This window comes from Spea bombifrons, chromosome 6 (assembly GCF_027358695.1).
Source record: "Spea bombifrons isolate aSpeBom1 chromosome 6, aSpeBom1.2.pri, whole genome shotgun sequence".
Classification (NCBI taxonomy): domain Eukaryota; kingdom Metazoa; phylum Chordata; class Amphibia; order Anura; family Pelobatidae; genus Spea; species Spea bombifrons.
Window position 1 is genome coordinate 44,085,695 of NC_071092.1, and position 71,398 is coordinate 44,157,092.

General features: G+C 43.3%; 3 protein-coding genes across 3 annotated transcripts; 1 reads left to right on the forward strand and 2 right to left on the reverse strand.

Moving 5' to 3' along the window:
• Positions 1-1,140: 1,140 nt before the first annotated feature.
• On the reverse strand, positions 1,141-3,794 carry MED8 (mediator complex subunit 8). Its single transcript, XM_053468866.1, has 7 exons — positions 3,681-3,794; positions 2,930-3,048; positions 2,344-2,488; positions 2,124-2,264; positions 1,942-2,023; positions 1,513-1,755; positions 1,141-1,331 (listed from the first exon to the last, which is right to left on the reverse strand). Exons 1-7 carry the CDS (start codon positions 3,684-3,686, stop codon positions 1,267-1,269), a joined length of 801 nt encoding a protein of 266 aa, XP_053324841.1. The 5' UTR covers positions 3,687-3,794; the 3' UTR covers positions 1,141-1,266.
• Positions 3,795-3,830: 36 nt separating this feature from the next.
• On the forward strand, positions 3,831-49,874 carry SZT2 (SZT2 subunit of KICSTOR complex). Its single transcript, XM_053468917.1, has 74 exons — positions 3,831-3,927; positions 8,393-8,518; positions 8,835-9,008; positions 9,410-9,580; positions 9,745-9,876; positions 10,514-10,652; positions 10,842-10,948; positions 11,195-11,405; positions 11,541-11,711; positions 12,102-12,327; positions 12,712-12,841; positions 12,939-13,081; positions 13,254-13,406; positions 13,520-13,634; positions 13,974-14,179; positions 14,308-14,538; positions 14,625-14,703; positions 14,787-14,878; positions 14,957-15,125; positions 15,240-15,354; positions 15,755-15,868; positions 16,352-16,543; positions 16,762-16,865; positions 17,461-17,596; positions 18,080-18,199; positions 18,284-18,473; positions 19,501-19,557; positions 21,317-21,429; positions 21,983-22,238; positions 22,317-22,464; positions 22,745-22,837; positions 23,232-23,313; positions 23,827-24,093; positions 24,424-24,562; positions 24,824-24,940; positions 25,218-25,281; positions 25,767-25,952; positions 27,595-27,831; positions 28,009-28,219; positions 28,387-28,461; positions 28,575-28,713; positions 29,036-29,138; positions 29,594-29,723; positions 30,360-30,512; positions 31,245-31,347; positions 32,140-32,257; positions 32,345-32,456; positions 32,840-32,958; positions 33,040-33,204; positions 33,593-33,671; positions 34,072-34,248; positions 34,354-34,539; positions 34,630-34,793; positions 35,238-35,398; positions 35,823-35,920; positions 36,584-36,716; positions 37,143-37,270; positions 37,838-37,879; positions 38,385-38,515; positions 38,597-38,779; positions 38,885-39,146; positions 39,677-39,756; positions 39,906-40,028; positions 40,766-40,968; positions 41,700-41,778; positions 41,870-41,950; positions 42,037-42,111; positions 43,200-43,259; positions 44,037-44,434; positions 44,590-44,712; positions 45,744-46,182; positions 47,506-47,622; positions 48,151-48,219; positions 49,695-49,874. The coding sequence occupies exons 1-74, from the start codon at positions 3,904-3,906 to the stop codon at positions 49,836-49,838; spliced, it is 10,692 nt and encodes a 3,563-aa protein (XP_053324892.1). The 5' UTR covers positions 3,831-3,903; the 3' UTR covers positions 49,839-49,874.
• Positions 49,875-50,785: 911 nt separating this feature from the next.
• Positions 50,786-58,332, reverse strand: HYI (hydroxypyruvate isomerase (putative)). Its single transcript, XM_053468916.1, has 8 exons — positions 58,067-58,332; positions 56,108-56,219; positions 54,780-54,894; positions 54,211-54,289; positions 53,950-53,999; positions 53,392-53,461; positions 51,910-52,044; positions 50,786-51,088 (listed from the first exon to the last, which is right to left on the reverse strand). The coding sequence occupies exons 1-8, from the start codon at positions 58,263-58,265 to the stop codon at positions 51,015-51,017; spliced, it is 834 nt and encodes a 277-aa protein (XP_053324891.1). The 5' UTR covers positions 58,266-58,332; the 3' UTR covers positions 50,786-51,014.
• Positions 58,333-71,398: the final 13,066 nt, after the last annotated feature.

Here is a 71,398-nt window from a genome sequence, read left to right on the forward strand (position 1 = left end):
TCCTCCCAATCACAAGGTTTCAATCTTCCTTTATCATATAGAGTCTTTTCAAGCTCATTACGGATAACTCAATATTCAGCATGTACTCAGAAGGATGTTTTCATTAATAAAGGGTTTCACAAAAGCGGCAGTATTTTAAACTAAAGTCAACTAAGGGTAAGCAGCAGAGGCCTGATCCTCTAGGCATAACATTGCTTTGTTCCAAAGTCCACTTTGTAAAGACACCAAAAGGGGAGGACCAAAAATCAATCATGTATAGACAAGCCACGTGTGACAAGCGCTTCCTGATTGCTATCACCGAGCGGAGTACATATAATGCCTCATATATGCTGTGCATGCTCACTTGTTAATACATAATCTAACATTAGTAGCTTCCTTGCCTCTGATCTCTTCATACACCCAGTGAGAGCAAGCTGTTGGGGAGCATATATTTCACAGGTTTACCTATGGACACGTTGAGCGTCACAATCCAGCCACTTAACTGAGATAGCAAAATTGGATGCATTGCTATGAAATCCAGTAGCTACAACAGTAAAAAATATAATTAAATGCAATATTCATAGAGTACGCTTATATTATGTAGCATTTTTAACACACTGTAAAACACCCCTTGATAAAATGTCTAATCACAGGCAGACTAAAGGGTAACAAGGCTTGTCACCTAGCGATATGACAAAGAGAATTGTCCAAATCACAGCATTTAATAGCTAATTTATTCAATCTACCCATAGCTTGTCCTTGTTAGTCAATTAGTGTAAAAGTAACAGACCCTGGGATCTAATCACAAAAGGCAACAGAATTATCGTAATTTATGTAAATGAATTCCTGCCCTTTATTTCCCCTAAACATTCACTTTAAATGTGAGGGCATTGAGGGCACAGCAATGGACAACATAAAACACACAAAAATAACACAAGAACATAACTATATTTGCATCAAAACAATTTAACGTAAAAAAATACACATCATCTGCACATTATAGCAAACACATTTCTCCTTTTTCATGATATTCCTTCAGCACGTAACTTAAGTGCCAAAATAAAGACACAAATCCATGTGTTACAGTCAATGTTTTGGAGAATAAGTCCATAGCCGCTGGTATTCATATAAAGTTCTGACAAAATACATTTTTTTAGTTAGTATTTTGTTTTTTTTTAAAGGAAAGTTGGTTCCACAGAGTGAGTAATCTTCATTGTATTATTTAATAGATAACCAAGGTGCTTGCCCGTTTCTTTTCTTTGTTTAGCTGCTGTACCCTTGAAAAACTCATCTCTGGTATGGGTGCATAGAAGCCGATTTGATGTTGGTTTTAATATTACTGGGCATCTTACCTAGAAAGAACGAGAAAAAAAAGAAAAATGTAAATATTGTTTCTTATGAGACAGCATGTACTGTGCGAATATAACAAAAGAGTTGGGTTTAACGAGGACTGCACAAAGTGAGTTGATATTTTTACTACATGCTGGGTGCAGGTTTACCGCCAATTCTGTAACAAGTAAATACACAATTTACCTGGCTGGTTGGCCTGGCCCATAGGCACTCCACCCATATGCTGCTGCTGGTTAGGGGGCAAGGACATGGGAACCTGCTGCATGCCGGAAGACCCTTGAAGCATTCCTCCAGTAGCCTGCCCAGGAGCCACAGGGCCGCTGGGTCCAGGGGGACGACGGTTCGAGAGTCCTTTACCAAATGCAACAGCAGCTACAAGGGCATTTGTATCAGCAGGATTATAGGTTTGTTTATTCTGTCGTAAATCTAAAAAAAAACAAACAAATACATTAAAATAAGCTATGTGATGGCTTTTAAAAAATACATTTGAGTGACTAATTTCACAAAAATAACTATCTTTGAAGTCCTGTAGGGTTCACAGAAAGGTGCACCTGCGTTGCATCATTTATACATCCTCTGTGGGTTACACTACACAATCGCTTTAACACTTACTTCCCATTTCTGACTCCCTCTCTTCCTTGATAATTTTCTCCAGTAGGTTGTTGCACATCTTGTTCAAACACTGGACTTGTTTCTGCAACAAGAAAATGCGTTTGATTTACACTATGAAGAATATTAACATGTTGCTAGTGGGAGAAAATTACAGATAACGGCTGCTTTTGAGGTATTTATACCTGTGCCACCTCTGGGGTCATTCGAGCTGCATCAGCGCTAAGCTGTTTTTCTTGCTCTTCAACATCAGGATCTGGTTTGGTCCTCAAGTGATCGGGCACCACTTCGTGACTGAAGACTGGCACTCGGCCTTCTGTCAATCTCTGTAAATGAAATATGACAAATGGGTATCCACCAATTAACTTCCCTTGACCATGATTGAGAAGTGGCACTTGAACTTACCATGATCTCCTCATCTCTTTCGGGAGACAAGAGAAGGGGGATGATGACCTGATTCTTCAATAGCGGCGTCTTTTCATTTCTTAACACCTTATTAAGGGTGTTCAGCTGCCCAGAGAGCAGAGCAAAGCTGTCCAGCACTGAAGGCCTAAGAAAACACACCAAGGAAATTAAATACTAATTATTCAGAATTAATTTGGAACTATATTCAAAAACAGCTGAATAAAATCACACATGTACAAGTAACCTAACTGATCCTCCGATGGTAAAACAGTGTAACAATTATCTATTGCCTCTTCTTCCATAATTTTATTTCCATTTGAAAGCTTTTTTTTTCTACAGCCAGTGAATCCCGCATCACACCAGAAGACCGAAGCAGATAATGCCAAGGCGCGAAGAACATAACTTTTTAGTTAGCGGACACATCTTTCACAGCTTGGTATTGGTGCAACTAAAAATGAGGGCTAAGTATACAACAAGCCTTAGACAAAGATACTCCGAGTATTAATAAATGGTTTTTATAGAACACCATATTTACATTAAAAAAAAACAGTGATCTGAAGATCAAACAGTTCAAAGAGAAACTTACCAGGTCATACGATCATATTCATTTTCAAGTTTGTAGATAAAACCAGCCAAGGAGTTCTTAATATTAGAAACCTGTACAATCAGGGCATCCAGACATGCCTCCAGCTGCTTCTCTTCTCGCTACAGAGACAAAATAAAGACACTAAAATCAACGAAGGTGAAAGAGAACAGTGCTGGAAAAGGAGATTGGGGAAAAAACATGTTTATAAGGTTTCCCTCTATTTTTGTCACTGTGCTAAGTGCCAGATGCCAAGTAATCCATCTTGGCAAAGCCTGGTAGTTTGATTTTTACCAGTATGTCATAAACATGACTTTATCCAAAGCCTTCATACAAAACCATCCGCCATGTTTATTTTCCCTCACTGGACGGTGCTGCATATTACATAAATGCTTTAAAAATATTTGTCTGTACAGATTAATGGAAGCTAACGTCACAAAATGTGTTGTGCATGTAAAACCTAGAGTGTTATCCATACAGTCTGTCCTACAGGCTGTTCTGTATGCTAAAGCATAAACCCAATGTTATAAGTTAGCCACCTACATTATAATCTAAATTATATATACGTACGTAAGTGTATATACATATATGTAATTTATATTATAATGTAGAGACACACACAGCTGACGGAAGAAACCAACATAGAATAGAGTGAAAAAGGGGTGGTTATTTGTTAAACGGACTTTGGGATCATTTGGGCGGGTAAAATACACTTTTTACACGGGGACATGACACACTCGCCGGACCCCGATACCTGCATTCCGCCGCTGGCAGCGTCCACTCCAAGTCCAAATTTCCAGTCAGAATCTCACCATACAGACGGAGCACTTCCGGTTCGCGAGAGCTCGGCTTCCGGTTTGGAGGTGACGCTTTCCGGGGAGTAGTGGGCGGTGTATGGGTGCCCCAGTCAGTGAGAAGGAGCTGCCCTGCCCCCAGAGCCGGAGATAGAGCAGGGGGGTAGGGGGAGTCCCGGGGACATGGCGGAGAAAGGAGACACTGAGGTACAGACACAGGGGGTCCACACACAGTAACACAACATCACGGCTGTAAGAACAACACGCCAGTCACATGTAACACAACATGACTGTAAGGGCGGCACGCCAGTCACATGTCAAACACAGCAACACAACATGGCTGTGATAACAACATTCAGGTAGCACGTCACACACTGCAACACAGCATGCCTGCGACAACAACAACAACAACACAAGAGTTACATGTCACACATACAGAAACACAACATGGATGTAACAACAACACACGAGTTACATGTCACACATACAGGAACACAGCACGGATGTAACAACATCCTAATAACACATCACTCACTGCAACAGCAACATGCACCAGTTACACGTCACACTCAGAGCAACACAACGTGGCTGCAACAACAGCAACACAGTTATATTTCACACATAGAGGAAGGCAACATGGCTGTAATGACAACAGTCTAATAACATGTCACATGCTGCAACATAACATGACAGAAACAACACTAGTCAGTCACAGCAACACAACACAACATGACTACAACAACACAGATGAACACAACATGGCTATAACAACAACACACACAAATCAACACAATGTGGCTGTAATAACATTTTGCAAGCTTGGGTCTATTCACTAAAGGTTGTGGTTTCAGCTGCAGGAAGATCATGGCTGGCCCTGTATAATGTATAGTTAAATTAGTGCCATCTCTTTTGTGTCGTCGCACACTTATACATTATACAGGGGCCAGCTCAGCCCTTCTTACTGGAATAATGAATGAAGGATTGAGTTGAAACCACAACTCTCCCTTTAGTGAATAGGCCCCTATTGCAACACACACAGAGCAACGCAACGTGGCTGTAATAACATTGCAATTGCTTGTCGCGCAACATGACACACAACAACGCATAGAGATAATAGCAACACCCCAGTCTGGTATTGCAACTATTTAAAGATAGCAAAAGTCCCATGTTTCACATCACAATCCTCTCTAGGTGGAGGCAACAAACGCAAAGCAGTCACATGTCGCACACTGCCAAATAACATTGCAGTAATAACACAACATGGCTGCAAGTAACATTTTCATGTGTGTGATATAAGTAGAAGTTTACAAACAAGTTGTGGTTGTTTCCTTGTGATAGTCCTGCAGTCCCCGAGGGGTCTCGGGATAAATGCCTGTGTTTTCTGTACCCCCACCGCCCTCATAACACAACCCCTGTAGTGCTTCCTAAGGCTCGACGGAAATTATTTCTCACCAGCCGACGTTCCCTTTCAGCCATTAATCGGCAAAGTGTCTCCCTGATATTGTTGGTCTAGCAGCACCCTTATGCCACGGACAGTAATGATGAGAAGATACATTGCCATGTGGCCTACTTAGGACTGGATATCTATGATGGCAACATGCTAGATCTGCCTTTAACAAGTCATCATCGTCCTTTAATGTATATAGAGGGGGGTAGGTAAGTGGAACAGCCTCCCAGCCAAAATGGTAAAGGCTGATACAGTGAGGGGATTTAAACATGTATGGGATAGACATATGGCTCCTGAATCTAAGACAAGACTGATTGAGGTCTAGACGGGGCCGAAAGGGTCTAATCTGCTGGAAAATTAACTAGTATCTAAACCTGACTGAGAACTAGCTATAATAATGTTAAATATATTATATATATATACTATTGGTACGTTTTTCTCTGTTGTGTTTTTCATTCTGGGTGCTCTTTTTGGGTGTGAGGTCGCTGTGATGTCACCACAGTTAACAGTTACCTACTTCACATTAAATCCCTTATTTAAGTGGCGCTGACTGCTACGAGGTATGATACGAGGACTCTTTACACCGGTTCCCCTGCAAATCCAGTTTTGATAAATAAACCCCAATGTCTGACTGGCACCCTTACACTAGTGACCTATCCCATAAATATTTTAGAATTTGTATATATATATATATATATATATATATATATATATATATATATATATATATATATATATATATATATAGTTTTGTTTTGGTTTTATCAAGTTTAAAACTGATATTTGTTGGACCATCAGAAAGCAAACTTTTTATTGTTGATTAATATCAAGTTTATAGGCGAAATATTGATTGTTGGTTAAATTCCACAGCTTATAAAAGTAACAGTAACAAAATAGCACAAATACATTGAACGTTTAAGTGAAAATGAGTCGGTTTTGAGGGTTTCTAGGTTGGCCTTAATACCAGTCCGTGCCCACTCCGTGCCCAGATTTCTGTATTGTACGGATGAGCCCGTGGACTACTCACACTTGAGCTTTAGACGATTCTCTGCCTTGGAGTGAATTATAATTAAAATAAATAAATGAGAATATGATTGTCTCTATTCTTCCAGCGTCTCTTACACTTTAAGGTGCCGGGACGTATACTGCAGTTCAGAAGTTTGTGGCCACTTAGACATGTCTATTTTTGTTTTGTTTGGAAGAAAAGCAAATTTTGTCTATTAAAAATAGCATGAAATGGATCAGAAATCCAGCGCAGATGGGGTTAATGTTGTAAATGACTGTTGTAGCTGTAAACGGCTGGATTTTAATGGAATCTCATCATAGGGTACAGAGGCCCTTTATCACTCCCATGACTCCGGTGTTCTAATGGCCCTTTATCACTCCCATGACTCCGGTGTTCCAATGGCCCTTTATCACTCCCATGACTCCGGTGTTCCAATGGCCCTTTATCACTCCCATCACTCCTGGGTTCCAATGCCACATTGTTTTCGCTGATCCAAGTTGAAGTTTGAAAGGCTAATTAGTCGTTAGAAAACCCTTTTGCAATTATGTTACAGCCAGAAATGTCCTTGTTTTCCATGAAAACAGCAGAGTGACCCCAAACTTTTGAGTGGAAGTGGAGGTCTGACATGGAAGGCTCTACACGTGAACTTAGCCGTGTCTTAACTGAGCTCGACACCAAGTGGGGGGGAAATAAACTCTAAAGTACTTTCTGCTACGTTTTGTTGGTTAGTTTGCTTACTGCTGTGTCCCTTTAAGTTTATTTTATAAGATTCCAGGTGTGAAAGACGGGTCCAAAATACATAAATACAGCTGTTTACAGAATTAGTTGGTACCGTCACTGCTTTTAGTTTCCATTAATATATGTAACCCCCCCATGTAACCAACAGACCGGCATTATACCGTACTAACTCCATGAAGAGTGCTTTCAAATTGTATTGAAAGCGAGAGAATACATTGTATTATTTATTCATTATGTGAATGAATGGAGGTGTTTTAATGTGTTGTCGTATACCTTGTACTCTGCTTGGCAACATTTTCCATTTTTTCTTCATTTTTTATTTATTTAAGTGCTATCGTTTCCTCTCATCAAGCCGAGAAATTGATAGTTCCCGAAGTACCCGGATTGAGTGGCGTCTGATTAGTGCTTGTGTTCCCATTAGATAAACATATTTATCCTGTTTTAGAGAACACTTGTGCTAAACAAAGTGCTTTTTAGTTTAAATACTTTTCATAGTTTTACAGTAATGTAACTCTTTCAAACGTTCTTGAGAAAAGCTTTCCTGAATAGTATCACTTTAGTTTTTTCACCCCTTTATCATTATACAATTATTTTCTTTTTCTTCTTCTTATTATTAATGTATTGTGGAGTCACAGAGGACGGTGAAGCTCCCGATGTTGGTCTAGAGCCGGCCGAGCACACCTCAGCAATTAAAATGTACAAATTGCATGACGGCTGCCGTTGTTCATGTTGGATACCTTGGGATATATTATTTTATACATTCCCCTGAAAGCTAGAAACAAAGATGAAGGTTTTGGTCTAATTATAGGTTGACACTAAAAAGGATGCCCCTTGGAAATAATTTTAATGTTCTTTTTGATCATTACCCCCAGCGCTGTATACAGTAATAACCCCCCCCAGTGCTGTATACAGTAATAACTCCCCAGCTCTGCATACAGTAATAACCCCCCCAGTGCTGTATACAGTAATAACCCCCCAGCGCTGTATACAGTAATAACCCCCCCAGCGCTGTATACAGTAATAACTCCCCAGCTCTGCATACAGTAATAACCCCCCCAGCGCTGTATACAGTAATAACTCCCCAGCTCTGCATAGAGTAATAACCCCCCCAGCCCTGCATACAGTAATAACCCCCCAGCGCTGTATACAGTAATGTAACCCCCCCAGCCCTGCATACAGTAATAAAAAAAAGCTACAGACTACAGTCTGAAGGACAATCATGTCTTTCTGGAGCCTCAAAGCTGATATTAATGATGATAAAAACAACGTGAAATCGTTGCAAAGGTAGACTTGATTGCATAAAAATGGAACTTCTCATCTGTAATTTTTATTTACAGACTTGTGGCATTTAAAATTCTTTGTCTTTCATGAAGGAACTGCAATAAGATCTTATCTTCATGATGTGGTGTTTTTTTCTCTCTTGATAATGGAGTCCTTTTTTGTCAGTAAATCTTCCATTCGATCAAATTATTACTTGACAGGTGGAAGAAGCCGGCCATGTCTTCCTGCTGATGAAGAAAGATTATCGGATTTCCCGCAATGTTCGTCTTGCTTGGTTCCTCTCCCACCTGCATCAGTCGGTCTCTGCAGTCCCCGAGTCCGAGTTGGTAAGTGTGGAACGGTCTCCTGCTGGAACCGTCTCTGGATGTCCGGCTTGGGCAGCCTGTCTGAAACATATACCCATTGATGAGAAATCTGGGCTTTTTCCAGATACCCTGAAATTCTGCACTTATGGGGCATTTGAGTTCCAGAGTTAGGGTCCCTCTACCCCTTAGATAATGTCACTATAAACAGGAGCGTACAATAAATGGTTATTTTCAGATCTAGTCCGAGAACATACATTCTTTGGTCTTGTGCTCTCCATCAGATTACCTTTGATTATTTTTCCAGATTAATTTTCTGTATCGTACTTTGTGTTTCCAGGGACTACATGACAGCGAACTTGAGGTTGTTGGCATCATACCTCATGGCTGGCAACCTGATGAACCTGTTCCAGCGGGTCCATTTCTCCTGGTACCATCCACATGGGTCACTTTCCTGGCACGGCAATACCGCTTTGTAATAGAATTGGACCTCAGCCCTTCTACTGGGATTGTGGTAATTAATGACATAGAATTAGAGAATTAATATTGTTGGCTACTGACATGAAAGCATTCATTCGCTTATTGATAATTTCCTTTTAGTGAATACAGCTATACAAACTGACATCTTACAGCATTAACATTCTCTCTAATATACCTTTTATTCTTTGTTCTCAAAAGTAATTAAGACCAAGCACGGGCGATTAGCTAACTCTGGTCCTTTGGCACCTGCTTTCAATATCCTGCCATAATGCCACCTGGGACATTAGCCCTGGGCCCTATCTCTCCTATCGCCCACCCTACGATAAGATAATGCTTCAGCTCCCATTGATATCACCCTGTGATAAATTGTCTGGACAGCAATATACACAAAACACACCCGGTGCAGAAACCCCCAACCCTCTCCTCTCTTTATAGGACGATTCCACGGAGGAGATTATTTTTGATGAGATCTTCCATTCGCTTTCACGATGTTTGCTTGGTCTTCTCCGGCCTTTCCGCATCCCCGGATCCAACATCCTTTTCCAGCCGGAGATATTTGTCACCATTCAAGCCTATTCTTCTATTGTGGGACTTCAGAGTCACCAGGTAATTGTGGAAATCCTCAGCAAAGTCCCGGGGGCACCAATTTTCCAGTATTATTTCCATATTTAATTGCATTGTCTCTGGAGATATATTTCCACTGGTCCTGAAAAGCTAGTGGAATGACAAAGCGTTCCATATGGCATTAACGTTGCGGATTACTGTTTCAGGTCCTGGTTCAGGGATGCCAGCTGGAAGAACAGAAGCTGCAGGCGTTTCTACAACAGGTCTATCTTCAGTTAGGGGCCTTTGAGAATAAGGTTGCAGAGATGCTACAGCAACAGTATCAACCGCAATCTCAGGTACAAAGACTCGGATGTACGGTAACATTGTTGGCTCTAAAGAAGTGTTATGTGAGCTTCCAGAGCTGTCCATTTAAAAGCAGAGATTTCATCCGTTTGGCTGCATGATCTGATAAGCAACATCTAATAATGACATGTTAAATTAGCAAAATGTTAATGTTTGGGAGCAGCCATCACTGCTTCCTACTTTCAAGATCTGCATGATTATTCCTCCACCTTTTGTTAAGGTTCTTCTCCCATTAAGTGAAATATATTGCCTCCGTCAGCCAAAGTAATGGTAAGGAGTAAGAAGAGGATTTTTGGACAGAAAGATGTCTAGATATGCTAGGGGATTCCCTCCTTTTGCCGCAAATGTCAGTCTCCTTGCGTTCAAACCAAATCTCAAAAACATTAATTAAAAAACAAACAAACACACACACACAATGTAGTTTTTAGAAATGAGTTTAATTATGTTAAAAACCATGACATTACCTTTTAAGGACCAACACGATATCTTATGTTGGTTCCGTCATAGCATTAATAAGCAACATATATTCGGCAAGAATTAAATCGTTTTTAAACTTTATTTTCTGTAGTTTTATTTATTTATCACCCCTTTAATTGCTTTACAGTTGCCTTTTTTGGTTGATTTTCTTAGGATTGTGTCCCTCAGTATGGGAGTCAGCCAGCAGGAAAAAAAGGTGGTGTGTCTATGGTAACAGCCGACATTGGCTTGGTTACCATGATACGGCAGGGTATTTTAGCCCTACAGCTGCTACCAGCCAATTCAAATGCAGGTGAGTGATGCCTATTGTAAAGCTTAATTTTACTGGCAACAGGCAAGGACCAACTTTGGGTAGAGATGGTTATTATTATTATATTATTAATGCTTATTATTATTATTAATATTATTATTGATATTATTCAGAAAGATCTAGAACGCAACGTGCCAGTTGGCTACCTAGAACTCATTGTCAATTTCACAGGAATCATTGTGATCACTGATGGAGTCACGAGTGTCCCAGATGTGGCAGTGTGTGAGACGTTATTGAACCTGCTGAGAAGCAGCACCATCGCTTGCTCGTTTGTACAGGTAAAATCGCTTTCCCTTCTTTGCAGTGTTTGCCGAAAATACCAAGAGTTCATCCTCATACCCAGCATCTCATCAAAGGCACAGCTGGATCTATCAGCATCTCGGTCTGCTACATCCCCATTTGCTAATGGAAGAGCCGCCTGTTGCCATCAGTTAAAGATTTTGTAAAACCTGCGCGTTTAGGGCTACTTGGGCATCAGCAATAAGAACCTTTACAGCACTGATTTGTTCCTCTTCTTGTTGCAGGTCGGAGGAGTGTATTCCTATGACTGCAGCTTTGGCTACGTCCCTAATGTAGAACTAATGAAATTTATCGCAATGGCCACTTTAGGATCCTACCTTTCTTCCTGTCCCGAACTGGAACCAGGACCCCCAGACATAAATGTCTACCACAAGGCTTTCTTGCTGTATTCCTTCCTCCGTACTGGGGAAGCACTAAACCCAGAGTATTACTGCGGTGAGTCAGGGGTGTTTGGGATTTTTGTTGATGCCTCTCCTTGTTTAATTTAATTCTGGGAGCCATGACCAAAGAAAGCATATGTATGACATATCTTACTCTGTGCATGGTTCTGTATATTGTGTTTTGTGATAGGTTCCCAGCACAAGCTTTTCAACGAGCATCTGGTGTCGGCAAGCAGCAATCCCGCTCTGGCCATGCGCCGAAGGAAACACGCGGAGAAGGAGGTGCACGCAGATCTTGTCAGTGTGGTGTCCGTACGGCTCAGGGAGGGCTACAGCATTCGCGAGATCCGCATCGTCAAAGGTAAATATAATTTCTGACCAACAACCAGGAGAAGAATCCAACTATTGATGTCACAGTCCACGGAGGCATGTTTGCCATTAGTTAATTTTCCTGCCAACGGACATCATTGTTTATTTCAGCTGAGAAGGAGTTTTGGTATCAATAGTTTTTTTTATGTAGACCATGAATTGTAAATTAAGAGTCTGCCTCTAACATATCTGTTTTTCAATATAAATTCTTAAAATATATCCATAAAGTTGCATTTTTCAACACATTCAATATCACTCAATAGAACCTAGCTGTATATTCAACTAGTAAACATTGTAACTGTTTTTAATGCTTTGTTGTGCGCCCCATCACTTTTCTTTTGGCTGTAGCCCTAAATTCACGTTGCCTTTCCCTCTGTGTAAGGTATGTTGGAGGTGAAACTTGTCCTTCTTTGGAAACACAACATGCGAGTTGAGTACCTAGCGATGGCACCTTGGCCCCTGGATCCCTCCAACCGCAGCACAAGAGTAGAGGTTGTCATGGAAGGAAGCTACGATATACTTCACGATATCAGCTGCACGTTGAAAAAGCCCATCACAAGCATGTACAGAACTAGTGTCATTCGACGGTTCTGGAATACCCTCCAGAGGTAAGGAACATGTCCATCCAGTAATTCCGAACATGCGTAACATCCATAAAGTTATTGTGTAGGGTCACATTGTATTTATTTACCAACCAATAAATTGTGATTTATTTATTTTTTGAAGTGCCATCACGCAATGTATTCCTTCTGCTTTATTCTGTATTTCTTTTACCGGCCCTTGTCTCAATAAGAGTCCTTTCATTTAGAAATGCTGCTTATTTACTTTTCCAGGCGCTTCTTGGCCTGGCAAGGTATGTAATTAGGATGTATTACTAATCCTTTGATGAAAGGCTAAACAATGCACAATCTATTGTGTATCATTCTGCTGCTCAGGTCCTGGAAGTCCGGATTATATTTGTTCTTTTATCGATTGTTGTTTCTGCTTTGCAGCATTAGCCAGACAGACCAAATGTTGGTTCACCTGAAGTCATTTGACACTGTGCCTGAGCATTTCAAAATCCCTGAAAGTACAAAGAATGGCGTCCCACTGTTCTACATCCCCCCTGGGTCTACAACGCCTGTAAGTGTCCAGAAGAGTACGGCACTTGAACTGATTCTTTTCTGTACGTACATAGTACACTGTCTGCTCTTTAATACTTTATCTCCCAATTCCGCAGGTGTTATCACTCCAGCACAGTGGCTCTGATTCCAGTCATTCCCAGTTTGCCTCCTACTGGAAACCCATTCTCTCAATGGATGCCAATTTCTGGCAACGCTGGCTGCACGTGCACCGTATTGTGTTACTGTTGGAGCACGACATGTAAGTAAAACTTTACCATTTGTGACCCCCCCCTTAATAAAGCACTAGAGCTATGTATAAGAGAGATTACATTCTAAAGAAATAGAATGGGTAATCGAAACAGAAGGAAAATACCCGTCTTGCATTGTATTCTGTTGACTGAGTTTTGTATTCTGCTCCCCTTTACCTATAGGCCAGTTCCAAAGCACCTTCATACCCCTGGAAACAATGGCCGATACAGCACAGTTCTGTGTCGTATTGCTCACACGGCACTCACGTCGCTACTACGGGACTGGAGTAGTTTTGTACTTGTGGAGGGCTATTCTTATGTCAAGCTGATGCTAAGGTAAACCCAAACTGCATTATACATCCATTGCGGTAAAGCTGTTTTATTTGTAACTCACGTGTTTATCTACATTCAGGTTGATAATGAAGTGACTTTGTCTCCCTTTCCACTAGCGCTCTGGACCAGTCACCTTCCTCGTTCTGCGTGGTGCGAATCATTTGGAAAGCCCCCTGCATGGTTCTTCGGCTGGGATTCCCTTTAGGAACTCCAGCACACAGCAGGAACAAGGTAACAACACAGATTATGGTAGAAAAGGTTACAATTGCCCCAGAAAAACCCAGTTGTGCTTGTCATCCCACTTAAGCACGGAGGGTCCACGTCTGCTGATATGTTCGGTCTGTCAGGGATTTCACTGATGAAGATGTGAAGATATGTTAAATTATTTTTAAATACCATTGAGCGATTCTAAAAGATAGTGTATGTGTTACAAGTCTTTTTTGTGATGATCTGCTTTACATGGTAGCTTTCTTTAAAATAGTGATGCCATGCATCTTTTACATGCTGTTCCTTCCATTAGGAGACTTTGGTAAAAATGATGTACGTTATCCCATTCTTACATTGTCTCAGATCGTGGAGGAGCTGAGGGACCGGATCCTTCAACTTCGCTTCCCACATAGAGTGCAGAGCAAAGAAACTACGCCAAAGGTGAAAAGGAAGGTGTTTGGCGTTAGCTCACCCTCCAGATCTCCACCACCCCAGGTGCCTCCTCCAGCCTTCTCAGACAGGCCCTGCCTGGTCTTATTGCACAAGCCTTTGGAGAAGCTGCTCATAAAGTAGGTACCATTGATTAATGTTCTCATAGGGTTATATGATGGGTTATATTTTTGTCTATGTATCCTGGGTCTGTTTGTACACATTACAGTGTTTTCAGTTATATTACAAAGATTTTAATGTCTTCTAGGTATGATAAATTGCCTTTGGATTACCGGACTCCATTCATCTTGAATTTGGAGAGTCTGGCCCAGCACGCCTCGGTGCCTGGGCCTCTAACAACCAATCGCTCGGCCTCTTCCACTCTTGCTTCCCTATCCCGCTACTTTTACCATCAGAGATGGATTTGGTCTGTTCAATCAGGGTGGGCCACAACTGTGCCCACAACATCCTTGGCACAGATCCTGTCTACACTTACTGAGTGAGTACTGGACCCGTGTGCCACGTACAAACCGCTTACAACGCATATCAATAAGCAATGTGTGTTTTTGTGCTTGATACCTGCAGGATACGTCTCTCTGAAGGATTCCATTTTGCTTCTAGTGGAGAAGGAATTATTAACATGGTGTTGGAAGTTCCTATACAAGTGAGGTTCATCCCTTTAAATGCCATCATGTTGTAACGTCTTAGCTGTTCGTGAATGTCAACCGCTGCTTTGTGTGTTTGCAGAGTGACTCTCTAAGTGATGGAAGCATAGAAAAGCACAGCTGCATAATCCAATACATTCTATTCCCACCCTACGTGACCTCCACCAAGGACAGGTGAGATACCTCTCAGCTACATATCCATGTGCTCCGGCCTTTGCTAAACTTTACTTAACAGTTTCTCCATGTTCTTAGCTTTTCAACAGATGAGGATAATGACACGGAGGTAGAAGCCATAGAGCAGGACACTGAGCTGCATCTGGTTTCCGAGTGCTGGGTTGAGCCACAAAGTGGGCTTGTGATGGGCAGCAGTGAAAGCTGGAGGCATTTGCAGGGGCTGACATATTCTGAGATACCTCAGGCAGTGAGTACCCCTACACCTTCTCAACGGCCGTGGGATTATAGTCCAGCTACAACTGGAAGGGCTCAAAACTGGGATTACATTTTATCGGATGTATCTCTTCTTTTTTCCCTTCAGCTTTTTCCAAGAGACCAAAGTTGTATAAACATCATGCTAACATTTGAGTATATAGTGCAGCTGTGCCAAAATAAAGATGGGGGATCCCCTGTCCTGGGGAAAATGGAAAGTACAGGTGAGTATCTGGCTGGAATGTATCACAAAAAGGCTGGTATTCTTGGGAATAATTACGCATTTACGCATTTAAAGTTCTTGAAGGAACCACGACCAAGTGAAACGCCTCATGCTTTAGGGTGCAGCCATTCTCAGACATGTCTGTGCCTTGGAGGGATCAGGACTGTAGGTAAAGCAATTACATATTCCAGACTGGATGTCACAGAAAGAAATTGAATTTGTGCATTGATAGAATGGATAAACTGATAAATAGATAAACTGCCCCTGAATGAGAAACCGCAATAAAATTATTGGCCAGCGACCTGTAATGGTTCAGATGTTTGGATGATTTGATTGTGTTGGACCAGCAATAATAAGGTTTAAAGGGTAAGTGACTTGCATTTATATTGCATCTTTTCCAGATCCTCCGGAGCATATTGGACAGTGCATACGAGAAGTCCCTTTCCACCTTGATCTATTGAAACTGCTGCCAAAATGTCAACAAATTGAAATGTTTCTTCTGACCCTAAGCAGAGGTATTGCCTTTACGTTAAAGGGACGGGGACATTCATTGGAAGGCCAAAATGGTACTTAGTACCACGCGTCTGCGGATAGCCAGCTGCAGCTCTCTAGTTATTGACCCTAAACGTCCATAGTTTTTCAGACGCGTTCAAAAGTTTAGGGTCACGTAGAAATGTCCTTATTTTTGAGAGACAAAACATAATTTTGCTATTAAAATAACATGAAATTATCTGTGTTAATGTTGTAAATGGCTATTGTATCTGGAAATGGCTGATTTTTGATGGAAGACCAGAGGCCCTTTATCCAAGTTTAAAGGGATAATTGATCGTTAGAAAACTCTTTTGCAATTATGTTACAGCTAAAAATGTGCTTGTTTTCCATGAAAATAGCTAAATGAGTCCAAACATTTGAACGATAATTTTCCAAAGATGCTGGTTTACCCTTCTTTAACATCCTGACGCCTTCCCTTCCTCTCTTCTCCGCTTTTTATTTTTAAGCAGAGTCTGAGGAAACGTCGTTGGAGGCCTCGCTGCCCAACGATATGCTGCTGAGCCTGTTTCATAGCTGCCTTCTGAATGACATCAATGATCGCGAGATCCCACTTTCAGAACAGGATCACGTGGCCTTTATGGAGCAAGTTCTGGAACGTGACCGTGAGGGGCATTCCAGTCCATTCTCGTTCTCTAAAGGCACGTTTTAGGGTATTTCATAAACCGCATCTAAGTTTTTCTTCATTGTAAGGGCCAGTCTGACTGTATTAGCAAAGCAGGCAGTTGGCTGTGGAGTGAACCGTGAGGCTTTTAAAAAGCCATTACATTTAAGAGAGGGGCCAGGACACTAGAGGCTTGAGGAGTGGTTCATTGTACTTTTTTTTCCATTCATCCATATCTTCCACATTTCTTTGCAGAAGAGCAGCCGACAACATCGGTACCGGCAGATGTCCTGGAACCCTCTCCGTCACCACAAAACAGTACTTACCGGGAGTTATCAAACTCTTCTAGTAACTTACAGGTAACTGTATACTTATATAAAGAGCTTATAACAAGGAGCAGTTCACATTAACATCCATAACTCGTTACGTAGCTGTGCTTTATTTGAATTATCACCAAAACGGTCATAGCAGGTATTTTGTTAGTAGGACCTTGCTGACTCCTATTTCTAGGAAACCTAGAACGGTGAGATGCAGCAATTGGCAGTAAATTAATCTACAATTGTTGATGATAGAACCGAGTTATGTAATCTGGCAAATGTTCATGGCAATATAAATGTTTGTCTGAAACATTTGTATCAGTGAAGAACTGGAAGAGCACCTTGGCCGCTCACATTTTTCTACAGATATGTGGCTAGTCATACTGGCTACTAGTCTTGGTCATTGGCAGAAATAGTATCACTAATTTAGTAGTAGATACAATTGCATTGTGGCTCATTCTTGGGATGAAATTAAATACCCATTATTTCTCAGAATTAAGTTATTAACAGAATTTAATAACTTACCTGTTAAAAATTCTGAAAGCCTACTTAGCATGTATATGTATTTGTATCAGTTCTTGACTAGCCCTATTTTGTCAGCACGGTATACAAAGCTGAGCGCTAATGTTTGTTTTAGAGTCCATGCCTCACAGAGGTGGCTGAAGATGGCAGGACGACTACTTGCTCTGAGGGCGCCCCTCAGTGGCGCTGCTATGCCCGACTGGTCAATCCACAACATCTGCTTTTGACTTTCCTCCCGGCTACTTTCTCAGGTAAGCGTACATTGAAGACCTGGTATGGGAGAGTTTAAAGATGGTTGTGTGGTAGGCTGTTTTAACCAAGAACCCACACACACACCTGATTATTTGTGATACACGGACAATTACTATACTTTACTATGACCTTGAGTTGTCCTCTGCCAGTGTCCTTGTAATGCTGGGCATATGTGCGTGTTTATATATGTGGCTGGGTCATTAGACTTTGTCCAAAACAGGAGCTGTCGTTTAACAAATGCAGGGTCACTTGTGAACCCGCTGAGCAACTGCCTCCTGCTAACACCTGAAAAAGAGAAGCTGGTGTTATAATATTATAATAATGTAATATTATTATAAATATAATTAAATATTATAATATTATTATAAGTATATCTTTGATACTGAAGTGTGATATCAGGGCAGTTTTCAGGGAAGCTACCATTTCAGTGACTGGGTAAGCATTAGTATACACTCAGTACAATGCACTTCTTTCCATCCCAGACGCACAGAAACTGATGACCCCCCAGGATCTGTCTGTGACGTTAGAGGGAAATACATCTCAGGGCGACTCGACCGCTTCCAGCACAACAATTCCCACACTCAGTGTCACCCCAGCATTGGGTAAGGTTGTTATCGATGTTTCGGTGGAAAGGTGGCTGTAACAATGCTCCGAAGCTTAAGGTGTTCTCTTGCGCTCGCTTCCAGGTAGCGGACAAGATGGAGAGCAGAAGAGAGAAATACACATCTCCTTCAGCCGACAACCTTCTATGCAAGACGCAAGCTCCCCCCGCCGCCTCCGCTGCCCAGTTTACGTGTATAATTGCCCACTGGAGGCACTGCGGGAACTATTGATCAACCCTCGGCAGCAGAGACTCTCCTGTGATGTGTTTTTCAGGTGAACCTAAATGGTGTATTCTGATTCTCTACTCTTTCTACAGTCCCGCTCGTAATAGATTTAAAAAGAATATAATATTTTCTGTTTATCCTTTTGCCTTTGTTACTGGTCTTTGATTTTGTTTCATCAGAGAAGTCTATGTTCTTATAAGGTTTATGCACCATCATTAGATATCCTTTTCTGGCCTTGCTCTCTTATACATTGTTTATCTTATAGCCAGATGCATTGATTTACTGATCTTTTTCTACACTTTTTTCTTCAGAAAGCTGCTGCAATGTTATTCCGTTTCTTGTCGGCTAAAGTAAACCCTAAAAAACAGTTTCCGCTCTCCCTTATATGACCCCTTATGCCTGTATGGGTTGTGTATTTTATGGCTGCACCGATACTTAAAAAAAGACAACTGCTTACTTCATCTTCGCTTTCACAATGCCCCTTGCATTGACTATCGCCCAATCGCCCATTTCAAATGTTTCCCCTGTATTCTTTACGTTCTAGCTCGCGTTTAAGATGGGCTATCTTCTTCAAGGCTTCTTTTTGTATCCTCACTTTTCTGTTGCTGTGACGGGGTCTTAAAGCTTTAGGTCTGTTCTTCCACTTTGTTTACTCCGTGGGGTGGCTTCCCTAAACCCTGATGTTGAGGTTCTTACCCTCACCAGCCTAGAGACCTCGAGTGTCTCCAGACCATCTAGTGACAGCGAGCCCAGAAAGCTACAACATCAGCACGTTTACCCCGCGTCGATCTCTTTAACGTACCTTTTACTGCCGCTTCTGTCTGTTCTTCTTGTCTCGGCAACGGTGGAAATTGTAGCCTCTCCAGGGCAGACTCAACCTTCTCAATGTTTCTGTCGGTTCAATGTCCTTCTCTCCTCGAGGTATTTTGTCCGACTGTTGTGAAGCTTTGTTGAAACGCAGTGTTTTTACGGAGTCCTTGCACAGAAGTTGTTTTTTTTCGGGGCAGAGAGGGAAGCTCTGAGTCTGAGCTCTTTTGTTGACTCAAGGGCTACTAACGCTCTGCTCTCTTTCCCAGCGAGTTTAAACTACAGGAGTCAGTGTCCTGGGCAGTCTTTCAGGAATTGAAAACCAGGTAGTATAAATGCACCAAGCCGCTTCTGCTCAGACAGGAGGGGGGGGCTGTGAGTTTACAGGGTGCTGGGTGTAGCGGTGGGAGCGTAACAGAGGGAGGATTGAGGCTTGCAGATGGTGAGCGTGCTGCATGTGCTTAGCGTGTTACTCTGTATATGTCATGTTACCGATAACATGTAAGTGGCGTGCTACCAAATCCGCAAGTCACATCTGTCCAATGACGACACAGCTGCACAAACCCGAATTAATCTCGCTTCAGGGAAGGGGGCTTTGTCGCGTCAGTCAGCCATTGGATCTGGTTTGTGTGTGTTCTTGTTTCTTGTCTTTTTTTACATCCTCACAAAGTTCTAGTTACGGTAGAATTGTGGCCCTCAATGCATGATGAAAGCAGCAGTTACCATGAAATCTTGGGTATAATATGACAATTTCAAGTGTCCTAAAAAAGAGGTGGGATGCGCGTTATACCCGAATACTTAACACCTTTAAGCTCTGCCTGCGTCTGGTCTCTTGCTCCCTCACAGTCCTTGCATGCTGCCCGCGTCATATGATGTCATAGCCCGGTGCATCGATGGCCGCCGTGTTCCATGGCTAGTTAGTCATATATATATATATATATATATATATATATCTTGTTTTCCTTCTTACTATAGTTTAATTTGTATTTAAATTGAATACCTCCTCTTGAATACACTTTCGTTTTGTTGCTGTTTGAGTGTAGCAGCGTATTCCACGCATCTGAAAGCCGGGTTAATTCATTCAGTTTATATAGGTATACGTAGCATTTGCTTAATTGTGTAACCCTTTGAGTGCCAAAAAGGTGCGCTAGTCGATAATTGGGATGGTTTTTAATCCGGAATGAGCCATTTCTCTGCTTAATAACCTAGGATGACCCATGATGGGGTGTCCTCCAACGAATGAACTATGTCATACAAAAAGAATATGAGATGCTCATGAAGAACAGACAGCCGCTTTATAGCCTGGCTTACGGCGCGTCCCTGCTCCGGAGCATCGCAAATTTTAGCTTTCTTGTGCCATTACAGAAAAAAGAAATCTCCATCTGCATATCAGTCTGATCCCACCCAAAAGGCAAATATCCTCTGCACAAGGGAACCAAAAACCCAAGACATACATTTCAGCCTTCGTTGGCCTCGACAGCGGGGTAGGGTTGGTATTCATCTAGAAGAGAGCAAGGAGGTCCACGTCTGGACTCACCTTTACCCTTGGGTGAATCCCAAAAGACCTCCAAAGGATGAAATGCATTAGAAAAAAGATGAACTATGGCTGGTTGGATTATTTTATTCACATCCCTAGCTTGGACCTGCTGAGCTGTATCTCTCCGGCTCTCGGTTTAAGTGCTTGAGCGGCTTATGACTCCTTCACTTTTATTACGAGCCCCCTTGACAAACCGTAACGTTTTAACATTAGCTCGGTCTCTCATCCGACACAGAGAAAAGGAACGGAGCCAAAGGACAGGCGACGTACGAATCCTGCCACTCCTAAAATTAAAAAGTATTTTCACCGTATGCAGATACATAAATTTCACTCAGATGAAAATATTTTATCTCGAAAGCAAACATAGTCGTGTCGGATGGATAATTTTAATAATCTCTTAGTTTGGTCTTTGGGTTTTTATTTTGTTACTGTGCTGCATGTGCTTCTGCAGTAAGTGTGTGTTTTTTGTCATACTGTGTGAATATTCTATGTTGTACAGGTGAAATTGATGCTGTTGGGGGATACTGATTATTATTTTCTGATTTTAGGTCGCAATCGCAGGAGCGGACCCCCTCGATTCCCTCGATCCACCCCAAGCAGAAGGAACTAGTCAACTACTGCAATTTGTTGCAAGAACATTACCATCAGTGCTACGTTAAAGGTCAGGTCTGGCTTCTATAGAAATGAAGAGGAGGAAGAGAGGGTGGTAGATAAACCCAATAACCTCCCAGCAGAAGTGGTAGAGGGTAATACAATGAGGGAATTTAAATATGCATGCGATAGGCACATGGCTCCTGAATCTAACACAAGACCAACGACTCATTAAGTATTTACCCTTAAGAAAAACAGACAGACCGTGTTTTTTTTCTGCCGTTAAATTCTAAGAATCAGTAACCACCAACAGGTATTTATTATACATTGGGTGAAACGGGATATTTTGCCAATGTTGATCGCTTCTTGTGCCGACATAGAAAACATGTCAATTTGTGTTTTCTGATGCCTAGATTCTGTTTAAAATATGAAACCAACGAATCCAAAAACAAAACTTAAGAATGCCATGCATTTTTTTTGACGGATACTGGTTCTGATTGATTAGAAAGTAGGATTTCAGAACCTGAAGCAAGCAGATTCAATAAGAAGTTGCGGATTGTGCCATTTCTGTCCGAACTCTTGAACATTTCATTTTCTTCAACGATAAGTCTTTTCCCATACAGGGCTGTTCAAAGCGCTTCAGCAATCTCTCTGGGTGTCCCACCAAGACCTGCTTACTGCGGTAGATTACTGTGAGGAGCAGCTGCAGGAGATCGATATCACCAACTTCCTGATGACGCTTTGTGGACATCTACGTTCTTTCCGCGAGTCCCATCCGAGAATGCATGCCATCAGAAAAGCCAGCTTCCGCATCGGCAGCCTAGACCAGGAGGATGAGACAGGCGTACGAGACGCTACCGCTCTTTACTCCGAGTCCAGGTACAAGGCATTCATTTCTTCAGGTGAGTCCAGCTGCTTGCTGAAAGCGTTGTCTCCATGGTCTGTTTCTCTTGTTAGTGCGGATACCGAGGAATGCAGTGAACATGAACACCAGACGATGTCCGCCTTTGAGCCTCACAGCAGCACGCACTCGGAATTCCCGCTGTCCCTCCTGGATACCGGACAGACCTGTGAGGTGTCGGCTGATCTGCACAGGGTCATCCAGGTATTTCACTGCCCCCCCCTGCAGAAAAGAACTGCGCATGTCCATCATGTTACTCATCTGCCACGTTAAGTAATATGGTACAGTTACTATTCCCAAGCTCTGCCATTTAGGTATTGCGATATTTCTCAGACTAAGTGCCTCCAGCTTCAGCAACAGCTCCCGTTTATCCGTTCAGAATAATAACAATTTAACAATTTTAAGGATACAGTAGCCAGATCTCGTGTACGAGTCTCTTGTGGCCCGAGCGTGCTCTTTACGAATATTATTTTCTATTTTAAAGGACAAATTCCTTGCGATAGGAAGCTTACACTTTAAGACAGTGCCTTCAAACCCTCATTACTTCTTCTACTGCCCTTCGTCTCCAAAGAAAGAGGTAGGTGACATTGACAATCTTAAGACAAACTAAGCTTTTCAATGGATTGTGGTGTGCTGAAGCTATAAAGAAATGTATTATTATTATTATTATATGTTTTATATAGCGCCATCAAATTCCGTAGCGCTGTACAATGGGTAGACAGAACATAACAAGTAGTATGTAACATAACAAATGACTTACAGAGACAACAGGTGAGGAGGGCCCGGCTCAAACGGGCTTCCAATCTAGGCAATGTGGCACCGAATTATGCTTTCTGTTAAATGAAGCTTGATTGATCTGCTTACATACTTTTTGATATTATTTGCAGCACCAGAAGCAATGTTTTGTTGCGGTGGTTAGGTTTGTTATTTTGTATTACAATATGTTATATGTCTACTCTTCTGGTCATCAGGAGGATCCCCCTCTGGAGGTGGAAACCCGGAAGCTCAGTGAGGACGTGGAAGTGTCAGACGCAGAGCTGGCTGTTGAGGAAGGTAGGTCTTCTGATGTTTAACGTATTAGAAAAAAGTCATAAAACCAGGAGACGAGATCAAGTAAAAGCAAAAAGTATGAATAATGGAGCTTGTCTCTAGTGTTCAAAATGGTGCTTTTTGCACCTATTCTTCAGTGTGTTTGTTTCATAGCTTTTGAAGATGAATAAATCGGCAGCAAAGCTGTGTTTGGAAGCTGGAATTAAGCTAACTCAGCAAAAAAATGTAAATGAAACAACCTGCGTGGAAAAATAGTGGCAGGCAAAGGGGGCAAATTAATTTACAAAGGGGGCATTTAAGGGAACCATGCAGCTATCACATGCGTTAAAGTTGTTTCACAAAACACACCTATTGGGTGCAATGCGTGGGATAGACGCATGACTCTTCGAAGTAAGGATTGAGGTCATACTGCAGGTAGAAGAAATGAGCACATTAGAATTGGTGTCATGGCTCTCGTCTGTGTTTGTAGGAAGTTTTATCAGTTTGTAGAACACAGGTCTGGCTGCTCCTCCGCAGGCACATCAGCAGGAGGCGTCACTACAGAAAGTGACCCCGACCTGGAGGTGGAATATCGCGAGCACTCGGATAACGCAGGATCCCCGTCTGAGTCAGAGACCGTGAATCAGGACGAAGACTCGTTCAGCGTTCTGGGGGGAGACTCTTTGAACGGACAAGACCTTACCGAGCACGAGATGCCTCCGCTCTTTGTTCACCTCATCTGTTCAGTGAGCCACAAAAACCAGCATGGATCCATGGCTGTGCTCACGCTACCAACTTGTCTGGGTAAATTGAGAAATTATCCATACAGTCACTCTCCTACTATAATTCCTACTATTATTGCCCCAAATCGCCACAACCTCAGATGTTGGCAGTGGTATTGTTGCTGTATTGATTTACCTTGATCAGTGGTAATACGTCCATGAATGATGGGTTGATATGGATCCCATTCCTTGGGGATCCACTGGGCATCCAACTGGCAAGGTGGTCTAGTAATTGTTCTTCTCCCTATAGGAATACCAGCATAAGAATAACAAAATTCACTCATCTCATTCCAGCACTAAACGTTGGAGTCTGTAAAATGCCCTGTCTGGTTTGTATTCCATCGCTTTCTAGGTGAGGTTATTGGCTGCCTGGAGAACAGAGCTGTCCTGGAAAGCATTTCTCTGGGGGATCTGAGCGTCATGCTGGATATATATGTGCTGACGTTACCGCTGGAGATTGAGGGAGTGAATGGTGACTCCCAGCACACTCGGTAATTTACGACCCATGATTTGTTCTTAAATTATGTATTTTGCCCACTCGCCGTACATTCTGTTGTTCTCGTTGTTACATGGCATTTAAAATGAGAAGTCATTAATTATGACAAAGTTATAAGTTTGATTTATAATGAAAAGTCTTTCTGTTGTGTACTATGGAACATATATTACATATTTCCTCTCTGAGAGGACTGTGACAAGTTTAAGTGGCCTTCTATTAGCCTAATCATTATGAATGACAATGTCCCAAACTTAAGGTACACCTCGGAGAGTAGCATGTCTTTCCCGCGCTCCCCTGCACAGCCATCTTCATACCGGTCCGATGAAGAGATCCCTCCTGTCCTTGAGAGGTTCCCATCCAATGTGGACCAAAGGTAAGTTTTCATATGCAAAATTACCATTTTTCTTCAGTAAATAATATTAGAAAATTGTTTTTTTTTGTGCAGACCTGCAACCTTTTTAATAAAGGAAATATATACATGTAATAGTTTGATGATCTATCAGATCCAACTGAAAATGTACAATCTGCTCCAGAATGGTGGCTAATGGAGCAAAGGCCCCTTATGTTGTTTTCCAGTAAAAATAAAATGTTCTTAATTTTACCGTAAGCATTTGTGACGTCTCATTAGACATCCGTCTTCTTTTCCGCAGATACTCTGCTCTTTCCAGACTTCCTGCAGAGCACAGACAGGCCATAGACTTCACAATGAACGAGGTGACTTTACGCTATTCCATATTTTACACTTATTTGACGCTGAATTGGATGTGTTACTGTAAAAGTAGTGTTTTCTGTGTCCCTTCATTGTGAGAGCTCCCTTTCTCCTCGCTGCCACATTCTGGTTTCTTGGCGTCCCCACGTTACTAATCCTTGCATGGAGGTCCTGTGGTAGAACACGTTTGGGGGTCTTGATGGTTGGAGGTTGCATCTCTTAGGACGTAAGAAAGCCGACAGATCTGATTGTATTGCCTGTGTTTCTACACATGGCCCTGGAAGCTTAGGCATCGGGATACAACATTTACCGCTTCAACCTCAGTCTTGGAAGCTTAGAGCCAGCAAAGTAGCGCACAAAAAGATACGTGTGTCTTACAAAGGGAATGTATTTGCCTGTCTTGGTGGATCGTTCTTGTTTGTGCCAGAAAAATATATGTTTTTCACCACTGCCTCCAAACTAGCGTTTATTTCTGTACCTGTTATTTCAGATTCGGTGGTTGCTTGAAGATGAGCTGGTGTCAGCCCTTCGACATTCCCGCATCATCACCCGCTTAGTCCTGCGGAAGGTTCTCTCCCATGTCTGTGAATCAGAAGGAAGGCCGCATTGTCACCGGGAACTGGTGCAGCTCCAGTTTGTCTTTGGGCCAGAGCAATCTCTGCAGAAGTTTAAGGAGGTAAAATATGGGCTTCCAAAACACGTCTCCTGCTCGGCAGATAATGCTCCTATTGATTTTAATCAGAGCAGTTTTCTGCCACATGAAAATAAGACCACAGATGGGTGCTGCAGCTTCTCCTAAAGGTTATTAGTTTATTTCTATTATCTACAGCTAAACAATGCATATGAAAGTAGTTACAAAGTACTTTAACGTGCCACCTATATTGGTGGAACAGCGTGGGACACTAGACAGTCCCGTTAAAGCCCGGGGGGGGGCCCTTTAAACTCATTCACACCTCTGTGGCCCTCCAGTTGTTAAGTGCAATATCTTAAAAACAACAGTGTTTTGGCCATGTTTCAAAGCCACTTCTAGAACCCAGGAGAAATCTGTTTTGCTTGGAACAACTTGGCATCCAATTATCTGCACATTCTGCGAGAACGGGTTGGTATTTTTAGAAACTATTATGCTTTTTTTTATGGCTCATTCTGTTGTAATGTTGTGCTACGTTCCCGTAGCTGAATCGGTGCTGTAGAACTGAACCATTTAACGATCCCAAGAGAGTTATTCGCAGATGTAAAATGAGGGATTTGTTTTCTTAATTAAATGTGTAATGCCTGGTATTCTTCTCGGTAGATAAATTCATTGCGGGTTTTTTTTTTGTCCGTCTGGATTAACCTTTTTCTTTTTTTTAGCTTGCCGTAGGTCTGTTAACACTGTTAACACAATGTATGCATACAAGCTAAACCTGTGTGATATTTTAATTAAATGCCCTAGTCCTATTGCGGTTTCGTGCCTTTAAGAGGCAGACCAGCTCAGGTACTGTAAAGGCAAGAGTAGTATATATATATATATATATATATATTATATATTATTATTATTCTTTTAATATATATATATATATATATATATATATATATATATATATATATATATATTAAACATATTAGGAATAGAGGTGTGCAAAGACCGAGATGAAAATTCAGGGTAAAATACGTCTTTTCAATGCTAATACTAATAAATTTTAATACCTCATCCCGAATATGTCGTTGGCTTGGTGGACCCACCAAGGACCCTGTAAGAATCTTTTAGGACCCTGGCCATCCCCTGCCTCTGTCTCTTACCCAGAATGCAATGTTCTGGAAGTTCTAGATAGATTTCCATGTCTTTCCAGACTTGCCTCCATGCCTTTTCTGAACAAGAACATCCTGAGCAAACGTGATGCCATGGAGATGATTATCATTCACATACATGACCAGAATATGGACTTAATTCTTATTAGCGTGAACAGTCTTATTACTGTTTCCTTGATCTGTCACCACATCTATATCCCAATTAGAGCAAGCCACGCTTTTACTACTTTTCCAGGATATTCCTGAATATTAATTTAAAATTACAAAAAATCAGCACAGTGGTGGTGTCTTCCATATTTGAAACGAAATAATCTAAAATTGTTAATGGTTTTTGTTACCTTTTTTTTTTTTTTTGGATATTAAACTAATTTCTGTAACTTGTCCGGAAAAGCAAACCATCTGTTTTTTAGTAAATAGTTGGGGAAACTTTATAAAAAAAACAGCCCCTTGCATTACTGTCGTCCGCTGATCCCAACTTTCATTATTTTAATAAGTCAGTGTAACTTCTCTGTTCTTTGTCTTTAAAACAGGAATTCCGCCGTCTTTCTTTGTCTGGCTACCAGCTGAATGAAGAAGAGGAGGATTATTACTATGTGTCATTGAGCAGGCTCCATCGTGCTCATCGGGTGGTAAACACCGTGGCAAAGGGTCTTGGCGCGCAGACAGATACTCCCTGGCAGGAGTCAGTGGCCGGTTCAAACGCTGAGCATGTGCAGGAGGGGGCAGAAACAAAAGCCCCAGTTCGGGATAACAGCGCCAACGAGAAGGTAAGCACTTTGTTCATGAAACATTGCCCTCATCCAGCGTTGTCAGTTGAAAGTCTGCAAGTCCCCAATTGATTGCATTTAAGTTTGAACTTTAAAAGAAAAGGTAATATATTGGAACTACATCACAGAATGTAAAAAAAGCTATAAAATCCTCCGTTTCCGTGGCTCTTATCTAAGGTATCGGACGAAGCAGGTGAATGGGGCCTGAATGTTGCGGAGGTTTCGGATAGTGACGTGTCGTCTGTAGTGTCTGGAATGTCCATCCTGGACCAGAGCAGTAAAACGGCATCTGAACCATTAACTACAGAGAAGACGGGCACCCCGACAAAAACATCATCAGAGGTCAGCCTGCCCGAGTCGGTGCAGTCTGGGGCCGCGACCAGTTCAGGTAACGTAATGTGCTTCATTCTCCCAAACACTTGTCCTCCTGACCCCTAATCTCTGCCTTGTTCTATTATATTTTTATTCCCTCCACCGATAATCTTCTGATTTTGCATCCGTTAATTGGATAAGATTTTTTGATTGCAAGTTGCCAAGTACTTTTAACTTTCACAGGTGGACTGAGACAGCGACCCAGCCGCGTGCAGAGTTTGGTCTCAAGTCATGGCAGCATGGACTCCGATCAATTGGGTAGGCTGGTCACTAGAGCCTTATGTCTGCTTTTATATGATTATTGTACCCTTATAGAACACCGTGATACATAGAGAACTGATTCCTTTATCAAATGGCTTTCGTGCTTACAGGATATGACGGTGGCAGCAGTGACTCCGAATGTGAAGATGCGCTGATAAGTGATCAGGATTCGCGCTGCCCCTTGATGCCAGACTTCTGGCTCATTGTGAAGATTCATCAGGATCGAGTTGAAGTGTGCACTCACGCCAGGTAGCAAATAATAAATCTGTTTTAACCCTTTGGTGATGGGACGGTATCAGGCAGGAAGCAGCAGGCACGGGAGTTATTCTCTGGGTTAATATAATGGTGCTGTGGCACTTGATTTCTTGATTTAAAATGGTTAGGTCCCCCCGATTAGACAATGCTGGTCCTGCCACACGCTTCCATTGATCTTCCTTTTCTTTAGGTGACATTTAAACTAACAATCTGCTGATGGCCAACCTAAAGCACACGCTCTGGGTAGTTTTATCTAATAAATGCACTTATGCTAAACACTGCAACAGTTGTCCTTTAAGGGAGATGTGTTTTCCAGCGTTGGCGCTTCTCAAGATGGAGTGGACGAAGTCACGGAGAGCGAGGTGCTGCACCAGCTTGTAGTGAGAAAAGTAGGCGAAATATGTCGGGTTGTGAACCAGGTAACTTTTTTGACATTAATTGAATCTTTATTGTGATCATGTGGCTATACGTACCTACAGGGCGTCTGTGTAGAAGTGGTTTAATTCTTTAATCATGTTCATCATTTTGTAACGTATGTTTAATTGTCATGTGACACAAAGCCAAACGCTGAAAGGTTGTAGTCATAGAAACTGAAAAGGTGGCTTAAAAGTTTTCGATGTTTTAATTTTAATAAGAGGAATGAATACAATGATAGATCACCGAACCATGGGGTGCCCAGATGGATGGAGAAAGCAATGTCTAGAGCAGTAAGCAAAGTAGCACAACATGAGTGGTTGGCCAGCAGAGCTTTGGAAGTGTTATGGAAAGATCTCTGAGGCTTAATACATATAGACCTGTAAGCCAATATAATGTTAGGAGGTCTCTCTCCTCAACATCTCTCTTTATTCTTTTATTTCGTCGCTCTCTCTTTTAGCGCTTACTGCTGCAGGATCTGCATGACACCCACTTGTGCAACACGTTGCTGGTGGCTGAGAGCGAAGAGGACATCTGGAAGAGCGAGAGTCCGTATGCCTCGTACCGACAGAGAATCCTCACCAGTGAAGGTAATCGGTCAGCTAAGTTATTTATCCCTACAGTCCAAAATTAAAAGCACTGACTTGGGAGCTCAGCTTTATAGTCGCTAAAACTCTCTTTCTCTGGGGGTTTTCTGTTTTAATCCCCCAAAAAAGCATAATTGGTAACTGCAGCTAAGGGGACAGGCTGGTTGTGAAAAATAAATGTATGCCCAAATAAAAAGGTACAAAAGTTATGCAGATTACTCGTTAATGCCCAACATGTAGAAATGTGTTCAGATCTGTGTAGTCCACAGATGCTGGGGGGGGGAATTTGATTTGGATGCAGAAATCAGGGCGATCGTTAGGTTTGTTCAGAATGATTGGGTTAGTGCTGAGATGTATCTGAAGACAGGAAAAACAGTTTATTAAGTCCGTTAAGAATGTAACTTTAGAACTTTAAGCCAAAAAGTCTGTTTTGTGCTATTTAAATAGACACCTTTCCTCATGTGAGAACGTTTAGATAATTTGCTCCGTTGGGGTAGTTGAGGATCAAATCTCATAACACTAAATATATCTTATTATTCAGCAAGTTATAAAACAGAGAAAGCTAATCTTTGTGAGTTCCCTGTAATGTATCGTTACTGAGTTCCGGAAATCTTATTCTCTCTGTACATGCCCCTGCAGATTACTCTGGAGAAGAGAGCTACCAGCCGCGGGATTATTTGGCAGCCACGATGCACTTTATACCCGGACACTTTGCCTGCGACGTGGTCTGGAGAACAGTGATACATATTCATCCGCGGCTCAAAATGGGACCCAACATGGGTGTTTCAAGGGGTAACGTATAGTGCTGAATCTTTATAAATTCTTAATCCGAGAGGTATTTGTCCGAATCGCTTTGAATTTCATTCATAAATGAGGCCTTGGCAAGCTTCATCCATCTACCAGCTTTTGGCTACTACAGCATCCACGGTACCTGGAAACCTGAGGATTGCGGTGGAAGTTAAGTTCAACCAAATGGCCAGAAGCTGTCCTTTCCCACCACTGAGGGAAATCCTCAAATGATCTATCAAATAAACACCTCCTCTTTATTGGAATGTTTTCCGAGAATAGAGAAGGCTTATCAAAGTTTAAAAGTTAACGTGTAATTTTTATATTCTAGTTTGTGTTTCGTGTTATATGTGCCAGTGATCCCATGGATCAAAACAAATAGTGCTGCCTCCAAAATATTCCCCGTATTGAATAAAAGATAACAGAGCCAAAATCCAATATATTGAAAATAACCTTACTGTTAATTCACAGCGTTAAATCAAACGGACGCAGAGAAAGTAGACACCCAAAACCTTTTTACTTTATCCATACGTGGTGTTTGATTTCTTTCTTTAGACATGTGAAGGCGGAATTCAAGTTCAAAGTGTTAAATGTGATGCAGTCCGCAGCGATATTCCGTTAGATTGAATTCGAAAGTAACCGTTTCTGCTCTGAAACGTTGGTGACGGCATGACGTGTTGGTTGCATTTGAGCGCGGGATGTTTTTTTTGTTGCGTATTAACCATTTTGTTTCTGCAGCTATTCAGTCTCTGCGGTCCGTGCTGAACGCCTTCTCGGTGGTGAACAGGAAAAACATGTTTGTTTATCAGGAGCGCTCCACCAAAGCGGTATTTTATCTCAGGTAAATTGCAGATGCTTTGGGATCTCTTCCTTATACCAGTGCTTATTTATTCAGAATCCTCAAAACCAAGACACAGGTCTTATTTCTAGCTGTGTGAGGATCATGGGATTTGTAGTTCAGCTGCGGCTGGAAGGTCCTGGTTGGGGTCAGATGTAAACCTTTAACCTTAGTGAAGTAGAGATCCTAAAAACTGGCACCAGCCAACACAGCGGACCTGAGTCATGAAAGAAGTGTTCTCAATTGACAGCTGGAGACCCATATTTAAATTCTCCTCTTTCATGTGTGTTAGGATTTGGGGTGTCTCGATGCCCCAAAGCTCTTTCACACATCCTCTGTTTGTTAGCTGATACCTACATTTTGTGCCTGTTTTCTGTGTGATCTGGTAAAAAAAAATATATATATTTTTAGTACAATCATCACTTTTATCTTAGAATCGGGAAATTAACCACAAGCTGATGATCAATCGGGACTATTTGACACACCAAGTGTGCCCCTTTACATAACATAAATACTTAAATTTGTTTCTCGTTCTGGTGCATCCTGATAATTGTGCCTACATTATCAATGATATATATTAGTTTGTAATTATAGAGCATGTTGTCGCCATTATTTTACAGTCAGATGGTGCTATTTTATGTAAAACGTGTATACCATTCTCTCAAAGCCGTAGTTAGCGCAGGACTTTGTTATATCTTTATCAGTAACGTAAAATATATAATTTTTTGTCTTCTCCATATGAGTAAATGTATGGAACCGAACCAGCTCATTGTCCGCTCCTTTCATTCCATACAGACTGTCTGAAACCTCCAGCAACAGCCGAATGTGGGACTTGGACTCATCTCAGTCCACGATGTCTCGTTCCTTAGCGCTGTCCCGCAGTCAGGAGCCTATTTATTCAGAAGAGATCGTGGTACAGCGTTAATCTTTGACCGATACCTGAGAAGAGTGAATGTGTGGTTTTCCAGCCATTAAACGGCCAGTTTTATTTGTTTTATAGGGGAGCCGCATGTCCTTAGACTTGGCGTCCTCCAGAAGTACCGACTCTTCACGCCCTGTGGGACAGACGGACAAACACATTCTTCTTCTTGTGCATGGAGTTGGAGAAGCAGGTAAGATTCTACTAACAGGTGTAAAATAACTATTTTTGCAGGTGATGAGTCAACTAACTTAGTGTATTTATTATGTGTAGTTCAGTTGTATAGGAAGGTCAATCCCATTCTGTCTGCAGAGTACATGCCACCCTTTCTAGGTCCCTCTTTAAATTCTTGTACAAAGTGTCTTGATCTGTGGCTTTGACATCTGGGTGGAAATACTCCTTCCTGCCCATTCTGATTTGCCAGCTATCGGCCAACAGAGCGTACCTAGGATAAAATTAATGTTTTATTTTCTTCGTGCTCAAAAAAGAATGAATTATTAAATAAAAAAAATAAAGGACTCATGTTGTGGACCAGCGTGTAATACGATGATAAAAAAAGTTATTTTCTTGTCGCAGGGTCGGAGATCACAGATGATTTGGTCAAGGTGCTCCGGAAACGCCTCGATGAGGCGACACTAGACGTTATCACGGTAATGCTGCAGAGGAATTGCAAACTGACACCTGCAGACGTGGAGGTGAGTGGGCTCTTGGCTCGTGCCGCAGACCTTCCGCTAAATGTGTCTGTGTAGCTCATCGTATCGGTGCTTCATCTGCAGTTCGTCCAGCCCAGAGGAACCCCTCCGACAGAGGTGCTGCTGTTCACAATCCCACGGTCCTCGCTGTCATGTCTTCAAGCCATGGCGTACTACCTGCGCCAGAACCTGCTGATCTTCCTGCATACTCCGAAATACACAGACAGTAACGGAGAGCATCATTTCCAGGTACAGACACATGGCTGGTTTTTGGCTCCGTGTGGTTTGGAAGCCTTCCTTTACGTATGTGTTTCTTTAAGATTTGGCTTAGAGACCAAACTATTCCCCCGTAGCCGTTAGAGCTGTTCTGTGTTATTCACGAAACTCAGCTCACACAGAAAGTTTTAAGCCCCGAATTCCTCTCTTTCCGTTGTATGTGCTGAGCTGATTATCTGTCTGTATGCCCCAGGGTGGCATTTGCAGCGTCAGCAGCCACCCCGGGACAGCATGCTTTGTTTTACTTAGTATCTTTACGCTATCTGTTTCCCTGCGATATTAATCGCTGACATTAATATTTCAGGGAGGGAACCTCGGTAACATGCATGTTTCTATATGTGAGTCTTTCCTATTTTTACAGCACTACTATCACAGCTCGCTGCCAGAACTGGACCTTTTCTTATACAATAAACCCGGAGGTCAAGGCACAGGAGGCAAAGGTAATGACAGAGCATGAGGCTATATCATTTTCCCAGCTTAGATCCGCTTAAGGTTATCCTTATCTCCTCCTGAGCGCAAGTAGATGGTCCACCTGTTAACATAAAATATATAAATATAGAGCAACCAAGAAATATAAATGAATTATTATATAATAAAAACAGCGCACAGATGTCAAATGTAACTGTGAAATTCTAGTTACATTCCAGGATGGGGAATGTTTTATCTCCCAAGCCGTTATAGACCAGAGTATACGGATAATGGAAATAGTCATCCAACTGCAGAAGAAGGATCAGATGGCCTTGGATGTCCTTAATGTGTTTTCTTGCACGTTTTTCTGTCCTGGTATGGATGGTGATGCTCAGCAGTCACTGATATACTCTGAATTCTGCATCCCTCTAGGCATTGCCTGCATTGCACTTTCATTTGTGGATCAACACGGTTCTTTGATCACTCAGGCGTATGGTGATCGTCCGCCTGTGGTCACCTGCCCTGTGTCTTCAGATCTCCGCGCTGGCACGTTCGATTCTCTCACCGAAGTAAACAGATTTGATCCGGAATCCTGTCCTGAAAATTCAGGTGACAATTTTTCACCTTCTCTGTTTTTTTAGTTTTATTATAACCTTTGTGCTGTTATCTCCTATCTTCGTGCTTCCTTTAATAATCAGTTCAATTCCTTTCTAGAACCGTTGACCTTGGTGCGCTTCGACGTGTGGGAAAAGGGAAACATCAGCTCCTCTCAATTATCAGAGCGTCTCTGCAACTCCCTGCGTCATGCCCTGTGTGATGTGATCATAGAGTTTACCATCTTGCAGATGCCCCTCTGTGTGGACCCTTTAACATCCGCAGACCAAGAGGCTTCAGTTAATGGTACGAAAGGGAATAAGGAGGAGGTCCGTCAACGAGCTATAAACAGCTGAGCCTAATTCACATGCCCGCCTTTCTGCTCTTGGCTTTTAGGCAAGTGCCCTTCGCAGTCCCTCCCAGACATGAAGGGATTGGAGCAGTCTTCTACCAAGCCCCGCCCTCCGCCCGTGAGCATTCCGCCCTCTACCCCGCCTTCCAGCGCGGAACCAATCACTCCTCCCAGCAAGAGCGGACGTCGGAGCTTTTGGGATATGCTGGTAAATAGCGGACGGGGTTCCGTCTGTAGAACCTTAGATCAAATTGTTGGTAGAATCTCATCTTGTTAAAGCCAATTGGGCTTATAAATACTATATATTAAGCACCAGAGGCATCTAAGGCAAGTGGAAATGTCATATTTTTAAACAAAAAAAGGAATTGAAATGTTAAGATGATATGTAGAAAGTGCAGTATTTGGTATAAATACTGTTTGTGTTGCATGGTTGGCCCAATAAATGCTTTTTAATGGCCAAGTATAGTTTATTATATTAAGTTATTTTAGATATATCTGGGATGCAAAGATGTCTTATATTTGCCGTCGGTTTGTGCGAGGCCATCTTTTCTATGCAGCACTTGGTTTGAGTGCGTTTCGGGGGGGGTAGTTGTGCCACCGCAGCAATGGGGTAAAACACATCTCATTGGTTATTTCCTATGCTCGTTTCCAGAGTAAGCCAGACAGTGGCGAGCTGGGTCCTCCCAAAACCACCGACGACATTGTTAGCGAACGCACAGAGGAGCCACGAACGCGCAGGCGGCACAAGACCGAGAGTCTGAAAGCGCCAAGTTACCCGGACCGACATGGCATAGGCATGGAGCATGCGCAGAGGTAACCTCACTGCTAAAAGCTGATTCCGTAAGACCCGTCTTCTGTAATAATATTCATTGTCGCGAAATATTCTAAATTGCACGTTTACAGTTAAATTAGCTGCCTCTTGGAATTGGAATACTATATCGATTGGCTCATCAGTTGGGCAGGGTCCTGTCTTTTTTATGATAAATTAGCTGCTTTTGAAGCTGCCGCCTGGTATTAAAAACAAACGTCAGTTCTTACCGGCATAGTGCAAGGATCCGTAGCATATTCAGTAGTTTAGCGGAACTAAAATGAAATATTATTATAATCCATTCTAACGGAGCTAATGGGTGGCTTTCATGCTTTGTTAGTAGAAAGTTGAAGGATTTCAGCATGTTGGTTCCGTGTATATCTGCCGGCGCTGTATAAATAAATGTAATGTGTATATTATCCCTTAAAGGAAGCGACAGATCCAGTTGGAGGAAGGAGACGTCGGATCCTTGCACACCGTGTACAGTCACACCTGCCTTCAGTGGATGAACTTCATGAGTCAACTAGGTTTGTGCCACCAACATCCTCGCATTACTGTATTTTTAACCCCCTAAGGATAACGGGTTGCCCTTAAACCCATTAAGGCATTGATAGCCCGTACATGTAAGGCGTACTTTGTCGTTAATTGGCCGTTTTCAGAGTTTTCAGGGGCCGTTTTCTTAAATTGCACCAAGATACGCTATATTATATTTCTAATTAACCTTTTCACTTCAGCATCGGTGTAGGAAATCACCATACTTCTGTGAAATGCTGTGTGTGGGAGCTGCCCTCTTGCTGCCGCATCACACGATTTACACGGCTGCAAGCGATCTCTAGAATGCTCATGCGTAGACAATGCTGAAAAAGCCAAGACGCAATAAAACGTCCTACTTGGGCGGCCACTAGGATTCTAGGGGGGGGTATAAAATAGATACCAAAAATGTTAAAATACATGTATTCCTGTTCATTAGATAAAACACTGTTTTGCCGTTCCACTAATGTGTATTTTTTCTTTAAAATTAATTTTTTTCTTTAAAATAGCGCCAAACTTTAAGGGTGCGGCCTATATTCGAGCCAATACGGCATATATATATATATATATATATATATATATATATATATATAAATTAATATACATAATTTATATGCACACACACTAATACATGTTCCCTCCTGTTAATCTGCCTGCAGGGTGTCCGTCGGTCCAGCTGTGCTCAGCGCAGACCGTTTCACGCTTTCTCCTTCCCTCGGTGCTGCAGGAACTTTTCAGCGTTATCACATCCTTGGCAAGTGACACCAGCGTGAGAGTGTTTGAAAAAGTCACGTGAGTTCTACAGTAACGAGTTATTTGGGAAAGAGGTGTCTTAAGGGAGGTGTATAATAACAGCGGGGGTAGCTGGCATCAAAATTCTGCATAGTGAGGAGGAAAAATTATCTTTCATGTATTACCAAACTGTAAGTGTAAGTCAGAAATTCTGTTGTTTCCCACATGTAGTATGATGTCACTGTGTTTGTCTAGTAGATTGGGGCTCGGATAACAGAGCAAGAACTACAAATGGTTAATATGTAGCTGTCTGAAAAACATATTATGTAAAAACTAGAACTGTTTGAAAAAAAGAAAACCAATTAATTTATGCTTAAATAATCTATTTTTAACCTTTCTAGAGTAAAGTGAGTACCTGTGATAGATATTTCTTGCGTGTTTCTCATATGGTTTGGAGCGATGAACTTAGCTTGCTTGTTTCATCAGAGGGGCCGAGGGACCGGAATTTGTTCCTTACTGCCCTGGCCAGCATAGCCCACCGCGGCCCGCCGCTGCTCGGGAGCTTATAGTCCTGGGACGTAACTTTCACCTGTGGCGATCCAACACAGGACAAGGTAGGTCCCCCCCCGACCCTACATTCCAACCTGTCCAAATTACACCATAGCTCTAATTACACTTTAACCCCTTCCACACCTGTCTTCGGGAATTCCTTCGAAAGATCTTCAAATGAACACAGAGCTTTTTTTTTTTTGTTGTAAATAGGATGAGATTCCAAAATTTGTAGTTTACATGACTTTACCCATGCCAAATGTAGGGCTAACTGTGTGAAATATCAGATAGCAAATACCCACCCTGTCGTTAAAAGCCATGGCTTCTCCATTCCCGAAGTAGAGGGAAGCATAACATACGAGTTGCTATATTGATCAGGATCTTTACTTATAAAAGAATTTGTTCCCGATACAGAAGGATGAGGAGGGATAGGAGAGTATTGAGACTAATTATAACCAAGTTGTAAAGTATCTTATGACACCGGGACGGCTGGAAGGAGTGGGAGTGGGAGTGAGAATCGTATAAATGTGTAAAGTAATTCATACATTATAACACACATGTATGTAGAAAAAAGGGTCCTTCCAGGCGTAAACATCAATCAGAATTTTATGAGTCTTTCTTTTAAATCCCAGTGTGCGAAGGAGATGATGATGTGGTATACAAGGTGGAAATGTGTAAGTTTTACCCCACGTGGTGTGCAACGGCCGTCGGCCCATTAATAGGTTAATTGGGGGCACAATCGCTAGCGCACCGGGTGATGTCTGTGCTAATTGTGTCAAATCTTGACCGTTTTGCAAATCAGAATAATCACGTTTGATTCTGTTCCACGCGGTGTGCCAGAGACGCCGGTACAAGCGATGCCGACAATCTTCCGTTTGTTTTAAAGTCACAATATATTTAACGTGAAATGTATAAATAAGCGTAACGCTAACTGATCTAGAGGTCACTATTACCTTATAGGGATGCATCAAATAATTATGATAATTACAGTAATTATAATATACATTAACAAATCTTTATAAAAATAAGAATATATTTTTCCTCGTTTTTTTAATTTTATTTTATACAAGTACGCAGCTGCTTCGTGTGTCCCGATTATACGCTTTTGTTTTATACGTTTTCTCTCCGTAGAATGAGAGAGTTCTGCGTAATCATTTCGTTTGCCTCTTACGTTCCCAGCACAAAAAGGCTTCCAGCGTTTCGAAGCCATGGAGCTCGGATCCGCAGAGAGATCTTTGGACCTTTCATCTCCGCATCGGGGTTTGGCCCCCCGACAGCGGTTTCTCATAATTGAGATTCAAGACAAAAAGGTAGCTGATGTCTGAGCTTGACTTTACCCTTGTCAGTGTTTTTTTAAAATGTTTTTTGTAACCCAAATCACTTCCCAACAGCTCACCCTGTACACGTATAACTGGTCCCCGGACCTGGGCGCGTCGTTGAGTCGCTCGCTGGTGCGTCTGATCCAGTGGCAGAACGCGCGGGCCCACGTGGTGCACTGTCTCTTGAGCCAGAAAATGGGATTGTTCCATCACTATTGCTTCGCTGACACCCCATGGCATGAAGACAGCAAGCAGGTAGTATCTTCGCTGCCACCCACCAGGCACAGCTTTGTGTAGCCTCTGATATTTCCAGTAAATAATGGGCTTGTGATGTAATAAGTACTTTATCGTCATTTCCAGGATCCCAATCCCTTCCTAAATTCCAGCCTTGATGTGGACGCCCTGATCAGGAGCCCCACGCCGCCCCCTAACAAGGAGCAAACGCGGCTCAGTACGTCCGGACGCAGTCTGCCGACGCTGCACTTTTCCCCAGACATGGTGCCTTTCGATGAAGTTCTTCGGGACGTCATGCCGGTGAAACCCATGCATCTCTCCTCGGAACTGGACACGGTGTCTCGGCACGGAGCTCAATTTCTGGAAATTAAAAGCACTGAGAGGAAAGGTCTGAAGTCATAATGGCAACATTAATACGCTGTAGTACGCTTCACAAAACAGGAGGGTCTCTCTTTCGTGGGTCAAGAGGAAGGCGAAAAGTTCAGCCTTTTAAGTTATCCATATTGGGTTACCCGGGGATGGGGGAGCAACTGAGAATTTCCTTCATTGTGACCGAAAATCTATTTAGTTAAACTGACATACTGTTTTTTGATGGGGACCCACGCCATTGTGCACGCAATTGGCCACGCCAATATTTTTACATCGTGTAACAATACCACCAGCGCTCCAAATGCCTTTTAAGCTTATTTAAATAATAACTCACATTAATCCCAAAAGTCACAACTATACAATAAATCTGGCTGCTTTTTTGAGGACATGTTTAGTTATTAATGTTTTAAAGCGAATATAGTTATTTTTTGCTGCTGCCTATGTGTGGTTGTGAGCATTGACTGTGTGATATAAAGGTGTTATCTTGCAGGGCTGTCGGTGTTGCTTTTAGTTTGAACTGCAAAATATTCCTTTTCTCTTTCTCTGTAGAGGTGGAAAAGCAGTTAAAAATCGAGAATTTGTTTGTGACCTGGCAGCAGAGGTCAGCCCAGTCCAACATGCCCATAAGCGTAAGTGAACAAGCACCCCATATCCTTCAAATCTTCTCTTCTTACTTCCCATCTGCCTGCTTTCCATCTGTAAGCTATGTTCCGGTGTTTTATTACCCGATATAATCTCATAATGTCTGCGAGTACTGCAATTAGAACGTCTCTTACAGGCTGCGGATTTAGACGCCCTGAAGCAGTCGGCGCGCCTCGTTCATTACTGTGCCACCCCGCTCCTGTTTGACCCTTCCTTTCAAGCGCAAGTTCAGAACGACCAGGACAGAAGTGGAGGCAAGGTATGGGGGCTTCTTAAATCACATCCCTAAATCGTACTTTGGTGGACGAAGCTAACGGCTGTTAGCGAAACAACATATTTTTTTAGCTTACTCTTTTGAGACCCGTGTATGTGGTCTCGCATTTCTTCGCTCAGATCTCTATATTAAAATAAAGTTCAGGGCTACCCAAAATCATTTTAATGTCACTTTATTACAGGGAGTAGCGGCTTCTGACTTTGTAAAATTTCTACTTAAGTTAGATAGTTGCCACTGAGATCTATGATTATCAAAACACTCTTTTTTTTAATTAAATTTGTTTCTTTTGGGGTTATTTCTATGCAGCAAAACCCCTAATGCATGGATAATGCAAGTGAATTAAATGTATTTTAAAAAAAATCTGCTGTTAAGACAAGAAGAAGAAACTGTTTAGCTGTAGTTTATATTTATATGAGTATATTCTTGTAATGAAGTTTCATCCTATATACCATTTATTATTATTATTATTATCTTTTATTTATATTGCGCCAACAATTTACGCAGCGCTTAATACAATACATATATTCAAGGGGTCTGACAAGATGAGAATTGACAGACTAAGAGAAACCGATAGGTGGCGAGAGCCCGGCTCGCAAGCTTACAATCTTGATACCATCACTAGCCATTAAAAAATCAGTGACAGACGCATGCTGTTGACCATGGTTCACAGAAACACACGGAATGGTTTTTTATTATGTTTTCTTGCGTCTGTGTTTTCTCAGAAGCGCCATCGCTCCAATGACTCCGGCACGTCGGGAAGGGACCGAAGCCATAGCTGTGATTCGGCAGAGATGCCCCCGGGAAAGGGCAAAGAGGAACCGTGGCTTCAGGAGCTGTGCACTGCATTCATGCAACAATATATCCAGTACCTCCAGAGCACCGGCTTCATCCTCGTGCAGCTACGGCCAGCGTCTCCAGCTCGCAGGTGAGCTTCTGACATGAGGGATGAAGGCCATAGTGGCCCTTCATTTCTTCACATAGTCTTTAATGGTGTCACAGTGGTACAGATACATAGATGGGTCACATAGGAATAGCGGTGTCTCTGATCTCTCCTGTCTCGATGTAGAGATGTTCTGCAGCCACAGAGGTAACCTACCTTTTGTATAAAGTAACATGTGTTTAGCACATAAATCATGCCTCTGTATACTATCAGAGTGCCTCGAAAAAAACCTTTTATATCCGGCTGCCAACGCGGTGCACGAAGCTTAGACTAAGTTACTAAAGGTTTGGTGGGGTTAAGGAAGATGTGAGAGGCACACAGCATTTTTATAAATGCTGATGCGATTTTATACAAGGATTTTCCTTTATATTCTACGGCTTTATACTCAACCAAGGTGAGCAACCTGATCCAAGCCTACGTCGTCTGTACCCCGTGCTTACAATGCGAATAGACTCTTATTAGTGTAAATGAATGGCAGGTTATGCTGAAAATGCCTACAGCTCAGACGTGGCTGGCCTTTTTATCATCATGGGTATTGCTGGGTCTTTCTTTGTGTAAGAGGGCAGAAGGCTCCCGCCATATTGCTGCTACAGGCATTAGAGCTTCTAGGACAGATCTCTATTACCAAAGCGGTGTCTTTATTCTGTTTGGTAGCATAATGGTAAACAGCCTCCTTTCACAAATTCTGATTTATTTTCTCACTGTCACCTCTGCAGCACGGCTCGGATAAGGGCTACCCCGGCCTTGGTCCCAGAGAGCAGAGCTACTAAGCCAAAGAATGACGGGAGCCCTAAGGTGAGCGTCTACTCCGTTATTCACAAGGGGAACGTATTGAGTATATATGTAGTCACTCGTGTAGATATATGAAACATTTCTCTTTTAACAGAGCGGCTGTGCTACAGTTACCACCTACCACTTGCAGAGGGCACTCCCTGGGGGTATAGTACTCATGGAGCTTTCCTTCCAGGTAATTATCGCTTGGTAGTAGCTCGCCTGATCCACTCTGAGCCGCTGTCGCGCTTCTTATTTGTTTCACTGTCTTGTTTTCCGTAGGGCTGCTATTTCTGTGTGAAGCAGTACGCGCTCGAATGCTCCCGTATCCCTATGGGCCAGTCTGTCAACTCCCAGGTATCTATATGGCCATAACTACACTCTTACCTAAGGGCAGTTAAATGGTAATATACAATTCTTCATTCCCCTTCATGGCAGCAATATATGTTTTGTGGAATTACAACTACTGACATAAAAAAAACAACACACTTTACATCTTTAGTATACATTTTCACCCAAGAAACAAATTCCTAGGCTTAACATCTATTAGGCTTGGCGACAAGTTTCTCCATGGTGATTGTGATTAGCAGCTTTATACGCTGTGGTTAGGAGAAGCACATAACTAAGTTTTTATTTTATTTAACTTTTATTGATATTCTAAAAAAGTCTTCTTCTCTCTATTTTACATAAAAGAGAGTGTTGTGCTCATTAACAAAAAAGCCCACGCCAATGCTAGAATAGTTGCCGCTGAAGGTAGTGTAACATCAGGTCCTGCCTAATCATAGAAGGGAGTCTAGAATACATTCAGAGGCTACCACCGTTCTAAAAGCTAGACTGCTGCCTATTATCTAACATTATTATTAACCTTAATGTCGCTCTAAATAAAAAGCTGCACCTCCTAGGAAGACTATTAAAGCCAGATCTGTCCGCTGTGTCTTTACATGATAGATGTTTGCCGCAAATGAATAGAGAAGGCATTTAATAGCTAAGACTTCTGATTGGCCGAGCAGATTCATCACTTTAAAAATTAGAATGTGAGAATGTATTCGATGCTCATTTTATGAAGTTTTATTGTATCAGCAGCTCATTAATATTAACATCACAAATGTTCAGTTTTTCTCCAAGTATTGACAGCTGGTATGGGAAAATCAGATATTTTTTTCTCCAATGCCACTCAGCTGAGATCATGCGTAATAACCTAAAACTTTTTTTTTAGTACCCATGTGTTAGGCTAAGTGGGTCCGGTGCCATGTCCTTGTGATTGTTTTTTTTTTCCCCTCGTTAAATCCTTTCTGGTTGATATGACGTTGAGATGAGATGAGCGGCGGGACGTTTTATGGAGGCATCTTAAGGCAGCTCTTCTGTGTTGTCGGCTGTGTCCATCCCCAACTAGCTGTAGACCCAGGTCCCTTTTGTGTACATATTTCATATGCTCTTTTTATCAGGGCACCCTTTCGATGAGACCTCATAGCAGGAGTGCCCCTGAAATTCCCTCCGAGTCTGCGGTATGTCTCCCATGACCAATTACATGTTCTCTGTGCTTTGTCGGCAACGTTGACGGTGGTTTTCTTTTACCTTTCCTGGAAACTTTTGCTTTCTGTAATTGTGAGCTCCTTGTCCCGTAGCCTTACATATCGCAGAGATGCGTTACTCGTCTTCTGTCTGTCTCCCACCAAACAACCCACCCATCTGCACTCTCCTAGGTGCCTTCTGTTGCCAGATATTCCGTGTTCATCGTGTCTGGTGTCTCTGACGTGTAACTGTCTGGGCTCTTCCGCTCTGTATGGTTATTGTATCGCTGTCTTTCTCTTCGTGTGATGTTGACTTTCCACACAGCCTTCCCTTGCACAGGTGTTAGGGTTTGGTGCTGGGTTGAATTTCTCTACCATGTTGGGATGCTCTGGGACCAACATGCCTGGCCCACCAGGATTGGGATTAGCTCTAGAGGCAGGGTGCCCGCTCCCCGCTCTTGTAATGACTCTGTATGGACTGGACTGTTGGCTTGCGGTTTTATGTTGGACCTCTGTTGTGGTAGCACTCGTCTGGGTTGTACTCCATACAGTCGTGGGATCTACCATCCCAAATTGGTGTCGGTGGTTCTAGGATTTGCTCTGGTGACTGTGCATAAGTCCAAGGTATATTTTGGGTGTAGAACAGCTAATAACCAGCACTGATTTGGTATCCTCTCTCTTCTTGTCTTACACGAGGAGCTCCGCCGTGCCCAGGGCACGTCATTTTATCATCAAAGTCTTTCTCTATGTCATTCTGTTCTCTTTGGACAGCTCTCCATGCTCTTCACGGAGGAGTGTGACAAAGTTCGGGACCTGATGCACGTTCATTCATTCAGCTATGACTTCCACCTTCGGGTCTTACACCAGTACCTTCTGGGTTCCAGCATGTGCCTTCGCCAGGGGTACGACCTGGCGAGCTTCCTCCAGCTCTTCATTTCTCAGCACCCGGACATCCCCAAGTACGGACGCAACCACGTGTACCAGGGCATGCTCTCCGTCTCCACAGGGATGATAGCCGCTCACCAGCTGTACAACTATATAGCGGATCATGCGAGTACTTATCACATGAAGCCTCTGCGCATGAGCAGACCTGTGGCCGCAGGGAGCAATGGAAAGAAAAGTGTTAACGGAGAGCAGAACGAATATGGCTTGGTGTCCATCTGGAACAGGTAAGACCAGACCTTAGGCCAGTCCAGCCCTTAGTCGAGGTCCTCTCTTCTTGTTAAACAGTATTTTTCTGTGTTTGTATTCCTTTTACTGTTTGGGTTTAAATGATAGATTTGGCGTTAAAGTGGTCTGGTGTTTTTTTTTTTCCCAAACACAGCTCAGGAACATACAAAGATTCGGAGGGGCTCAAGCACCATGATGATTTCGATGTGTCGCTTCTGGTGTGCCACAGCGCGGTGCCGTTCGAGGAGCAATCTGACCAGGATAGACATGTCCTCAGGTAACGAAACACCGAGACACAATATATCAGTCTGGGATTCACTGGGTGTAGAGGTTATTAATGTTATTAATGGCTGCGGCTACAGAGTAACATCGTTAGTGAGATAGAAAGGAAACAACGTTATGGCGTCGAGTTAAATTTATCCGGTGTAGTCGCTAAGATGAAATGCCGTATTTGCTCGATTATAAGACAAGGTTGTTTCTTCAGACCTTTCTGGAGGCAGAGTGGCATATAGAGGGTTAAAAGGCATATCATGGGGCACAGTGGCATATAGGGGGGTATAAGGCATATCTGGGGGCAGATGTGCGTAACTGGGCGGGGCAGGTTGGCAAATAAAAGGAAATCAAAACAAAAAATATATTTTTCTCAATCATAGCCTTTATTAAATATGAAAAAATAGTTTACATGAATTAATATTTACTGGTAAAACTTTTTTCCTATAGGGTCGTCTTATATTCGGGTTTTTTTTATTTATTCCTAAATGAATATTCAGATTTTGGGGGGTCGTCTTATAATCGAGCAAATACGGTATTTTAACTCACCTTCAGTCTGCTGGTTTATCGAATAGCTCTTTTCGGCAGCATTTTATAATTAACAACTAGTCTAGATCCCTAAATCCGTAATCCGGATAAAGACTGTTTTGTCCCTTTTGTCACCCGGCGCTGTTTGCTGGTTTTACCCAAGAGAGAGACGCTTTAATGAATCTGACGTCCTTTGGGTATTTTTCTGTCTATTTCATCTACGTGAGCTTCAGCTTTCAAAGGGGAATCATTTGTGTGATCCGTTATTTACGCACAAAGCGTCTCTATGGACGGAAGTTTTACATTATTTTTATTGTTTTTTAAATTATTCTGGCATTCCTTGGCCTCTTGGCACCATTTACATTAAAATCAGAGGTTTTCGGTTCTGTAAAGCTATAAAAGTTACTTTTTCTGTAATGCATAGTCTGGCATGTTTAATTTGAATCTATTGACCAGGCTTTGGAATTAAATACTGTGAGTTTTTCCTTCATTTTCTTCTTGGTAAACCAGGCTCCGCTTCTATGTTATCATGACGAGCCAGAGGGAACTGTTTCCCCGTCTCACGGCAGACATGCGCCGCTTTAAGAAGCCGCCGAGGCTCAAGAGAGACGCCGAGGAGCTCGACGGAGGGCTGGAGCCCGGAAAGTATCAAAGGCTTGAGGCGGAGAACCCCGAAGACGCCACCGAAGGAGACGAAGGCAGGATGGGATCCGGGAACTTTTACAATCCGCTGTTGGCTAACGAGGTCAAAACGGCTAACAGACAGTTGGAGGAGATGGTGAAGCTCGCCAAGTGTCACTGCCGCAGGGATAACCTGTGGAAAAGACTCTACCTCTTGGAGCCCATGGCCTCCGATAAACTAAGGCTGGGCAAACTCAGCTCCACGGAGCTGCAGGAGCTGCTGGAGGCTGTGCACGGCAGGAGCGTGGCGGAGATTGACCCTCAGCTGGTAAGGAGGGACCGACCATCACATACACTGCTCTGTGCACGTAGAGGGACCGACCATCACATACACTGCTCTGTGCGCACAGGGGGACCGACCATCACATACACTGCTCTGTGCACATAGAGGGACCGACCATCACATACACTGCTCTGTGCGCACAGGGGGACCGACCATCACATACACTGCTCTGTGCACATAGAGGGACCGACCATCACATACACTGCTCTGTGCACGTAGAGGGACCGACCATCACATACACTGCTCTGTGCGCACAGGGGGACCGACCATCACATACACTGCTCTGTGCACATAGAGGGACCGACCATCACATACACTGCTCTGTGCACATAGAGGGACCGACCATCACATACACTGCTCTGTGCACATAGAGGGACCGACCATCACATACACTGCTCTGTGCATGTAGAGGGACCGACCATCACATACACTGCTCTGTGCACATAGAGGGACCGACCATCACATACACTGCTCTGTGCACATAGAGGGACTGACCATCACATACACTGCTCTGTGCACATAGAGGGACTGACCATCACACCATCACATACACTGCTCTGTGCAGATAGAGGGAGGGTAATACAGTGAGGGTATTAAACATGCATGGGATAGACATACGGCTCCTGAATCTAAGACGAGACCAACGACTGATTAAGGTCTGATTCTTACATCAAGAGAAATGGACTAGACGGGCCAAATGCTTCTTAGATGCCGTCAAAGTCTCTGCCCCAATGCCGCAAGTCTAATACAATGATTTTCTGTCGCTGAAACCATTATTTCCATGCAAGCCTCCAGTATTTTCAAATCCCCAGCTTTTTTGGTGTCACCAGCTGGCCCTGTTGGCTTATAAACAAAAGCAGGCAGTGAAACCGGTGATTGACAGTTTCTTGTGATGTCAGCGACTCTTTCCAACTTCGCAGGCAGTAAAAGTTGCTTACGCCGTATTAAGTCACCAAGTGAAATGAGGCGGCGAGGAGAATACGGGCGCCTGTACGCTGATTCAGCAAGCGGCCGATGCCGTCCCTGCGTCTCTCAGCCAAAGGCACACGATCCCCCAAATGTTTCTTACAAAAGATTTCCGCTTTAGTATATAAGACCTTTTATTTTTTGTGCCTGCATCCCCCCCTACTATATATTTTTTTCTGACTCTCTTGACATCTGTTCTCACTTCACTTTCGTACAATTATAAGGTTCCTAATTCTCACAATAATGAAACCAAAAGACTTGTCGTTTCCCTGTAATACGTATTAATACGTGTATCGGCGTACGTTACCCTCTTAACATGCGAGCTGTGATCTCTGTCCGCAGGATTTTCTCCTGTCGATGAGCGTCCCGTGGTATCAGAGTCTTATTAAAGTCCTTCTGAGCAGATTTCCCCAGAGCTGTCGGCATTTCCACAGTCCGGAGAGCGGCACCCAGTATCTGGTAAGCACGATCCCGTGAGCTGTACGCGCCGGCACGCCGGCTTCTATATTCTCTATGTATCTGTCCAGCAGCGCGGCTTGCGAAAAGAAAGAACAAATATAAAAATCCTTAAAGGTCTTGAATTCCCAACAATGGCTGCTGAAAATACAATAGACAACGGGGTACAAGAACATAACCCTTATTTAACCACCAATCGGGACGGGGCATAAAACGCCCAAAAGTGCCCTTTAAATTATTTCATCTGCCAGTTTACAACTTTATAAACGTCTACAATGAAAGTAGGACTGAGATGTTAGGACCTTAGAGGTCTCGTCGCAAGAAAATATGTTATTGAAATTACTTTGATGTCATCGAGCCAGTAAAACAACATCCCTTCCAGTGATGCGCGTCCGCTGGGGTACCACGCGTTTCTCTCCTGCATGATGCGCGTCCGTCGGGGTCCCGTGCGTTTCTCTCCTGGGTGATGCGCGTACGCCGTGGTACCACGCGTTTCTCTCCTGCGTGATGCGTTATCGTGTTATTTTTCAGGTGGTGCTCAACCAGAAATTCACCGATTGTTTCGTACTGGTTTTCCTCGATTCCCACGCCAGCAAAACGGTGAGTTATTATTTTCCGCACGGAAGTCGGATGGTCGGAGGAAATTAGAGAGAGGCACAGCATTCCGAATATTAAGGTTCAGTAAATAATTGCAGAATGGCACCGAGACCCCGCCACCGCCGCTTTTATTCAGTCGTTTGTTCTGGTTTGCGTTTGCGTCCGTTCTCTGAGGTGGAAATAAGCGGGCAGCGGGATTAAGCCCTGCATTCTCTGATTATTGAAAGGTTATTTTCTGATTCTTTTTGTGCGACTGACCAGGTGAAAGGCAGTAAACATTTTCCTTTGCAAGCTCTCAGCGCACATAAATGGGATCCGGACGCCTAAACGCTGTTTATAATGTCAGCGGGTGGGGAAAATGAAAAATATATTTAGTGGAAGCAAATGTATAGGTCGAGAGGCTTTTTTGTTCTTTGCCTCCATGTCTGAGGCTTCCGCCCGCGTTCTGACACCAATAAACTACGTTCATAAAGAACAATTTAAGGAATTCTTGTAGGGGGCTCCTCTAGTCTTTTTTTTTCTTTTGATCCATGCATTTGGTTATATTTCTGCCGCGTACGTTCACATATGGAAAAAATAACTAGCAATAATGTGAATTATGGTGATTGTCTCATAGAGCCGGTAATGAACCCCAACCCAATGAACCCCAAAGAAGTGTTTTTTAGCGAAAATAACACTTACAGACCCACTTGCAGAGTTCAGAGAGTATCTTTATGAGTATTTCAGCCCGGATGTACTTGGTGCTGTACAGAACTCACTGGTGGTCCCGTAATCCCCCCTCACATCCAAATAGTTACCCCGTTTCAGTTTGATTATGTTTCTCGCAGCCGCTGACGGCCTTTTATGCCTCTTAATGCGATCCCAGTAGGGGGGGTTTGTGTAGACCTGACGTTCCTAATTGGAATTTGCCGTCGTGTCTGTTAATTAAGCAAACCTTTCTATTTGCGGTTATTACATGGCAGCGGGAGGCATTTCGCAGAGTACATTTTTCACGCGCTGCCCGTTACCGGCGGTACGAGAGACGACCTGATGTCTGGCAGGTTTTCTCAGATGAAGCGAGCGTCGGTTTTAATACCAACAATTTAAAAATAGGAGCTCTGTAAACCTTCCAGCTTCCCGGGGAACTCGTGCGTTAAAGCCCCAGACGCCGTAATAAATAGGTTAACGGTGTGGGGGCATCTGGGCCGATGGCTGAGAGATTCATAGATGGAACTCAAAATACATTAAAAGGAATATATAAAGAGCAGTCCTGGTGCAATCACCATGGCAACCAACGGAACGGGTTGATAATTATTTCACTTTTACTACTTTACAACAGATCGGGTCTCGACGCGCAGGCACCAGATCTTGGCTTAATAATAATAAATGCCCTGCTCGGCGGCTACAGACAGCTCTAGGGGTCGGGTAAATGTAAAAAATGGCATATATATATTTTGGTGAATATATGACTTTTTCTTATAATGTGTTATTTATGGCAGAGCCTGAAGGTTGTGTTCAGAGAACCGTTCCCAGAGCAGCCCCAGAACAGCGAGAGTCCGCTGCCACAGCTGGTTTCCACGTACCACCACCTGGAGTCGGTCATTAACACCGCCTGCTTCAACCTGTGGAGCGGCCTGCTGTGACTCCCACTATCCTCAACCTGTGGAGCGGCCTGCTGTGACTCCCACTATCCTCAACCTGGGGAGCGGCCTGCTGTGACTCCCACTACCCTCAACCTGGGGAGCGGCCTGCTGTGACTCCCACTACCCTCAACCTGCGGAGCGGCCTGCTGTGACTCCCACTACCCTCAACCTGGGGAGCGGCCTGCTGTGACTCCCACTATCCTCAACCTGCGGAGCGGCCTGCTGTGACTCCCACTATCCTCAACCTGCGGAGCGGCCTGCTGTGACTCCGCTATCCTCAACCTGGGGAGCGGCCTGCTGTGACTCCCACTTTCTCCAACCTGCGGAGCGGCCTGCTGTGACTCCCACTATCCCCAACCTGCGGAGCGGCCTGCTGTGACTCCGCTATCTCCAACCTGCGGAGCGACCTGCTGTGACTCCCACTATCCCGAACCTGTGGAGCGGCCTGCTGTGACTCCGCTATCCCGAACCTGTGGAGCGGCCTGCTGTGACTCCGCTATCCTCGGACATCCACGTGCCGAGCAATGCTGACAATCTACAGAGCCTCAAGAGATTCGCACCGAGACGAGCGGCCTGTATCAGGATCCAGAGAGGACTGTCACTACACTTTACTAAACATAAGGACTAAAGTCAGGACAGAGGAAAAAAGAACAGAACTCAAGTCCAAGGTAACGCATGGACCCCGGGAGCGGGGGGTCCGACACAGATGCGACTCCCCTGGCCGAAGCCGTAAACTCTCGCGCTCACCAGATGGACGGCGATCGAGTTATCGGTGAACCGAAGCAGATTCCGTTTTATCTGCTGTATTGTTTCTTTTAAACTTGAAGCCAACGAGGCAAATTGTGAAGTTAATTAAGAGATGCAAAATTTTATGTAAATGAAATGTAAAATGAATAGAGAGAGCCTAATTATTGAATAAATGAAAGTATCTTATACGTACAAGCGGCTTTCTGTTAATCAGTTTTAATTCGACTCCCAGCGTTAATTACAGTCGCAGGAGGACATCCCGGAACAAAACAAGTCTTCCCAATACAGCTGCGGCCGGCGTGTGGATGGTGAGGATTCAGTGAAGCGCGGACCCTCTTATTTGTGCGGGGGGAGCGGTGAACACGCTTGCTACACGGTATCCCCAGTCATTTTTCGATTTGCTTTCCGCCTCTTTGATTTCCAAAGCTTTTACTCTGACTTCTCTTGGCCGTCGTGCTCCCTGCAATAAGTCTTTATCCATCCAAGTCCAGCCATTGTGTCCCCTGGAAAATATAAAAACGGGGGGCAGGGGATCATGGCATTAGAGGCAGCGACTGACAGGTCTGTACGGCTGTAGAAGTAACCGTCCGGAGTTACAAGCGATAAATCACAATGTATCTCCGTCTTTTATCATTACGCATTAACCCGCAAATCAGAAACGGCCCGACTTTCACCATTCAGGGAGATAAAAACCTTTTATTTAAAATGTATCGTCTCCAGCCAATAACTTCTTTAAGTGCCAGCGTAATGGGAAGAGATTTAAAGTTTTATTGTATTAATCCTGTTTCACATATGAGGTCTAGCGTGTATATTTAAAGGGGATCCAGCATTTTGTAGTTCAGTACACTTAAAGGGGCACTCCAGCCATCTACCCTCTTTAATGCATACGATAGCTACGTGGTCCATTGTGCAAATGGATGGGGGATACCGAACAGACTTGCCCCTTTCCCACCCCGTAGTTAAATGCTATATAGAGTACAGATATACTCCTCAAGTCAATTCCGGCGCTGACTCGGTGAAAGCTGGGGGCTCAGACCCCGGCGCTCATGCGCTGCTATTGATTCTAATGAGAGGGCTTTCCTGACGCTGATTTGACCGCTTCGTTGGATCGGCAAACAGAAAGCGCCACTTCTAGGTAGTTTTGATAAATTAATGTAAAAAGTTGTTAAGGCACCAATTTCCCTTGTTGACAAACACCCTTGCACGCATACGTTTTAACTTTTTGTTTCTTTTACCTATCTGACCATATCCCAGAACTAAAAATGCAAGCGATCACATCGTTAAAAACCTGCGGCTGAATGTACAGGTTCCTGGGAACGCTCACCTCGCGGTTTGTACTCGCAGCCGACGTGACCTTCGTACCCGAGATCCCGCAGCAGGTTAAACAGATACACAAAGTTCAGCTCGCCGGGACTGTCTGGCTCATTCCGGTGAGGGACTTGCGCAATCTGAACATGACCTGCAAGCAAAAGGTTACAATAAACATGGATTTCTGGGCTACTCCAACATGCTGCTTCCTATGGTGATGGAATGATGAAAGAGCAACATATTAGTTGTTTACCACCAAAATAATTCTTATATTTTATATATGTATATATGTTACACACACACACACTACCATTCAAAAGTTTGGCGTCACTTAGAAACTTCCTTGTTTTTAAAACAAAATGATATTTTGTCCATTAAAACAACATGCAATGGATCAGAAATCCAGCGCAGACGGGGTTAATGTTGTAAATGACTACTGTAGTTGGAAACGGCTGATTTTTAATGGAATCTCTTCATAGGCGTACAGATGCCCTTTATCACTCCCATCACTCCTTAATCACTCCTGTGTTCCAATGGCCCTTTATCACTCCCATCACTCCTGTGTTCCAATGGCCCTTTATCACTCCCATCACTCCTGTGTTCCAATGGCCCTTTATCACTCCCATCACTCCTGTGTTCCAATGGCCCTTTATCACTCCCATCACTCCTGTGCTCCAATGGCCCTTTATCACTCCCATCACTCCTGTGCTCCAATGGCCCTTTATCACTCCCATCACTCCTGTGTTCCAATGGCCCTTTATCAATCCCATCACTCCTGTCTTCCAATGTCCCTTTATCACTCCCATCACTCGTGTGCCATCTGTGAGTGTGATGTCATACTGTCCAGAGAGATACTCGGGTGACTAAGTAGCCGCTCGGCCATCATACCGGCGTAGAGAGGAGACGTGTTTCTCTCGCTGCAGTTCCCTTTAAGCGCTGTATAGACAAAATAATTAGCTCCAGAAAACTAACTGAGATGAATCTTAAGTGCTGGAGCCGCAGAATGCTCGGATGCGACGTGTAATTAGTGGTGCTGAGCCTGCGGGGAAAGGAAGTCCGGCTCAATTGACCTCGGACAAGTCACTCTTTCATTCAACGCCACGAGCTTCAAACATTGATTAGGAATCAAAACACACCAGAGAAAAGCGGTAATAAAAAAAAGAGCCTGTATGGAATCTAGAATTTAGGCTTTTAAAAATAATTTAACCTCACAAAGTGGGTTTCAGGTTTGTACAATGGGGTGGTACGTAAGCGGAACAGCCTCCCATCAGAGGTGGTAGAGCTATCCTAAATCCAAGACGAGATCAAAAGCTTGTTAAGGTCATGCTCAATAAGTCAATAAGTGGAAACACAGCTTTCTGTTTAGTGAACAGACCCCAAAGTTCGGGCCGTTCTATTGATTGCGGAACTTGTAGCAGAATGTTTTTATGCGTTTAAGGTTTTTTGGGCGTCCTGTGTCATTGGGGCCGGGAAAACACGCACACGGTCCGATGCTCACCTACTAAAGGCAGGTAGGTCTTAATATTCTGTGTCAGGTTCCCATCCATGATCTGCCAGTGATACAGATCCTGATATATAACAAAAACACACAAGTGGGGATTCAGCATTACAATGAATCTAAAAGTCTAAAAAAATTAATAAAAATATTTATTTATTAAGCAATTTATAGATTTTTTTATTCCTAAAAATGGCATTTTATAGAGTAGTTATAGTGGGTCTCCAGGACGGGGCCAAGAACGGGCGTCATTCCACCCCAAACCCTTTGGATCCCCGTCATCCATGCCTGCTGCCATTTCTAACGCGTATCCTCTGATCTATAAATCAGGGGCCACGTCTATAAAGACTAACTCTCGGGGCAGGTTCTAAATGCAGAGCAATCACCATAGAAACCAACGCGATGTTCCACCTTTAGAACCCTGCCCAAGAACGGACCTTTAATCGGAATCCAAAGGTGACTGTTTTGACCTCGATAGATTCACCTGATCACCAAACCCGTCCATCCCTCGGCCCCTAACCATAAAACGTTACGTATTCCGACATCGCTCTCGGTACCGACCATCTGCATCTTCAGATTAGGCTTCCCGACTTTCTGCAGGATCGATGCAGCTGAAAGAAAAAAAAAAGGACCATCTCGTTATGGCTGAAGGTCTAACGTCAGGGGCAGAAACCAGGACTACAACTCCCACAATCCCCTGCCAGTCTACCGGCACCACGGGAGGTATAATCCTTCAGCATTGGTAGACGTAGAAGCGGAAGATACCCGAACGCGTCCCACTGGAGTAAGCGCTTGCTCGGTTTTGGAGGGTAGCACACTTACCTTGTTGAGGGGTATTCAGGAAATATCGAGGGTCGGTGATTCGGCAATTAATGGGCTCCAGCAATCCCACCAGCCCCGTCTGGGGAGGAAAAAGATACGTGGAGATGACGTGGCGTGTTCTCATCAGCGTTGAGGAGCACTCCAGCCCCGTCGTATAAAATGGGTGGATTCTGGGGCTTTTATATTCCAAGAAAATTGCACGACTTCCTTTTTTTTTAACCAGAACTGGAAAATTATAATTCTGTGTCGTATTTCCCATTCCTGCCAATAATGTGCCCCCCCCCGAAATCTCATTTCCACGTCCGGACACCTGTGCTGGGGTGCGGCAAGAGGTGGACGGGGCCAGAGTCATGACCAGCCGCCCGCCATACCTGAACACCCACCTCTCACAATGTGCCGTCACAAGGTGTCCGCGTGGGAGATGCAACGGGGGTCCCTGGGCTGGTCAGGGGAGATCGGAGGATCTGTCCAACCACCCCCCAATTCCCACAGCCTGCAAAAGCGGGACTACCTCCTGAAAATCGGGGGTACTGGCAGGTAAGTAATATTGTTCCACAAATGTCACCTACCTGGCCGAGGACATCGGCTGCGTACGCGAGGTTCTCGATGAATGTTTCTTCCATTTGTTTCTCTATAGACGCCCTCTCCGCCCCTACCGGCACCCGTCCAGCCATGATATGTATTCTGCAAGAGAGGAAAATGAATCCTCTACGGCGGGCCCTGCGCTACAGCAAATGTATAACGCGAGTTCCTGCGGATACCGCGATCTGGGGCAAAGGGGGCATTTGTTCTGTAGTTGATAAAACATGCATTAGAAGAGGGTGCAGCTGGGAATAAATAAGGAGGCCGGATGTACCGGCGGCCATACGGAGGGACTGCCGGTTAGCACCGCTCGGCACAGATATTCAGACTGGAAAATATTAGAAGAATAATTGCAGACACAAAATAACGAAACGTTACTCAGCGCCAAGTCGGCAAATAACTCCTTAACTTTTATTAAATAAAAAACACAATGTGACTGAAGTATACAGTGTATAGTATATGGCAGGCTGGAGTATATATTACTGTATACAGTGCTGGGGTTATATTACTGTATACAACGCTGGGGGGTTATATTACTGTATACAGTGCTGGGGGTTATATTACTGTATACAGTGCTGGGGTTATATTTCTGTATACAGCGCTGGGGGTTATATTACTGTATACAGCGCTGGGGTTATATTACTGTATACAGCGCTGGGGGTTATATTACTGTATACAGTGCTGGGGTTATATTACTGTATACAGTGCTGGGGGTTATATTACTGTATACAGCGCTGGGGAGTTATATTACTGTATACAGCGCTGGGGAGTTATATTACTGCATACAGCGCTGGGGGTTATATTACTGTATACAGTGCTGGGGGTTACATTACTGTATACAGCGCTGGGGGTTATATTACTGTATACAGCGCTGGGGGGATATATTACTGTATACAGCGCTGGGGGGTTATATTACTGTATACAGCGCTGGGGGTTACATTACTGTATACAGCGCTGGGGGGTTATATTACTGTATACAGCGCTGGGGGTTATATTACTGTATACAGTGCTGGGGGGATATATTACTGTATACAGCGCTGGGGGTTACATTACTGTATACAGCGCTGGGGGGTTATTACTGTATACAGCGCTGGGGGTTACATTACTGTATACAGCGCTGGGGGTTACATTACTGTATACAGCGCTGGGGGTTATATTACTGTATACAGCGCTGGGGGGTTATTACTGTATACAGTGCTGGGGGTTATATTACTGTATACAGCGCTGGGCGGTTATTACTGTATACAGCACTGGGGGGGGTTATATTACTGTATACAGCGCCGGGGCACTTCCCCTTTAAGGTGGGTTTTCGTACCTCTGGCAGCGGAGATCAGTCGCCCAGCTGACCGCCTCCCGCAGACCTTCTCGGAATCCATCCCGTCTCCCCGGTACGGCCCCCAGCCCCAGCTCCCCGGCTTGGATGTCCCCTGTGAACACACGGGATACATGTCTGCGCAAAGCACTGTTCTGAAAGAGTAGTAGGCTCACAACCGAGATCTGCCAATCGGCATCAGAAACCTGCCAGCTGCGATTGTTGGATCACCTAATCAGTGCAGGCGGCTTTTGGTTGGCTGAGGGTCATGGTATTTGCAGTACAACAACTTAATTTATTTGGCTTCCTATTAGACATCGACCTGAAACGCGACAAAAACCGTCCGATTAGAATGAAATCGCTTCGTATGAACCCTGAATGGAGTTAAACGAGGAGATCTCAGCGATGCGACGCGCTGTCTGTCTTCAGCAGAAATAAAATTGGGTGATAAGAATCGGTCGCCCATCCCCCACCTTCCATTTTCTGGCAGAATAACGCGTATATAAGAGCTCTGCCTTTCTCCACAAAGTGGTTAAAAGCGACGCGGTGGGGAGACGGCAGGGAGACGGGGCGCGGCGCTCCGGGGGAGGCTTCCTGACATTTAAAAATAAATGCCGAAATATGTAAATCCCAGTTTTCTGGCCCAAATCATCCAGAGCAAAACACAACGTTATCTGTAAAGCCGGACGCAGGAAATATTTAAATAATTAAAGGGGTTCAACAAATTATTTCACAGGAGGAGGAAAAGTTACAACGAGAGGCCGGAATCTAGAGAGTCAGAGACGGAGTGTGAGAAAAGTTTTATTTCCCTGAGTGTGTGTACAGATGCGTGTCTGTGTGTATATGGATGGATGTGTGTATGTATGTATGTATTTGTGTGTGTGTATAGATGTATGTATGTATGCGTGTATGTGTGTATATGTATGTATAGATGTGTGTGTATATATGTACGTGTTTGTGTGTGTGTGTATAGATGTATGTGTGTGTGTGTGTATAGATGTATGTGTATGTATGTATGTATGTATGGATGTGTGTGTATATGTATGAATGGATGTGTGTGTGTGTGTGTATATGTATGTATGGATGTGTGTGTATGTATGTACGTGTTTGTGTGTGTGTGTGTATAGATGTATGTGTGTGTGTATAGATGTATGTGTGTGTGTGTGTGTATGTATGTATGTATGTATGGATGTGTGTGTATATGTATGAATGGATGTGTGTGTGTATATGTATGTATAGATGTGTGTGTGTGTGTGTGTATGTACGTGTTTGTGTGTGTGTGTGTGTGTATAGATGTATGTGTGTGTGTGTGTATAGATGTATGTATGGATGTGTGTATATGTACGTATGGATGTATGCATTTGTGTGTGACGCGCTGCTACCTTACAGGACCGCTCTCTGTGTCATGGGATGACTTCATCACTTTGCTGCCCCTAAATTGGGACTGTCCCGTGTGAATCAGAACAGGCGGCAGGTATGTTAAATGGTGATTTGAGTCTGGACAGTTAGACCATAATGGACGGTTATAGCGACCCATTATATAAACATATACACAGCCCGGGGCTCTGTGTGCTCGCCCTGGAGTCTCCGAGCGAAGCCCGACTTCCCCGGTCAGAGTCCTCTTTCTCCGGGCGGTGGAGCCGGGTTTGGGGGAGTTTGCTGACCATTAGCAACCAATACAGGTGAAAAGTAACCCCATAAACCCCTGTCTTTCCTGGTGTCACTTTCACTTTAATGCTGAGAGACTCTCACCTCACCGTTTAGTGAATAAACCCCATGAGCCCTGCACAGCCGGTGACCGGATAACAGGCCCCCTGTCTCACCGAATCGTGTATATATATATAAAAGCAGGGAATCATTATATATATACACAGGCAGATACTCGGTAGTAATGTGCGGCGGTTCATTTGCCGGGGTTAAGCAGCAGGGGCAGCGGCTGCGGAGCGATGGTTGGGCCGGTACCTGGCGGGGTGTTGATCAGCACCAGGTCCACTCCATGCCGGGCCAGAGCCTCCTTCACCAGGCCCCGCTCACACTCGTAGGGCCAGGCTACCTCCACGGCTTGGAAGCCGGCTTGCGCCGCAGCCTGGATCCGGCCCGGGAGGTCTGGCACCTCGGGAAACAACCACGAGAGATTGGCCGAGAAACGGTGGGCCGGCATCGGGGGAGATTACCGGGATGATGCGGGGATCAAGGAGCCGTGTCCGGGGTGCGCCAAGCCAGGAGAGGCCGGGAAATCAGGCGGCTGTGCTAGGCCAGGAGAGGCCGGGGATGAGGCGGCTGTGCTAGGCCAGAAGAGGCCGGGATGAGGAGGCTGTTCTAGGCCAGAAGAGACCGGGGATGAGGCGGCTGTGCTAGGCCAGGAGAGGCCGGGGGGTGGTGTTAAATATCAGCGCTCAGTGAAGGCCGGGACGAGCAGCTTTTAGTTCAGTGCAAAGTCCTAAAAATACCAGCCCTGGTTTAATATTAAACTCCCCTCAGGGGGCAACATATTAACTGCCCCGGAGTCTGGGGTGGCTGCGGGTTCGGGGACCTCACAAGGCAAAGAGTTACCCCAAATGCTGAGGGGATAGAACAATATATAATAACAGAAGGATATAGAAGAATAGGACATTATATAATAACAGGAGGATATAGCAGATAATATAATAACAGGCGGATATAGAAGGATAGGACATTATATAATAACCGGAGAATATAGCAGATAATATAATAACAGGCGGATATAGAAGAATAGGATGTTATGTAATAACAGGAGAATATAGCAGATAATATAATAACAGGCGGATATAGAAGAATAGGACATTATATAATAACAGGAGAATATAGCAGATAATATAATAACAGGCGGATATAGAAGGATAGGACATTATATAATAACCGGAGAATATAGCAGATAATAAACAGGCGGATATAGAAGGATAGGACATTATATAATAACCGGAGAATATAGCAGATAATATAATAACAGGCGGATATAGAAGGATAGGACATTATATAATAACAGGAGAATATAGCAGATAATATAATAACAGGCGGATATAGAAGGATAGGACATTATATAATAACAGGAGAATATAGCAGATAATATAATAACAGGCGGATATAGAAGGATAGGACATTATATAATAACCGGAGAATATAGCAGATAATATAATAACAGGCGGATATAGAAGAATAGGATGTTATGTAATAACAGGAGAATATAGCAGATAATATAATAACAGGCGGATATAGAAGAATAGGACATTATATAATAACAGGAGAATATAGCAGATAATATAATAACAGGCGGATATAGAAGGATAGGACATTATATAATAACCGGAGAATATAGCAGATAATATAATAACAGGCGGATATAGAAGAATAGGATGTTATGTAATAACAGGAGAATATAGCAGATAATATAATAACAGGCGGATATAGAAGAATAGGACATTATATAATAACAGGAGAATATAGCAGATAATATAATAACAGGCGGATATAGAAGAATAGGACGTTATATAATAACGCAGCAACACCCTGAAAGTTCCTTGATTTGGTAATCATTTCAAATTACAGAATATTACAAATAATATCAAAAGTATCTATTTATTTATCGCTATCTATCTAAACTTTCCTTTTTCTCTAACTTCTAACATATAATTTCTCTTGTGCGTATAGCTATATTTTGGTAAATGAATATGAACGGGCACGGTTTCCCAGATCCCACTGGATGCCGAATCATGCGCGGCTACCGGACCTTGTTAAATAAAACATATTAAATGGTTGTTTTTTATTTAATAGAATGTACAATTTACCCCGGTCTATACTGTATGTGGTTCTACGTATTCTCCACGCTGGAAGCCGCCGTCAGCAAACACGTTCCAATAGTGTCTTTAGATAACATACAAAGCTCGTAACGTTATTCCTCCCCAACCCGCAGGAAGCCAAGATATATTCCTCACACTTTGCTCCTTCGACACCCCTCCGCTTGACACCAGTATCAGCCGCCTGCACATGTGTCTCTCCACATTTCCTTCCGACGCGCTGATCGCCGTAACCCAACATCTGCTCGTCTGTCTCGAGTCAGATTTTAATTATTTGTTAGTTTCACGCGCACTCACCTGACGTCGTCTTAACGGACGGGATCGGTAACCGGCCCTGACTGCAAGCATCTCCGACGAGGCCAAGTTTACTGTATAATAAGTCCAAGTATGGCGCATATATATATATTTATATATAAATACATTAAGATAAGTTGAGGAGTTAGATGTAATGTAAGGAACTTTTATTTGGAATGGCCTTCCAGCAGAGGTGGTAGAGGGTAATACAGCGAGGGGATTTAAACATGCATGGGATAGACATACGGCTCCTGAATCTAAGACGAGACCAGTGACTGATTAAGGTCTTTTTCTTTACCATAATGGGGGGTGTCTGATCTGCCATCAAATTGTATCTCTCTGTGTAACTTGGTATCATTTGTCCTTTACGGCTACTTTTGTTACTTTGGGGAGAGTTTAGTAGCTGATGAGACGTTGAGTAGAGGTGATTGTATCTGTTATACTGAGCACAGGGTTTTTTTGTACATTATAGGTAAATAAGATGCAGAATTCACTGGCGAATGAGGTCATTCGGGGGGAGTGAAGTCATGCCGCGGGTCTCAAACATCTTGTATCACTGATGGAGTTGGAGAAACCAGTTATTGAGGTTCAGTACCCCTTTGTCACTGGCAGGGGAGGAAAAAGCTCGGCGTCAGGAGCGCAGCAGGGCCAGGCACGGCAGTGTTATGTTACCCTGCGGTAATATGGCGGCTGATGGCGCCATCATATTCCACAGCGCTGTACAATGACTAACCGGCCCTGGTGAACGGGCGGGGAGACACCTGACTGCAAGCATGAGTCTCGGAATGCAGATAAATCAGCATAGATATCAACGGGCGTTAAACCTCCTCTGGCCGCACATTTCCATGGCGTCTCTCGTGGTGGCACGGCAGCCACCGGCCCGCTGGCCTTGAACGTCTTAATGATGAACGCTCCGGTAGAAATAAACTGATAGACTGAGCCTTTCGTTTTTCTAAAGCCATTATCCGGCCGGCAGAGATTAACGAGCCCCTCCTGCCTCCGCTGCTTGGAACCTTCGCTGTCTGTAAGTGCGGTGATGGATACACTGAAGCATTGCGCTCTTTTATTGCTTTCCGAGGACTCCGCGTGATTCCGGCCGGCGTGGCGATGATAAAATGTTTACGTAAGATTCATTTCGCGAGATTGTGTTTGTATATACTTAAAGATAAGAGAAATATGGATCGTCACGACAACAGATGACCGCGCGTAGACTGCTGCTTCCGTTACAAATAACGACCTACTTTCATGGTTTCAACGATTGGTGTTTTTAGAAATGTGGCCAACAAAATATAGAATGTTCGGATATCCCTGCTTGAATTCAGGTGACTTGATTAATTAGCAAGTCAAGTATTCCATGCAGAGCGCTATTAGAGCCGTTTGGGGAGTCACTACGTAGAATCTTCCCGATGGGCTTTTAAAGGGCCGGGGGTTCCCAGGGTGGTTTAGAAAGTTCCCAGGTATGAAGGTGCGTATACAGGTGCAGAGAACCCGGCGTTTTAATGCATCCGATAGCTGATTGTTACTTTAAATCAGTTTTTTTTCCTTTTTTTTTTGCATGGAGGGACGCATCAGAATCCTCAATGCATTTGCTGTGTATCCCGGCCCCCCAGGTATTTGCTTACAGGAGATGCTTCTCTGTGCGCATGCACATAATACCCCCAGCCAGCTCTAATATAGCCCCTGTGCACAAAGTGTTAAGCAGGGCCAGATTAAGGAGCTTTGGGCCCTTTACCAATTTCACAGGGAGGGCCCGTTCTCTTTATTTTCCCCTTTTATTCTCTGCCTCCTGCCTTGTGTGGGCCATTTTTTCCTTCTTTTCTATTCTTTCCACCTCTTCTATTCTCTTATTTTCTTTTTTTGTTGCTTATCTGCCTTTTTTTTTACATTTTCCATCCTCTTTCTATGGAGCTAACCACAAGCCCAGAAGGTAAGTGGCATTTTTTTTTTACAAAGTCACAAATATAGAGAAAGTGTTTCTTCACTGAAAAGGTGGTAGACGAGTAGAACAGCCTCCCAGCGGAAGTGGTAGAGGGTAATACAGTGAGGGTATTAAACATGTATGGGGTAGACATACGGCTCCTGAATCTAAGACGAGACCAACGACTGATTAAGTTCTGCGATTTCTACATCAGGTAAAACTGGCGACTAGACGGGCGAATGGTTGTGATCCGGCATCAAGTTCTATGTTTGAAGGAAATGATCCGCGTACTCGAGTTACACGTCGTTTGTCCTCATTAGGCATCCTCTTTGATCTAAAGTTGTCGGTGTTTATCAGCCTCGGCTGGCAAAGAAACGGGATTTCATGTCCCCCCCTGAGAAGAATGAGGAGGAACGTAGTCATTCACGCATCTTACCGAAAGGATCCAGCGTGGCAAGCGTAGTATAATGCAGGCGCGGCGAGGGAAGTTTATAATGTATGCAGAGAGAAAAACAGAGAAAAAGGAGAAAAACAGAAAAAAGAGAAAAGAGAGAAAAACAGAGAAAAACAGAAAAGGGAGAAAAGTCCCTTTAAAGGGGCAGTATCACAATATCACAAAAATATTTCTTACCTTTACTGTCCCATTCTGAAGCAGCCAATCAGTGTCAGGAAAGCATGAGTTGCAGTAAGCCTATAACATACATAGAGATGTGTTCGGGGGGGGGAATTTATATAGGGGGCTTCTGCAGACCCCTCATGCATTTAAGGACAAAAGGGTCCCTTAAATGTTTCTCTTACTCTCCCCTCCTCTGAGCTTTACATTCTGATCGTATGTTGCGTCCGCAGTAAATTGATGATGTAATAAACAAGGCATATTGGATTTTCTGATGATATTTTTCACATAGGTATGTGTCACTAGACTTGGCTCCACCTCCTATGGCTTGATTGGCTGTTAGGTTGCTACTGGTGCATGACTCGAGTGTAAAGATCACTTTTTTGTTGAGTTGAAAACTTCCAGTTCCAGATATCATTATAGCCTCCGTCGGATATTCTCCGTCTTATTCTTCTCTCTGAATTTGTTACCCCGTCAAAGCCGTTCTATTATCCCCCCCCATATTGGTTTGAAAAATCCCATTCTGTTTTCATACCAATTTTCCCTTAATCAGGACTGGCCAAAAACAGGACTATATACTTTTTCCTTCTGTATGCAGCGCTCAACCTACACAAAATGCCATTCTGTAAATTGTGGTAGCCTCAAACAGCTGTGTAACGTCCAATAGTGATGTTGCTGTTGGTGGTGGACGCGTTATATTTGTGTTATTGCGCTGTAACCGGAGACATCTAACATTTACAGAAACCTCAAAACAAAATCTATCAGAAACGGAATTCAAACGTGGCAAACCGCATACCCCCTCCCCCTCCCTCCCCAAATGTTAATTAAAAGAAGAAAAAAATAAGACAAGCATGAATGCCTTGGAAATAATTAGAAGCCGAGTAATAAGCTATACTGTTTCATGCAAATACAAAGACTGCAGGGAGATTACCAGCTCTAAGCCGCCGTCTAACGTAGGGTTGGGCAGACAGGCTTTCCAGCTGTTGGTCGGAGGCTGGCTAAGCGTGTTGGGAATTGTAGTCGGACAACAGCTGGATTGTCAAATGTTACCCAATTCTGCCAATCAGGGCTGCTGTACTAAATTCCCTTTTGCCTTCTCTCTTAAGGCTTTGCATTTCCATATAATTGGTTTGACGAACGGTTCTGTAACAGTAACAGTCCCCAAAACGGCTGCCCCCCAAGCGCCCGATCTCTGCCGAGGGGATCTATCAATACGGTCCTGTAAGGAAACAGTTAAAAGAAGACTCCTTTTGACGCACGCATGGTGCAGGGCTTCCTCGGGCCCCTATTGCTCCTGTAACAATATCAGAATGCCATATTTGTAATGATGCTTCTATTAACTGTTTCATAGCTGGATAAGTTAGTGCTGATTAACTATCTGGGCTTCCATTGTTATGGAAACAATGACAGTGATGGGTGTTACTGTCACGCAATTACTTTACAGCTTCTGGCTGCTTAATCGGGTTGCCTGAGGGTGACCGGAGTTGCATTGAAGTCGTAGCTTATAGGCCGCAGGCTTCCCAACCTCAGCAGCTTGATGGTGGTGCAGCTGAGGGTGATGAGGGGTACAAGTTTTCCCCTCCATTTTGCAGACCACCCCAACTCCATTTCCCTTAATATATTGCCTACGTATGAGACAGCGCAGGTAATGCAAGCACATGCGGAGGGGGGCCGCGCAGACAGCAACACGCATGTCGGTCGGACCACCTGTGCATAAGTAGGCTGAAATTACCGAAACGAAATGTATCCGAGGCCTGCGTGTTCCCGCAGCAAAGCAGGGGAAGGTGTACGGTGACATCTATCACACAGAGCATCTCAGCAGGTTCCAGCGTTTCTATGGTTACCGAATGAACAGGACGGGCATCTCTTCCGATTTTCTTTGCTATTTAATTTATTTATTCCCTCTATATCTCGAACCCCCTCCCTGCCGCTCGCTCGCTCCTGTCTCTCCCGTGTCTATAAACGTGACACGATCAAACATACAGGTGCCCACGGGGGGTCAGAGAATAGGGGGGGGTCATTGACACAGGTAGGGAGGTCTCGCCGAGCCTGCCAAATTTAAATAAATAAATAACTTTCTCGGGGAATAAAATAGATTATCTTCGCGTTTCCAACTTTCTCCTCGGGGAGCAGATGACACACCGGGTTTCGGAATTATATTTGCAAACTCAGGCAAATGCCGGTGATATACATACGATTACAATATTCATCTGCAGCTGGAAATACCTGAACTCGCTGAGGCGACAGAGAACTCGTCGATTAACCAAACAATCCCGGCCCGAAGTGGGAGAGTAAACAGAATAAATGATATTCTGAGAGGAACCGACCTCTAAAACAAATGTGTGTTTTCCTCAATAGCCTCTTTGAACAGCCTCTTGACCTTGCATGATATCAGTCCATTCCTCTCTTAATTGTATTGTATTACCTAGATATATAGAGAGGGGGGGTTCACCTTGAGCTGCCACTTGTCCCCTCTAGATCAGCCGTTCCCAAAAGCCATTGTTGAGCTTCAAAGAGCCTCTCCAAGTTCTGAAGATGGAGGAGATCCAACAAGACCGAGCAAGTTTCATCTCCAGAGAAGTGCCTTCTTCTGGAAAGTCACACTTTTTTAACCAGAAAGTTTTAATCTTACCGCAACCCCCAACTTTAGCTAATTCACCCCAGGAAATGTACGTGGTAACCAAAGACGTACGGCTGAGCCAGGCTTCATCTGCCTTTTGGACATTTTCCACCACCAACGATCTTTAAATTTTAGATTGGAGTTGTGCGTTTCCAGATCTCAGAGGTTCACCTTCTTGGTCCACTTGGCGTTTTATTTAATGCAGAAAAAGTATTGTACATGCCGTGTATCTCTCGCAGCAGAGCTCAAATTTCCACCGGATCCATGAAGGACCTTCAAATTCCACAAATCCAGATACTCAGAACAAACTATCAATGTGAGGCTACATAAGAAGCCACAATGGCTGCAACCAACACACACCAGCGTGAAAACACAATGGGATGAAGGGAACCAGTCTCCACCAGTTTACTGCAAACAAACCCACGTTCCCATTATATTGGGGACAATCGTTACAAGAGTTTCTTGGACAAAAGAAGAAGCCACAGATTCCCAAGATCTCCCAAACCTTCCACCTGGCCTGCAATACGTGCCGGGAGGTCAGGGATTGATCCTTAGCCTATAATCACATTGTTTCTACGTGCAGAATATCCGTGCTTTTGGTAATAAGATTCCGTTCTGGTTTTCTAACAAAAACCTCTAATTGAAGATAATACCTTTTATTGGACCACCATGGTAGAATCACATACGCTTCTGGGATCTATTGTCATCTGCAGCCATCTTTGTGGTCAAAAAATCTTTTATAAAATGTTTTATATTTTTTTTTATTAGCCCAATAAAAGGTATCAATACAGCTGGATCAATTTTTCTACAGGCCAGTGCCATCAGGAGGTGTAAAAAGAATAAGACATCTAGTTTATGCATTTCTTTTCGAATAGCGAGGCTTTTATAATTAAACCGTACATAAGAAATGTGTATAAATAATGTGTATACCGGCATATATTGATGTGTATTGAATTTCAACAGCCAGGATGAATTACGGTTTTCTCATTACCTCTCCGTAGGTCTAATTTCCAGATACATTGTGTCCTTTCACAAATACAGGGATCCCTTCCCACAGCCGCACGGCGATCCCGTCCTTCCGGATATCCTTCAAGGTCTGGCAAAAATAATCATATTGTCCTTAAATACAAGGGGAAATCATGTAATTGCGTTCAATTCATTCAGTGCTAATGATTCGCTTGCACGCCAACAGATGGCACTCAGTCTCCATTCTCTTATCATTGGGGATCTTGCAAGGTTTTCTGGAGAATTGGCTGTCAATGGAAGTAAGAGTTCTGAAATAAGAAATGCTCAGGATTTAGTGAACGGCATACGCTGTAGCATTGGCCTGATGTGAGAGGAATATTCGTGTCTTGACGGTATGGGAGATTCTCCTACCCGATGAGCGCATTGAAGGACTAAGAAATGTCTCGTAGGACACCCGGACATGGTGGAGGCCTCACCAAGTGGCATTTAAAGTTCAACTAATTCGTATAAAACAAAACTCAACGTGACCAACATCATTCTCCTAATATAATAACAAAGGCACATATTTCCAGGGACAATGAGAACAGGGTGACCTGTAGACCATTTTGATACATTTGTGGTAGAGTAATATGGAGTAATAATATGGGGTAATATGGAGTAATAATATGGGGTAATATGGAGTAATAATATGGGGTACATCTTCAACCAGGTATCTGGGGTATCAGCTGCACTGGGGTCCAAGGGGGATTTGTGTTTTTTTAGCCACAAATCTCTCTTTTTCTGCCACCAATCCATCCATCCATCGTAGGGTTTTGGTGTATGCTTGTGTTATATAATGTACTCATCTCGAGACCACCTTCTAGATCACCATCTGTGATCAAAACTTAATTGTAGCCAATCTATATAATTCTTTTCTATTGATAGATATTAAATGAATGACCAAATACTCCCACAGGTAGTGAGGTATGGTCATTTTTAGCAGATCTCAGCGATATAATATGTTGTGATGATATTGAAGGTTTATTTATATGGGTTTAACCAAATTCTGTTGAGATGGGTTCCTGCAAAGCATTGATAAACTCCGCAGGTCGTACTCTGAACTGTTTCAAAACCTTTTCCAAGTTCAACTGGTCTACAACTTTTGCAAACTATGATAATGGTACAATTTAACAGACGATATGCGTGTTAAATGAGTAGATGCCAAAATTTAAATAAACTGTCGAGCATAGATAATGGACACTTGGTGTATAAATTTATATACAAACGGTTACACACACATTAATGTTCAAAGGTTTGGAGTCACTGAGCTGTTTTGATGGAAAACAAGGAAGTTTCTGGCTGTAACATAATTGCAAAAAGGCTTTTCTAACGACCAATTAGCCTTTTAAACTGAAACTTGGATTGGCGAACACAACGTGCCGTTGGAACACAGGAGTGATGGGAGTGATAAAGGGCCATTGGAACCCAGGAGTGATGGGAGTGATAAAGGGCCATTGGAACACAGGAGTGATGGGAGTGATAAAGGGCCATTGGAACACAGGAGTGATGGGAGTGATAAAGGGCCATTGGAACACAGGAGTGATGGGAGTGATAAAGGGCCATTGGAACACAGGAGTGATGGGAGTGATAAAGGGCCATTGGAACACAGGAGTGATGGGAGTGATAAAGGGCCATTGGAACACAGGAGTGATGGGAGTGATAAAGGGCCATTGGAACACAGGAGTGATAGGAGTGATAAAGGGCCATTGGGACACAGGAGTGATGGGAGTGATAAAGGGCCTCTGTGCGCTTATGAAGAGATTCCACTAAAAGTCAGCATTTCCAGCTACAATTTCCAACATTAACCCCGTCTGCGCTGGATTTCTCACCCATTTCATGTTAATTTAATGGACAAAATTTGCTTTTCTTTCAAAAACAAGGATATTTCCAAGTGACCCCAAAATCAGCACCATAAGGATGGGCCACAGATTTACAAGAATTAGTTGGGCCCAATCACACATTTTTCTATAATACTAGAACCTAAATTTAAATATTCAAGTACAAAGATCTTTTTTTTTCTTTCAAAAAGCATTTTTTATTTTCTGCTGTAGAAAGAAATGTGTTTTTAATGAGCAATACTAATTTGCCCAATAAACATCAATTTATTGAACTTTGTGTAAAAGATCTGCAGATTCAAATCCATAAAATCAGATCAGGCTGTAGTTTGTAGCGGAGACTAAAAAAGAGATAGCGGTGATGAGATGGTGGAAAAGAGGACTGTAATGTAAGCAAAATATACTTTTTAGTTTTTTTTTGGTCATTTACTCTCCGCTAAACCAAAAAACGACCAAGGAGAGTAATCTTTTTTTTTCTTTCTTCTCGGTGATAGAGACTCTTTGAGGTCAGCCGTTAAAAGGGCTTGTGCTGGAACCATAAGAAGTAGCATGGAGTACCGGCAGGATTACAATGAGACCTGGGGAAGGCAGATATGATACCGGCAACAGTCAGTAATAGAGATAGTCCGAGGAATAATGGCTCAGTCATCGGGAACTGAAACGAGAAAGGATCGTCCTCGGATAAACGGAAGAAAAGATTTACAAACCAAAGATTGTAGCTGATGTGCCGTCAGACCGAGAGGTCCTTCTCCACCGCTCAGCTTCATGGCATCTTTAGTAGGAACCCAAAGCCAAAAGTCTGGCTCTCTAACCTTAAATACCAGGTAACGGAGGCGTTCTCTCCAACCCAGGACCTGTGGGTAACGGACTCTGACCCAAATAATTCCCCATGATTAGAATTGTTTTCCCTATTGTGCTAAGAACGTATATTTAGATTAAACGTTTAATAGATTTCTTATATATATATTCTTTATCGAGCCAGGGACGTCCTCAGGTTTTGTTCAGTATAAACAAGAGAAAAAAGACAGCATCGTTTTAAATGTCATAAAGCTACATTGTTATTGTATAATTGGCTGTTTGCGTGTGTCTGTAAATCCGAGTGCAAGCTCAGGGGACGAGAAGAGAACCATGGGAACACGGCACCCTGCTTCCTGTCTGAGCTTATATACCACGCTATCATCTCATATTTCTGTACAAAGTGTGTTAAAAAACGGGTATTGTATTGTTTAATATAATATTGTCACTGGACCACAACTCCCACCACATTCATCCGTCTAGTGTGTTTTACGTGCAGTTTGACCAGCAGGGTGTAAGAAATCCGCAGACTCAGCTGAGAAATGCCACAAAGCAGAATGCTAGTGCTGTGCTAGCGCAGGCAGGTCTCCAGATATAACATTATATCCTGGCACAGGAAGTGGGCCGCGGAAGGAAGCTACGGAGGACACGGTGCGGCCCGCTATAGTGTTAATGGGCCAGTTGGGGAGATTAGCGATCTCAATTTTAATCAGCCCATTGAGTTTCAGTATGCAGCTTCTGGGCACCAAAACAAGACCACGAACGGCTGAGCTTTTATGGGCTTTGCAGATCTCACGCATCATGGTTTGTTTTTGTATTTGAATAATACATCATTGTGATATGTAATAAGTAATATATAATTACATATAAATATATAATAATACTACATATTGTATATATTATATATATGATAAGTAATATATACAGAAGACTTGTGCACTATTTTTTGTAGGAACTGTTTCGTGAGTTTGTGCGAATCAACGAAAACGAGGGTGATCTCCGTCGAAGCTGGCAAAAACTAATTGCAAAAGTGACAAATATTCATTAGGATTCGTCCATTTGTTGCCACGTGTAGCTGTCATTATAAGCCATTTTGGGGCCATTTCAGGCCGTTTTAGCGCTCTCCGATGAGGTGGGACTGTGTGTGGGAGGGTACATATCAATGACTGTTGAAGTAGCCAAAAAATGGGGTGGTCTCATTGATGGTTATAGCTGTGATTGATGGGTCCAACAGCCTGTGGGAGTTTTTCCTTACTTTTTTTCACTCTGGCCAATCAGCATTTACAAGGGGAGGGACAAGCATTAAATATAAGTGTGCTGATGTCATCTTAACTTGTCAGTAGCAGCAGTTACAGATTGATGGGAGTTATAATATATATTATTGGGGAAATGCAGTCCTGTGCAGACGGGGTTAATGTTGTAAATGACTGTTGTAGCTGGAAATGGCTGACTTTTTAAAGGAATATCTTTATAGGCGTACAGAGGCCCTTTATCACTCCTATCACTCCCATAACTCCTATCACTCCCATCACTCCTGTGTTCCAATGGCACGTTGTGTTCGCTGATCCAAGTTTAAGTTTAAAAGGCTAATTGATTTTTTAGAAAACCCCTTTTGCAATTACGTTACAGCTAGAAATAGAAAGATGACCCCAAACTTTTGAACGGTAGTGTACATGTCACATGTATGTGGGATATATAACGGAGTAACTGACTCCCTTCTTTGATTTTATACGTTCCGCATACTGTAGGGGGCAGCACTTTACCTGTCCTGGTCATCAGCATGTGAGATGTCCTAAAAAAATAAAAATAATGGAGGTTGTAATTTCCCTAGCCACGGGCGATGTGCTTTGCATGCTTTGGGTCCTTAAGAGTTAAGAAAGGGCATCATAAGAGATGAGACCGAGGAGCCACGTTCTGCGTGGAAATGGTCTGTGACGCCGTTTGCCGATATCAGGTTCTCCCCGATGCTCTGCACTTGTGACAAGATATGAAGAGAGAGCAAAAATTGCAGGATAAATGCTTTTATCAGCCTCCCTCTCGTCCGCATCGCCCTGCGCATACTGATTCATCCTCTTATCTCGCGCTCTCTGTTTATTCCTATCACTCTCTCTGCCTCTTTTACCTTCCCGCTCATGTAAATATATGTAGAAATAAAGATGGTTTTCTTACCAATGCCTGTGTTTCCCCTCGATCAGCCCTGCTTTCTACCAAGATGAAAGTAACTGTAAAAGTGATGCAGTCAATTTAAAAAACAATGCGTCTGCAAATGTTTTCCGAGCGGATCCTCTGACCCCCCCCATCCCAGCAATCTCTGGGAAAAACCTTTTTGATTCCAGGGATCCGGTAACAAACTGTAGAGTAACTGGCGGAGCCAGGAAGACCGTGGGAATAGCCATCTT

Bases quoted from the DNA above. Each gene is read 5' to 3' on its own strand.
- SZT2 (XM_053468917.1), top strand. From the start codon at position 3,904: ATGGCGGAGAAAGGAGACACTGAG. The intron at 9,009-9,409 runs GTAATTAATGAC...CTCTCTTTATAG, and splicing joins GCCCTTCTACTGGGATTGTG to GACGATTCCACGGAGGAGAT. The intron at 44,713-45,743 runs GTAACGAAACAC...TTGGTAAACCAG, and splicing joins CAGGATAGACATGTCCTCAG to GCTCCGCTTCTATGTTATCA.
- HYI (XM_053468916.1), bottom strand. From the start codon at position 58,265: ATGCCGGCCCACCGTTTCTCGGCCAATCTCTCGTGGTTGTTTCCCGAG. The intron at 54,895-56,107 runs GTACGAAAACCC...CCTCTCTTGCAG, and splicing joins ACTGATCTCCGCTGCCAGAG to AATACATATCATGGCTGGAC. The intron at 54,290-54,779 runs GTAGGTGACATT...TTTCCTCCCCAG, and splicing joins CAGCCGATGTCCTCGGCCAG to ACGGGGCTGGTGGGATTGCT.
- MED8 (XM_053468866.1), bottom strand. The intron at 2,024-2,123 runs GTATAAATACCT...TTCTTGTTGCAG, and splicing joins TGACCCCAGAGGTGGCACAG to AAACAAGTCCAGTGTTTGAA. The intron at 1,756-1,941 runs GTAAGTGTTAAA...GTTTTTTTTTAG, and splicing joins GAGGGAGTCAGAAATGGGAA to ATTTACGACAGAATAAACAA.